This window comes from Ixodes scapularis, unplaced genomic scaffold (assembly GCF_016920785.2).
Source record: "Ixodes scapularis isolate PalLabHiFi unplaced genomic scaffold, ASM1692078v2 ptg001612l_1___fragment_1__unscaffolded, whole genome shotgun sequence".
In the NCBI taxonomy this organism is placed as follows: domain Eukaryota; kingdom Metazoa; phylum Arthropoda; class Arachnida; order Ixodida; family Ixodidae; genus Ixodes; species Ixodes scapularis.
This window is the reverse complement of record NW_024610176.1, coordinates 1,005,513-1,077,601: the sequence shown is the minus strand read 5'-3', so window position 1 is coordinate 1,077,601 and position 72,089 is coordinate 1,005,513. Positions and strand designations below refer to the sequence as shown.

At 45.8% G+C, this 72,089-nt stretch overlaps 1 protein-coding gene across 1 annotated transcript; it reads left to right on the top strand.

Annotated features, from left to right (window-relative positions):
* Positions 1–23,276: 23,276 nt before the first annotated feature.
* Positions 23,277–50,168, top strand: LOC8053206. The gene is made up of 5 exons (XM_042288298.1): positions 23,277–23,553; positions 23,663–23,718; positions 24,733–24,942; positions 44,380–44,773; positions 49,337–50,168. The coding sequence occupies exons 1-5, from the start codon at positions 23,277–23,279 to the stop codon at positions 49,951–49,953; spliced, it is 1,554 nt and encodes a 517-aa protein (XP_042144232.1). The 3' UTR covers positions 49,954–50,168.
* The last annotated feature ends 21,921 nt before the right edge of the window (positions 50,169–72,089 follow it).

Sequence of the window (72,089 nt, the reverse complement as noted above, 5' to 3'; positions counted from 1 at the left end):
GTCCTCTGCGAACTTCACGTAGGGGCGAAGCCTTCCCCCAGACTGTGTAGAAAGGAGACTGTTAAAAAGCGGGAACGCAAGCTCCTTGCCGAAATTTAATTGGGCAGGAGTGCGACCCGTTGACCGATTAGTGGTTGTACGGGTTGCGAATGCCAGCTCGGGCAGTTTCGCGTCCCAGTCCTTGTGGCGCTCCGTGCAGGCCACTAACATCATCTTAAGGTTCCGATTTACCCTTTCCGTGATGTTTGCTTGCGGGTGGTATGGGGAAGTTCTTTTGTGCTTGATTCCCAGCACCGCGCATGCGTCCACGAACACCTTACTCGTTAGATAGGAGGCATTATCGCTTACAAGCTGTGCAGGAAAGCCAAACCTGGCAAATGTTTCAAGTAGACACTCCCAGATTTTTTGCGAATCTAGCTTCCGCAATGGAAATAACTCAACCCACTTCGTGAAGTGGTCGGTTACCACGAACAAGTACTGATTGCCGCGGGTACTACGTGGGAAGGGGCCCATGACGTCACAGCAACAAATCTGCCAAGGGCTCTGACTCGCGATTGGTTGCATGAGACCAGGGGGCTGGCCACCACGTGGTTTTGCCTTCTGGCACACTGAGCAGCTACGAGCATATCGGAGCACATCCTGCCTCATGCCTGGCCAGGTAGCAATTTGGGATAACTTTTCGTAAGTCTTGCTCCCACTGCTGTGTCCTGCCAAGGCAGAGTCATGCATGTATCGGATGAAAAGCTTACGTAGCTTGCGAGGTATCACGGTCCGGAACGCCGAGCCATCCGGATCGTCGTCGGCCTGGGGGATGTAGCGCAGCAGGAGGCCGTCGTCGCTCATCATGTAGGAGTCGAACTCCTCGTCACTTGGGCGGTCGACTGGACCTCTTGCTGCCAGCCAAGCGGACACGCGTTGGCAGAGTCCGTCATCCAGCTGCGCCTTGCGAAGCTCCTCGCGGCTCACCAATGTATCCCACCGTGAATCTGGGGATCCTCGTGTCGTGGGCGCGACGGTCACCAAGCCATGGGTATCCTGCGAGTGTTCCTCGGGAAGTGGAGCACGAGAGAGCGCATCAGCAACTTTGTTGGTTGACCCCGGGCGGTGGTACACTATGGAGTAGTCGTACTGTTGTAGCGTAAGCGCCCAACGAGCAAGACGTCCAGCTGGATTCTTAAGTCCCCTTAGCCATGATAGCGCTAAGTGATCAGATTGAATCTGGAACGTTGCGCCATCTAGGTACATATCGAAGCGTTTCAAAGCATGAATAATGGCGAGACATTCACGTTCTGCGACACTGTAGTTGCGCTCGGCTGGAGTTAGCGTGTGGCTCGTGAAAGCAACTGGCCGAAGCACACCGCCATACTCGTGCAGCAAGACAGCACCCAGGCCACAGTCACTTGCATCTGTCTGCAGAACGAACGGCTTGTTCAAGTCTGGGAGCTGTAAACAAGCGTTGTCAGTCACGGCTTTTGAAAGGGCTGCGAATGCGCATTGTTGTTGTTCGGACCAACACCACTTGACGCCTTTTTTTAGAAGGTGATTGAGCGGTTGCGATATCTCGGAACAGTGTGGAATGAAATCCCGGTAGAACGCAATCATTCCGAGGTATCTTTGTAGGCTCTTTACGTCATGTGGGCTTGGGTATTCCGTTAGCGCGCGCAACTTATCTTCGTTGGGGCGGAGCGTGCCGTTATCCACAACGAATCCAAGGAGGTTAATCTTGGGCGCGGCTAACTGAACCTTTCCGGGATGAATCGTGAGCCCAGCATTACGCATTCGCTCAAGTGCAATGCGAAGGTGCTCGACATGCTCTTCGATAGTTCTCGAGAAAACAACCACGTCATCCATGTATGCCATGGCAAATTCGTACTTCGAGTTCCCAAGTACAACATCCATCAGGTGTTGAAAACTGGCTGGAGAGTTAGACAAGCCAAACGGCAGTCGGGTGAACTCGAACAACCCTCTGTGGCAGATGAAAGCCGTTTTTGGAACGTCTGATGGGTGAATCTCGATCTGAAGGAACCCGCGACTGCAATCCAGCGTTGTAAACACGGTCGCGTTACCGAGCGCGTACATCACAGAGGAAATGCTGGGGAAAGGGTAGCTGTCTCGTACGGACACATCGTTAAGCCGCCTGTAATCCACACAGAGTCTGGCTGTTCCGTCTTTTTTCGGGGCGAGAACAACGGGGAATGCCCAGGGGCTCTTCGACTCACGTACTGAACCGGTGTCGATCATTTCCTCGAGCGCCGCATCAAGGAGTGCCCTTTTGTGGACGCTGATCGGTCGAGGGTTGCACCTCCGAGGCGGCGCGTCACCGGTTTCAATGCGGTGCAGCAGAATGTCAGTCTTTCCAGGTGTTTCCGTGAACATCGGTGAGAAAGACTCCAGGACGGCTTGCAGCTCCTGCTTCTGCTGGCTGCTTGCGGGGCACTTTCGCAACGATTCTCGAACGCCGGCAGGCAAGACGTCTGGCACCGTGGTGAAGTGGGCTGCAGTGGTCGAGTTAGGGATGCAGTCCTCCCTTTTGGTAAATGGAGTCAGCTCCGGTTGTTGTCCCAGCCGGTATCCACCACCAGAAAAGTCGAGTGTCATGCTTTCGCCTGTAATGAAATCTCGGCCCAAGATCACGGGTACCACAAGTCCTGGCATATAAAGAAATCGCTGACGCCGCTTCTTTCCATTAAACCGAATCTGCAGCCTCACGGCTCCTCCAGCTGTTATCGCTGTACCAGAAGCTAGCTGCAAACGGGTTTCGCACTCCCAGAGGCTTATCTTTTTTGCTTTGCAGAGTTCGAAAACGAAATCCCCTTTGAGCGAGATAGCGGCCCCGGAATCCAAAAGTGCGGCAATGGAAAAATCGAGCAGTGAAATCGTCATGCGCGGTTCAACGATATTAGGCTCGGGCTGGATTCGACATACCGATGGAATCTGTGCCACGGCCTCACTGCTCCCAGGGACTGCAACGGCCGTCGGCGAGTGGCTGTCTGGTGTCAGCGTCGCCGGCCGTAGTAGTTTCCCTGGTTCTGGTTCCGGCCCTTTGCCGCCGTCTCGTGCCACCTCTTGTTTGTAGTGTCCGGAAGTCTTGGACACTGGTTTCGGTGATGGCCGGGCTGCTCGCACTCGTAGCAGCAGTCCGACGACAGTTGCTTGCTTAGGCCACCGGCACCGAGGTGCCCGTCGGACCGCCTCCAGTGATTGGACAAGGAACCACTATGGGAGGGCCTCCACCAGGCTTCCGACTGGCTGTTGTGGGGAGGGCTTGTTCCGTTGCGGCGGGGGTCAATGCTGCTGGGCTGTGGGTTTGCGACCGCACCGTGCCAGTTTTCGCCAGCACTTGCAGGAGCAGACTGATGAAGATGGTTCGCTTGGGTGGTGATCTCCGTTGGGCCCCAGCTTGCGATAGGGCACGGCCAACGACCTCCCACCTGTCGTGGCGAACCCCGCCCGAAACCCTCACGAGCCTCGCTGTGACCTCCGGGGACCTCTCGGGGAGAGTTAGGCGAACATACGCTTATCCCGCACGGGAGTTCACCATGCATGCCACGCCAACTCTCCTGGTTGACGTGGTGGGGAAGGGAGGTCTCGTTCGGACAGTCCACTTGCGTGGAGGCCTCGGGGCCCCGCCATGCGCATGCCGGCTCGAGCGCGTACTTGGCTGGTGGCGGCGGCACGTAGTTCCGCTCGGCATGAAGAGCTTCCTCGATGAGGCGGGCGCCCCGGGCTAGCTCTTCAAGGGTCTCAAAGGTGCGGTTGATCAGTTAGACGTGGTACCTGGGGTGACACTGTCTTCTGACCCGAGCTACTCTGTCCGACTCCGGTGACTTCGGGTCCGCCCTCTTGAAGAGCTCTTGCCTGACCCGAACGTACCAGACCAGACTTTCATCCGGGTGCTGCGTCCTTGCCTCGAGCTCTCGGAGAATCTGCGTCGCGTAGCCTGCAGGCAGGAACTCTTCGCGAAGCCTTGTCTGGAAGTCCGCCAGGCTGGCGAAGGGGGCCTGTGACCCCAACCAGCACCTGGCGCTGGCTTGTAACGCCAGCGGGACAATCCGGTCCACGATGAAGGCTTCCGAGGCACCGGAGGCAAGGTGGTACGTCTGCAGCTCGCCCAGGAAATCTGCCACGGACTTGACGTCGTCGTACCCCATGTAGACCGGAACAGTCAAGTGTGGTCTGGGCTCTCGCGGTGGGGTCTCCTGCTGGCCAGGCGTGTGGGCCAGGCGCTGCATCACGGAGTTGCACATCTCCGTGACCTTTGTGAGCAGGTTCATTTGTGCTGCTGCTGCCATCGCGGCTTCCTGCTCCCGCGTGAGCATTCCTGCAAGCACAAAAAAAAGAAACGCCCCCAAAAACCCAAAACAAGCGCGCAAAACGATTGCCGCGTTCACAAAGACACGGTCACAAACACGCCAATACAACAAACGTGGACGTGACGGAAGCACGAAACAACGATAGGAAACACGGGGAATATGAAAAAGGCTTATCGAAAGAAGAAACCAAGCCCCGTGAAATTCCTGCGAGTGGGTAGCATACCACGGTTGGGCGCCATTGTGGTCGGTTTGCCTCGCTGCATACCCGACCCGGAGGAATAACACGGAGCCAACGGTTTCAACAACAAGAAACTACATTTAATTGGACATGGACAAGACGATTAACATTGCTACCGGCGCTGCTGGAGTCCAGGCAGCGACTCCCTGTGCGCCGCCTCTGATCTGCCTTATCAAGGTGGCGCATCCGACGTGCGCGTGGCTGGCGTGACGTCGCCGCCACGCGGGAAAACATCGGCACCTTTGCCTCGCAGTCGGGCAACTTGGCTGGGGAGCCGAAAGGGTGCCCACAAGGGAAGGATTTCAATATACAGTAAAACCTCGTTATAACAAAATGGGATATAACAAACAAATGGATATAACAAAGCAATCATAATTCCCCTTGCTTGAATAGTTGGAAGAAATGGACATTGGCTATAACAAACTAATGGTTATAACAAAGTAATTATGACCGCTCCTTCAACTTCTTTATAACGAGGTTTTACTGTACACATAACCTCTCTCTCTCTCTTTCTATCTCCTCTCTGCAAAAAATGTGGTTTATTCTGAATTTCAATCATACATTTTCAATTATTTGCTTCGGTGATGTGTCCTGTCCTCCTCCTATTTATGTTACTTTCCTTTTATACCTCTAACATAACCAGCACCAATTGGTCTATTCAGGAATGTTCTAGTGTCTAATTTTCTAAAGTGTTTTGGAAAACAATTATGCTTGATGCATAGGCTAACTACATCCTTTTAATAATATATGTAGAAAACTAGAGTAGAGCCACCAGTGCCAATTTCTTTTCAGCTATGGGGTCAGTTTGCAATGCAGGCTACAATTACCTGCCTCATTTTGTTTCTTGTGTCTTTGGCTGCTTACTCGCTTTTTTCTGTAAGCATCGGGGAACAGTATTGGCACGTAAGCTAAGTGAGCTTAGTCCTAAAGTTGTTTAAGAAATGGTAACTGCATATTGGGGTTTCTTTTGTCAACAGCCACGGGGACCATCATAGCTATTATATTAGAAACTTCTCATAGATGTCAGCTGCAGGTTGCAGGCCCTGCGGGCGCAAGCTTATTCTGCCATCAAAGTGACGGCACGAGCTCCCCAAGCAACACAAAACTCTTGCATGCGATCTACGAAAAGTCTCTATTCCCGTGACAAGTACTCAGCATAGTTGCACTACTGATTCATGCAACAAGACAGGAAAACAATAATTAAACCTGTCCTCCTCACAGCCCTAATTTGTCTTCCGCACAGGCCTAAATCATACTTCTGGCGATTTTCTGGAACCATCACCCAGGATCTGAATAAAACTTTCCTGCAGACACATATTTCCTTCACTGTTTAATACAATATGCTGTGGCCTTTCAGTACTCAACAGTACCTAGTGCCTTGCCCTTTTGCCTTTGGCGTACCTTTCTTTATCAGGCGTGAGGCCAGAACTAGGCTGGTGTGCTTGTCAGGAGGCTGGAGCGTTTGTTGGGCTGGCCTCGTGGTTGCAACCTCCCTTGCAATCTCCCCGCAGGGGGCACCTGTGAAAGCAGGTGTTTGGAGAGTGGCGTCTCCACGGACCCCAAGCCCCGCAGGGGGCGCCTGCACCTTATGTGCTAGGTGCTTGGTGAGTAGCGTCACCACGGACCCCAGCCACGTGGGCCACCATACCCGCACGCAGGGGGCACCTGCCTTGGTAGGTGCTTGGTGAGTGGCGCCACCGCGAACCCCGAGCTATGTGGGTTTACCCACCCACGCCTGGCTGTGCGTGGCTTAACCCGTGTCCGGGGAAAAGGGGACCCTGGTGGTTGAGCTGAGCCCGGGGTTTGTTTGGACCCTTCGGGGCCCCCCGGGCAAGGCAATACACCGCTTCGGCCCCTGCTTCTCGTAGACGGGTGTCCTGGCTTGGCCCGACCAGGATGATTCAGCCAGTTGCCTCTTCTACCCTCTTCTTCCCTCTTTCACTTTTCCTCCCACCTCTTTCTCTTTTCTCATACACTCTCTTCCTTCCTTTTTCACCTTCTTAGGCGGCAAGGGCCAACCTTGAGTGGAAACAGGACCTGTCCCTGCAACCACACTAGGGTATAGTGCCCGGGCAGCACTGGTAGAGTAATTGTGTCAGCCAAGCCCATCTTGCTATGGCACATTACCTACCCCCTTGTTGGGCTCCGTGGTGGGCGGTGCACCCGGGCACTGAATTTTCCTCCCATCTCTTATGGGTCTGCACAAAAAATCTTTTCTTGATCGGCCCCCGAAAAGGGGTCGCACCGAAGTTTCTACCTCGCACGAGACACACACTACTCTACCTAGATTCCCAAAATTCTTGGTACTCCACTCTGAAAGCGACAAACAACTCTCGAAAATGTCACCATTTCTTGTTGCAAAGGTCCTAGAGGGTGTGATTGGAAAGAACTTTAAGGCTAAGAAGCTGGCATCTGGCGATTTGCTTGTAGAAATTGAGACCAGCCACCAGAGTTCTGCGCTCCTTGCACTCAACTGTGTGTCGGACTACAAAGTTACAGTGACACCCCACAAGACATTGAACACCATCCAAGGAGTCATCTCGGAGGACGACCTTCTGGACGCGTCTGAGAGCGAAGTAGTGGAGGGCCTTTCTGACCAGGGGGTTGTAGCTGCAAGGCGCATCTCCTTGCGTCGTGACGGCCAAGAGCTGAAGACGAGGCACATTGTGCTTACCTTTGAGGCCACCACACTTCCCGAGTCTGTGAAAGCTGGATACCTTTTCTGCAGAGTTCGTCCGTACGTTCCAAACCCCAGAAGGTGTTTCAACTGCCAAAGATTTGGACATGGCTCACAGAACTGCCGCGGCAAAGCCACATGTGCTAAGTGTGGCAAAACTGACCATGCAGCAGACTCTTGCTCCAACGACGCAGTCTGTGTAAATTGCAAAGAACCCCACCCTGCTTACTCCAGATCGTGTAAGACGTGGAAAGATGAGAAGGAAATTTTTACCCTTAAAGTGAAAGAAAACCTCTCATACCCAGAGGCGCGTCGCCGCTTCGCGTTTTTGCGCAACGGTGGCTTTGCACAGGTGGTGCAGCGGGGACCTGCACCACTGAAGGTTGCGGTGGCAACTCAGACATCCTTCCCGGATGCTAGGAAGCCACTGCAGTCCCCAACACTCCAGCTGAAGCTTCAGCTTCCTGGGCGTTCACTCTCGGCTGGTAGGCCTACATCCTCCTCCAGCGAGAGTTGTTCCTCTTCCACGGGGCAGCAGCCTGTCCCCTCTCATGTAGAGGGCTCACAGGCTGTTTCTCTTACCCAAGATGGGTCGGCTGTGTCCGCACCTGTCAGTGCTTCGCGGTCTCCTTCCAAGGAGAGGGGACCACGCTCCTGACCGAATTCTTCGGAGGGAGCGTCCTCATCCAAGGAGCGGCACGATTCTTGTGCCACTGCTCCAACACCCAAGGAGCAGGAGCAGGTGGGCTTGGGCGACTGCCTGCCCAGTACCTCTGCTCCTCCGGTTGGTGGAGGTCGGGGCCGGGGTTTTCCACCTCGTGCCCAGAGCCTCCCTAAACCGGCTAGAACAGCCTCCGCCCAGGAGGCAGAACCAATGGAGGAGGGTGCTGACCCATCCACTCCTGCGTCTGACCCAGACGACATGGAGTGGCAGGTCCCCAAGGGCAAGCACAAGAGCAAAAAACCGATTGTACCACCGAAGTGACAATTATACTTTGCAAGGCTGATATGCTTTTTCAACAGGAATATCATCCTGCATCTTCAGTCACTACACTAACCTCACATCACCAAGTTATCTTGCTCATTCCCATTGCTCCACCTACTCCTAGGGACCAGCCGAGACAGAGGAGTAACGGCGACTCCCTCGCCAGTGGCCTCGGCCCAAAGTCTCGACGTCCTTGGAGGTCGGAGGGGGCAGTTCCATATAGACCAACCAGAGGACCACTGGCGACTCCCTCGCCTGGGGCTTTATTTTTAATTGTTTTTCCCCAAAGGTTCGGTCGGAGCTGCCTTCTTGCAGACTCGTTAAATCATCATTTTCATTTCATTTCATTTATTGTTCTCTCAGGGCCCGAAGGCATTACAGAGAGGAGTGGGTTTTTTTTTAACGGAAACATATGAGTATAACGATACATAAGGCAAGACATAAAACAAAAGTTATGACACATCAAAAAACTTAGTAATGGCAATTTTAAAATCAGTAGCATCAGTTATCGAGACTATGAGTGCAGGAAGGCGATTCCAATCTATTGAGGTCTGAGGGAGAAAGGAGGCATTGAAAGATGAGGTGTTACACTGGGGGACGCCCACTTTTAGATGGTGATTAGTTCGTAGCGAAATGTAAGATGGTTCTAAGAATAATGTTTGACGAAGTGTTGGATTAGAGTGAAAAATCTTCTGAAAAAGACAAAGCCGGGATATTTTCCTGCGAAGAGAGAGGTTAGGCAAGGAAAGGGATGCTTTCATAGATGTGACGCTGGATGTGCGATGATAGTTCGAGAGAATGAAACGAGCGGAACGATTTTGTATGGACTCAACAGCGGATGAAAGGGTGATACCGGGGTCCCAGATAGAGGCTGCATATTCCAGTTTAGTACGGACTAAAGTCTTATAGATTAGAAGCTTTAATGAAACAGGAGTAAGCGAAAGGTTTCTTTTGAGGTAACCTAGTAAGCGATTAGCGCTATTAGTGACATATTCGACATGTAAATTCCAGGAAAGGTCATTGGTTAGATGCACACCAAGATATTTATAGGAAGTAACAGAAAGTAGGGGGGAGTTAATGATGATGTAGGATGGACAAGTGTTATTATGCCTGGACACTCTCATAGATCTACATTTAGATGTGTTGAGTTCCATATGCCATTCTGAGCACCATTGTGTGACGTTGTTTATATCAGTTTGAAGAACAGAAATGTCAGAATCGTTAATAATTTCTTTATAAATGACACAGTCGTCAGCGTACAAGCTAATGGAAGAGGAAACATGCATAGGAAGATCGTTAATATAAATAAGAAATAGTAGTGGACCGAGCACAGAACCTTGAGGAACACCAGAGTTAACACTTGATAATGATGAGTTAGTTCCGTTGGCGCAAACAAATTGAAAACGATTTGTTAAGAACGATTCTATCCAATTGAGTATGTTGTTATCTATGTTTAAGTTACGAAGTTTATGGAGAAGGAGTACATGGGGTACTTTATCGAAGGCTTTGGAGAAGTCTAGGAATATGCAATCTGTCCTGGAACCCCGGTCGAGAACGACGTGAAGGTCATGGGTAAAAGTTAGGAGTTGTGTTTCACATGAATAGAATTTTCGAAAACCATGCTGTGCTGGGTGAAAAAAAGAGTTCGAGTCTAGAAAGTTAATAAGATTGGAATATATTACGTGCTCAAGTATTTTGCATGGGATGCTTGTTAAGGAGATAGGACGGAAATTCAAAGGATTATGTTTATCACCGCCTTTGTGGAGAGGAATCACCCTCCCCACTTTCCAGTCTCTAGGTAGTATCTGTTGTTCAAGTGATTGGGTAAACAGTTTTGATAAGATGATGCTTGAATACATTTTAGTATTTTTCAAAAACTTAGTATTAATATTATCGATGCCTGCTGAAGTTGATATTTTTAGGGTTTCAATAATATTCGCAATACCCTCGCAATCAACAATGACTGGATTCATTTGCAGATACTCACAAACTGGGAGAACCGGATGGTCAGAGGTAATAGGCAGTGAAAAGGATTTAGCAAACTCATCATTCAATACAAAAGGGCACAAATCACCTTGAACTTCAACTCCGTCATTATCCCTGAGCGTTACGTCCTGACTGTGACTGGGGCTAATAACTTTCCAAAATTGCCTGGGATTATTAATTAGCATGAATGGTAATGTACTGTTGAAAAAAGTGGCTTTCGCCTCCTCCACTGCTTTTTTGTACTCCGCGGCAGCAAGATGATATACTGCCCAGCGTTGATCATCGTTCGACATTTTAGCAGAACGAAATAGCCTTTTCTTTTTATTTGACCTCTTTAAAGTCGTACTATACCATGGTGACTGGGGTGATAGAGATATGCTTCGAAGGGGCACATGAGCACTCATAAGTGACGCAACCTTTCTTTTGAATAGATTCCAGTTATTTTCAACAGAGCGCTCTTCAAAGCCATGTGTATATTTATCTAGAAAGAGGCATAATTCGTTATTTATAGATTCAAAATCCGCCCTCGCATAATTATATATTTTCTTAATTTGTTTTGGGTTGGAACATTTAGGGATATCTAACATGAAATGCAATAAAGAATGGTCGCTAAGACCGGGCATATGACTTAGTGAGGAGATAAGATCGGGTGATGTTGTTAAAATGAGGTCTAACAAAGATGCGGTTGTTGCTGTAACACGTGTAGGTTGCGCAACAATCTGTGAAAAATTAAAATCTAGACACATGTTTACAAACGCATTGCACTCCGAGGAAAAGTGATTAACGGAAGTACGCACATCTGACCACTCTATGGAAGGATAGTTAAAATCACCAAACAGTATCAAGGGTGCACTTGGAAAACGAGCTATGACTGCACTGATCGCATCATGAATCTTTGGGACAAAAGTGGCACTTGCATTTGGGGGACGATAACACACCCCGAAAATATATTTCTTGTTTCTTATATTTAGACCCACCCATACAATCTCAAGTTCAGAAGCGATGTTGATATGAAATGTTTGTATGTTATCAGCTACCGCGATTAACACACCGCCACCGTTTCTTTCGTCCCTGTCATGACGGTACATATTAAAACGTTTCTGACAGCTTAATATTTCACTATTGCGTATTTTACTTGACAACCAGGTCTCGGTGAGAACAATAATGTCCGCGTTAGACGAGTCGACAATTGACGATAAATCCTGCCGTTTATGCATAACGCTTCTAATGTTAGTAAAAATAACAGAAATATTATTCACACAGATATCATTATTGGCTCTGTAACTCCTCTCTGATTGTTATGGCAAAACTGATGCAGGAGTGGAAATTCCGGGGTTACTACTAGATGAACTAACAATTGGAAGAGGTAATGCTTGGTTTGAAATTCCAGCTCCCTGTTCAGCTGAGGTTTGATAAGGTTCACGGAAGTTTAACTCGTTCACAGAGTCTGTGCTAAATGTATATATGTAGCATTTATTTCCCATAACTAGCTTATCGAAACGCAGTTTGAAAGATAGGCCTTGAGGCTTTGCAAATTGGAGTAGTTTTCTACGAGCAAGACGCACGGATGGTATAAAGTCTTCACTCACAGATAGGTGTGTTCCCTTGAATTTGTGCGCGTTAGAAAGTACCATCTCCTTATCTTTGTAGGAGAACAATTTTACTATGATTGGCCGATGTTTTTGCTGACTAAACCTTCCTAAACGGTGCGCTCTTTCGATGGATGCAAGTTCCAACCCTAATCTTTCGAGACACACATCAATAACAGCCTTTTCAGATTGTACCCATGTTTCTTTGTCCGTATCAGGAATACCAAAAAAGATAAGATTTGACCTACGGGCTCTGCTCTCTGCGCCATCGCAGCGCGCCCTGAGCTGAGATATCTCGTTAACGGCGGATGTTAGTTGCGGATCGGAAGTCATACTTATTGTAACGCCGGACTCTTTTAACTTCGAAAGTTCGTTTTCCACCCGATTAACGCGTGTTATGAGGGCATTCACTGATTCCTCGGTCGTACTCTGCTTTAGTTTTAAATCTCGAACTTCCTGGAGGATATTGTTTTGACCTGTCTGTAGCGTCTGAACGATTTCAAGCACTTTATTAAGTTGTTCTTCTTGGGGTTTGGTCATGGGCCCGGGGTTAGATTCAATGTCCCCGCCAAGGAGCAAAAGCAGACTGTAACTAACACTTTCAACATACGTGGAAACAGAAATACTGAAAATGCTGAGACATTCTATGTACAATGCAAAACAAGCCTTGGGGCCAGGCAGCAAGAATAAGCACAAATTGTTGCTTTTGATAGCAAGGTATTTGAAATCACTAACCTGTAACGATATCACAAAAAACTTAGGCATCTTGGTTGGGCAGTTGCTGCCTGGCCCACTGGTGAAGTCGAAAGATGCAGCCGCTTTTCTTTCAAGTGGCGCTGAATCCATGGTGGTGGTTGAAGGCGAAAGACTGATTTCAATCAGCGCCGTCGGGATCATGTGATTTAGTCCGTTCCACGTGGAGCACTGAAGCGATGACGAGCTTGTAATCTCGAAAACAAATGTAGACGTCGCCGAAGTAACGTTGCCATCATTCATGTCCATTTCCACTTTTACTAAATTTACCTCCTATCACTGGCTTAGTTTTACTCTAGCTACCATTACACAAAGCTTGTGACTTTCTGGTAAAAAGCTAACTGCCTAATATTAATAATGTCTGTTTTTTTACAATGGAACTGTCGTGGGCTTTTTTCCAATTATGACGACATCACCTTTTTAATAAATGAACACCACCCTGCTGCCTTTTGTTTGCAGGAGACACACCTTAAAGAAAGTCACTCAAATGTTCTTAGACACTTCAGAGTGTTCAGAAAAGATAGGTTAAACGCATCTGTAGCTTCCGGTGGTGTTGCAGTGGTTGTCCAACGCATGGTCCCGTCCACTGAAGTGGCTTTGCAAACCTCTCTTGAGGCTGTGGCTGTCCGTTTGCTGCTTGACCGCGTGATTACTGTCTGCTCAGTGTATATCTCCCCGGGTTATCAGCTGCAGTACGAGGAGCTAGATAATCTAATTAGGCAGCTTCCGGTGAAGAAGAAGCCAACTGGGTGTAAGACGTGTTTTTTCGATCGTCCGAAAGCCAGCCGGACAAGTGGCACAGACCATGTCTTCGACCGACATGGTGCTCAGGCTGCTCAGTTACAAGCTGGACCGCGAGCTGAAAGACTCCAAGGCCCGCTTTCGTTAAGACCGCCGCTCGGCCAACACTGGCGCCAACCCCTGGAGCCCGCCCGCGCGGGTCACGCGGGTGATGAATTCCCTGCGTCGCCGGTAATTCGGCTGACTACTATGCAAGTCGGACACGCGAGGAGCCCACTCCAGGTGCTTGCGACCGGCCTGCTAGAAGTAAGCAGCCAACGGCAGCACCGCGAAGACCACAACCGCGAAGAATGCTGTTAGGCCTAACACACTAATCATCAGAACTTTCATCTTGTATATTACATCATCACATAATCCTCTTCACTAGACGCGGCACCGCGGGCCTCCTTGGTACGGGCTGTTGCCTTTCTGCGGTGCCGCGGCTCTCCTGAGCAAATAAAGATGATTATGATTATGGTGCCTTACATCATTTTAGGTGATTTCAATGCACACAATCCTTTGTGGGGAAGCTCTAGAAGAGATTCTCGAGGGGCACTCATTGAACGGTTTCTTCTTTCGACAGGATTGTGTCTGCTCAACACAAAAGAAGCCACTTATTTTAGTTCAGCAACTTGTAGTTTTACTTCCATTGATCTTTCGTTTTTTCATCCTTCATTGTACCCCCTGCTTTTATGGAAGGTCATCCAAAATCCATATGGGAGTGACCACTTTCCACTCATTTTAGAGTTTAACCATCCTCCTGCTGGTCTTTTAACACGTACCCCTCGTTGGAAGCTTGAAAAGGCTGACTGGTCAATCTTTACAGAAGCCTCACTTATAGCATGTTCATCCCTTGATCTTTCCATCGACGACGTCACCGAGCACATTACTCAGCACATCTTGCAGGCCGCTATGCTTGCCATTCCCATGACGTCCTCACATCTTCCAAAAAGGCCAAAGCCGTGGTGGAATGAAGACTGCCGCCAGGCAAAGAAAGAACAGAATCGTGCATGGGGTATTCTCAGGCGTTATCCCACAGCAACTAACCTGATCGGTTTTAAGAAAAAAAGAGCGCAAGCAAGGTATATTCGACGGTAAGCCAAGCGGCAAAGCTTTAGAGGGTATGCTTCCTCAATTAATAGCAGTGCGTCCTTGAAGGAAGTTTGGGACCGTGTGCATAAAATTGAAGGCTCTTACCGGGTATTTTCTGCCCCACTCCTGAACCACAACGGAGTATGCCCTGCCAGCCTAGAAGAACAGGCGAATGTCCTTGGTGAGCATTTCGAATTTGTTTCAAGTTCTCAGCATTATACTCGGTCATTTCAGCGACACAAGCTACAGGCGGAGAAAAAGGCAGTTCCTTTGTCAGGTGGCTTGCAGGAGCCCTATAATTTACTATTTACACTTTTTGAACTACAGTTGGTACTTCGTTCGTCCAAACAAACGGCTCCTGGGCCAGACGGCATTCATTACAAAATGCTTCAGCACCTCCATCCATCAACTCTTGAGCTTGTTTTATATTTGTTCAACCGCATTTGGCTTGAAGGTCGCTTCCCCTCATCTTGGAAGGTGGCTATCATAATTCCCCTGCTGAAGCCAGGAAAGAATCCTACCTGTGCATCTAGCTTTAGGCCGATAGCTCTCACGAGCTGTCTTTCAAAGACACTAGAAAGGATGATAAATAAAAGGCTTATATTTTATTTAGAAAGAAACAAGTTGCTTGACCGTTACCAGTGTGGATTTTGCTCAGCTCGATCGACGGTTGACCATCTGGTCCGCTTTGAGACTGCTGTGCGAGAGGCCTTTGTAAATAGACAGCATTGCTTCTCTGTCTTTTTTGACTTGGAAAAAGCATTTGATACAACTTGGCGCTACGGCATATTGCAGGATTTGTTCAACATTGGTCTTTGGGGCAGAATGCTAGGTGCCATCCATAGTTACCTCCGGGATCGCACTTTTCGTGTGAAGATTGGGGCAAGTCTTTCTAAAGAATTCTCTCAAGAAAATGGAGTCCCACAAGGCGGTGTGCTTAGCGTCACACTTTTTATCGTAAAAATGAATTCAATTTCTCGTATTATACCGCCATTTGTTCAGTACTCGCTCTATGTTGATGATGTACAAATTTCAGTCTCGTCTTGTAATCCGTCCATCTGTGAACGTCGACTTCAACTTGCAATCAACAATTTGGTCAAATGGGCGGATGTAAATGGTTTTAGGTTTTCTCCTGAGAAAACGGTTTGTGTGTGCTTCTCTCGTCGCCGCGGAATTTTACTTGAGCCTTCCTTAACTATGTATGAAGTCCCTACTGCAGTAAAGAAGGAACACAAGTTTTTAGGTCTTATATTTGACTCAAAAATGACATTCATTCCACATGTTACGAGCCTCAAAATGAAATATGTAAAATCACTTAATATACTAAAGGTCTTGTCGCACGTATCCTGGGGGGCTGATCGGTGTTGTTTATTGCGCATCTACCGCTCAGTCGTGCGGTCTCGACTTGATTATGGCTGTATTGTGTACGGCTCCGCACGGGCATCGGTTCTCAAGATGCTGGACCCAATTCATCATCAGGGGCTCCGACTTTCCACTGGTGCTTTTCGCACATCTCCAATACTCAGCCTATATGTAGAGGCAAATGAGCCCTCACTGGAGAAAAGGAGGTTTGAATTAGGCTTCATGTATTCTCTGCGAATTAAGTCTGTTCCTGGTCACCCGACCCTGGACTGCATAGAACAAGTACACTATGAGCAGACTTTCATAAACAAGCCCTCATTTGTTCCACCTCTCGCCATGAGAATTCGTTCTTCTGCTGAATCCGTAGGGCTGGATGTGCTACCCTCAGTTGTGCAGCGCTTGAACTCAGTAGCTCCTTGGGACCTCATGCCCGTCCACTGTGAGTTGAAATTAACAAAATACAACAAGAAAGAAACCCCTAATGAAGTTCTGAGACAAGAATGTTTCGAACTCCAGGACCAGTACCGAGACTTCACAAGTTTCTACACTGATGGGAGCAAAACTGATTCCTATGTAGGCTGCTCAGTGGTAGGGTCTTCCGTGAAGTGTGTCAAAAGAATTAATAATAATGCCTGTATTCTTTCCGCAGAGCTTTACGGCTTAATCCTTGCCATAGACCACATTCTTAAAAAGAAGATCCGTAAGTCAATTGTTTACACTGACTCACTTAGTGCTTTACGAGCTCTGGACACAACGGGGGATGTTCAAAATCCACTTGTTCTAGAAATAAGGAACCGGTTACATTCAGCACCAAAAAGGAAGAAAGAAATAACATTGTGCTGGGTACCTTCCCATGTAGGAATTCCTGGGAATGAGGATGCTGACCGTGCAGCGAGCACTGCTAAGGATCGGCAAGTGGATCTGCACAAGATACCCTACAGAGATTATAGACATGCCCTGAAAAAATCTACAAAGTGCAAGTGGCAAGAGGAGTGGAACCAAGAAATGAACAATAAGGTGCATGCCGTAAAACCTTTAATTCAAGAATGGGAGAGTGCACGTCATCGTGAGCGATTTTATGAGGTGGTATTATGTCGACTCCGAATCGGTCATACACGTCTTACCCATGGGCACCTTTTGCGAGGGGAGGATGCTCCAGAGTGTGAACACTGTCACATACCATTAAGCATCCTGCACATTTTACTTGTATGCCCTTTGTATGACCAAGAACGCCACAGACACTTTGCTAAAGTTTACCAAGAGCATACACCATTACATCTCACCATTTTACTCAGCGATGAGCCAATGATTCCACACAAGTGTGTTTTCAACTTTCTTAAGGATGTAAGACTCCTGGACCAGCTATAATTTTAATAGTGTGTCGTATTCATTGCCATATCTTATGCGCTTGTACTTTCATGATCATTGTTTTATTAAATTACAAGCTACTATAGCTCTTTCTTCTCTTTAACCTTGATTTCAGCAATAGTCCTAGTTGTTGGCGCATTATAGCCTTGGTTGCTGCTGCGCCATTAAACCCCAATCAATCAATCAATCAATCCCTTGCAATCTGGTTTCAAGGGAGGGGTTGAGGTCCCAGCTTTAGACAAAGAAGATGACAGATGTGTGAGCATCCCTTCAATCACCTTGCAAGCCAAAGAAAATTTTTTTTCTACATGGCACTCTTCGTGGGTAGTTGATTAAAACCGGAGGCAAAATATAAGAGCAATGGGAAAGAAAAAGCAGAGTGAGACGTTTGCAACACCCTGTAATGCCGAATTAGAGTGCAGCTCTTGAGGAGGAGGAGGAGGAGGGAAGGGTATTGGGGGAGGGTATACCCCTCCTCTCACCTCCTCATTTTCCCTGCCACTCCTCCCCCTCCTCTTCCTCCTCCTTGCCCTCCTGCTCCCCTCCTCCTCCTCCTCCCTTCCTCCTCCCCTTCACCTCCTCCCCTCCCTTCCCTCTTCATCCTCCTCCTCCCCTCTCCCCCTCCTCCCTCCTCGCACGATGCATTATGGGACATTTCCCATGATGCACTGCGTGGGGAGGAGGAGGGGGAGGAGACTTCCTGTACGGTGCATCATGGGAAATGTCCCATAATGAGGTGTAAAGTTGGGCGAGTTGATTGATGGTCATATTGAATGGGTTAAAGCAGCGCAAAAAGACGAAGGACCAGTAAAAGGAAACACACAGAGACACAGTGCTGTCTGTGTGTTTCCTTTTACTGGTCCTTTGTCTTTTTTGTGCTGTTTTAACCCATTCAATATGTCCCATAATGCACTGTGCCACAAGAGTCCTGCGCGGTGCATTATGCAACATTTCCCATAATGCACCACGCGGTTAAACCGAAGTCGCTCAAGCCGGAAATGGGCACCTAAGAGCTGCGCTCTAAAAATGAGACATTTACAACTCCCTGTAACGCCAAATTAGAGCGCAGCTCTTGAGGAGGAGGAGGGAAGGGGACGGAGGGAACGGTATGCCCCTCCTCCTCATCTGTACCCTCTCCTCCTGCCTCCTTATCTACTCGTCCCAGGCTTTTCGCATCCTCCCCCTCTTCTCTTCCCTCCTGCTCCCTCTTCCTCCTTCCTCTTTCTCCTTCTTCTTCCTCCTTCTCCTCCTCCCACTCCTCCCACCTACGCGACGGATTATGGGAAACGTCCCATAATGCAACGCGCGCGTCACTGCGGTGCATTATGGGATATTTCTCATAATGCACCATGCGGTTATGCCGACGGCGACGCCGTTCAAGCCGGAAATGGGTGCCTAGGAGCTGCGCTTTAGAAAAGGTGGAATGGATATAAATTAATAGAAGAGGAAGATGTAATAAAACAGGATGTAGTCCAGCGGTCAGTTCGCCCTTCTTTTTTCCTGTCTCCCTCCTTCCTTTGTTCAGCTGTTTCACCTAAGAAGATCCTGCGCATTGTTCTTTCTTTGCCTGTTGTGAAAAGTCAGATCTTCAGAACTGTTCACGATTACAATAAAGCCAACTATGAAGCAATCAAAAATGAATTAGCAACTTTCTACAACACCTTTGATTCCAAATTTTTACGAAGATCTGTAGAATAAAATTAGGTTCTTTTAAAAAATAAGATTATTGACCTGGTGCAAACATATGTGCCCACTATATGAATTTGCACTGACTCACCCAACCCATGGTATTATGAAACTTGAAGCTCATTAAGTGACAATAAAAAACATCTTTTCTCAAATGTAAAGCGAACTAACTTATCACATGCTTGGGACTCTTGCTACGCTGCATTTGGAAACAATACAAAAAACCTTAGATCATCAAAATAAAATTTTTTTTTCTGAAGACTTGTTGACATTTGTGCGCAATAATCAACAAAATTTTGGAAACTTGTGTCACCCGAAACCACTCCCAGGACCATAAATCTGAACGACCTCAACGGTGGACCAGTCGGGGAGAGTGACTGCCCTGAAGTCTTGAATGACTACTTTTCTTCCGTATTTACAAACAAACCCCCACGTACTGTAAAACCCTTTATTTTTGTGGTCCCTATTTTTTGTGAATTGGTCACAGAGGACATAATCGTGGCCACCAGATTTCGCAAATTCCAGACACGTGCACTTAAACTCCTGAGGACCGAAATTTTTGCGTGCCCTTAATTTTTGCAAATTTTTCAATTCGTGGAAATTAATTAAGGTTTTTACAATAACATTCCAACCCTACATGATGAGCGTTATGATCTTATGCCACCAATTACTGTTAACTCAACCGGAATAATTAAACTTATTGAGAAACTTAAACTTTCATGCGCACCAGACCCTGACAATATCCATGCAGTGGCGTACCAACTTGTTTTTGAGTGGGGGGGCAAACCAGCACCTCCTCCTCTCCCCCCCCCCCAAACCGGAAAGGGGGTGCCCTTGGTATCCCTTGGGCACCGCCGGCCAGTGTTTGCCCTGCCCACTGTCAACGGTTTTAGGGAGGGGGGGGGGGGGCAAAACACATGCCTTGCCCCCCCCCACTCTGAGAACTGGGGGGCAAGCGCCCCCCTTGCTCCCCCGGTTGGTACGCCCATGTATACATGCAAAAATTCTTAAAAATACTACTGCTATTTTCAGCGAACTTCTTAATCTCCTCTTCAACCAGTCACTTTCTGAAAGCTGTCTACCTCGTCCTAGCGCTATTTGTAATTTAGTACCTTCTGATTGAAAGATCTGCAGGGCTGTCTCAATCTACACGCAGGGAATTCGGCCTTCAGCCTCTATCGTCCCATCTTCTGAACCTCCATATCGTCTAAACTTCTAGAGCATATTTTGTATTCGCACATTGCGGCACACTTGTCTATGAACAATTTTCTCTTCAGACTTCCACAGGGGTTTATCTTGCGAGACTTAGCTGTGCGAATTTGTTTCACGAATTAGATACTAACCTTGAATGTGATGCACAATCTGATGCCTTATTTCTGGACTTCTCAAAAGACTTCCACCGTGTTCGTCATCAACATCTTCTCTCCAAGCTATCGCCTCTACAATTAGACGCCTTGGTACTTTCCTGGATGTCTCATTTTCTCGCATCTCGTGTTCAACACACAATCATCTGCAGGGTTCTATTCTTGGCCCCCTGCTTTTCTTAATATTAATTGGCGATCTTCCGTGTAGAATTTCCTCTAAAATACGGCTTTTGCAGATGATTGTGTCATATATAACTAGATTTCCTCAGTAATTGACTACTATTAACTTCAGTGTGATATAGAGAAAATTGGCCACTGGTCCGGAAAATGGTTAATGTCGCTAAATAAATTCAAGTGCAAATTATTTCAATTCACCAGAAAACAATCCTTGAGAGCATATCAGTATACCATAAACAACAAAGTGATTGAACCCGTTTCCATGTACAAATATCTTGGTGTCAGATTAACTTGTAATCTTTCTTGGAAAACCCATATTGAAAGCATTTCTGCAGAAGCATTCAAGACTTGGATTCATCAGACAAACCCTACGAGATGCCCCTCCACATGTTCGAAAAATGGCTTAGGAAACTTACGTTATGCTGCCGCTATTTGGAACCCCCATCAATCGTACCTTGTCGACATATGAGTGCACACCGAACCACTCATTTCACCTTATCATCATACAATCATTTCGCCACTGAAATAAACTCGGACTAACCCCTTTGCACCGCCAAAGGAAACTCTCCTGACCTTGCCTTCTTCACAAATTTTATTATCACTGCTCAGACCTAAAGGACTTTTATTTACTATCACCTCCAGAAAGAATATCTTCCCACCTAGACAACTCCTGTGCTATCAAACAAATTTTTGGAAAGACCAATGCTTTTAATGAATCTTTTCTTCCCCTTGCCATTTCCGAATGGAACCAGCTACCATCATCTATAGTTACCATCAGTGACTCAACAGTGTTCCTAAATGCTCTTCAAATCCATGTTGTGCGAGTGCTTTGTGCTATTCTACATTATTGCATTTATTTGTTTTATTGTATTGAACTTATTACACAAAGGGGGGGGGGGCCCTTGTTTAATGTCCTAACTGGGCGTTTAAGGTGCAAATAAATGAAATGAAATGAAAGTATCATTTCTTTTTGTCTAAGTTAGAGTATAAATAGCAAGTTCTCGGTGTTGGCGCTGGCTAGAATTAGAAATCCACAATGATATGTCAACAACCTTGGGGTAATCTGCTGCTTCATATAATATTGTACAAATATGATGTTGGGAATTTAAATGTGGGAAAACATTGCACATGGTTGAAAAAAAAACCGAGACTGCGGGTAAAGGACACAACACTAAAAAGTCTCTACATAGTGTGAAGATGAACATGGCAGTGCCAACACAGAAAAAAAACTTCCATAAAAATTGATAATAAAGAGATTGACGACTGACCATGAGGGATACAGTACAAGTGTCTGATACTAGAGGCCAACACAGGTACAAACCAGCCCGCCAGGGTAGTTCTGTTTTGTTGGAGCACAAGGGGTGGTATTTGTCGTTGTAGCGTAAAGATGCCTTACAAATCTAGAATTCGTACACAGCCTTCTTCTAATTTATGGGATATGATAGACAAGGTACCTCTTGAGTTACAGTCCAACGCCTGTATAACGAAGCGTGTGGGAACGCGATAAATCTTCGTTATACATGTCACTTCATTATATCCGTCGCACACTTTAATGACCCCAATAAAGCAGATACACAGGCTATATCGTAGTAGAAGCGTTCGTTGTAGCGGCGTTTGACTGTATTATTTTTCGGGACCATTATTGAAACTACATATTCTGATCAGCTGTACTTTCGCAGTGTGTCGTTAAGTGCACTTCCCTTCTACACACAATGTTTGACGGCAATGCACAATTTAATGTTTTACTGCTGCCAGTGTGCTGCAGCACACTGACAGTATGAAAAGCAATTTTGAACATGATGCCTCATTGTGTTGATCACATGCATTTTGCTCGGGCAATATTTTATATATCATAATTAAGAAATAAAACCTTGAGACAAGGAAACAAAAAAGGACATACACACAACATTGTATATATGTCCGTTATACTTTGCATTGGATTGGGTTGTGGTGGCTTAACCCTCCATGTCGGGTGATTGCAACAAAAAAACTGCATCTATCCAAAAAAAAAGTGAAAGCCGTTTACAACTCCCTGTAACGTCGAATTGGAGCGCAGCTCTTGAGGAGGAGGATGGAAGGGTACTGAGGGGAGGGTAGACCCCTCCTCCTCCTCCTTCTCCTCCGCCTCCCCTCATTCTTTAATATGCTCCGGGGGGTCACCTGACCTCGGGGGGAGGGGGTCACGTGACCTCGGGGGGGGGGGGGGGTCACGTGACTTCAGGGAGGGGGGCCACGTGACCTGGGGGGGCCACGTGATCTCGGGGGGGGGGGGGGGGGGGGTCACGTGACCTCGGGAGGTCACGTGACCTTGGGAGGATCACGTGACCTTGGGGGGTCACGTGACCTTGGGGGGTCACGTGTCCTGGGGGTCACGTGACCTTGGGGTGACCTTGGTTACGCCGACGCCGCTCAAGCCCAAAACGGGCCCCTAAGAGCTGCGCTCCAAAAAAGTGAGAAGAATACAAATAGTTAAAGTATGATTGATGTGAACCGCCTCCCAGCGTTCCCCCTTCACTGTCTTTTCCCTCAAGTTCTCCGACCCGAGTTTCAATCTGTTCTAACCCAATCTGTACAGCTGAACCCAATCGTATTGAACGTGGGTATATCGAATTATTGCCTATATCAAACCCTTGCAGAATTTTGATAAAAATTCTATGCAGTTTGAACTTTTTATATCGAATGTGACCGGGCTCATAATGCATATATAACACTCTCTCATGCCGGATTATGCACGCTCCAGAGACATGCGGCAGGCCTCCTCACAATATGCCAATGTACGGCGTTGGTGCGACAAGCACTCATAACTGTAGGGCACTGCGGTGTTGCCGATCCCCATGTCCCCATCACCGGCTGCCCGCCACCCGGCGGCTCGGTCGGTTATTTTCGCTTCTCTCTTCCCAATCGTGATGGCTGCCTGTGTGCAGAAACAGACGGTGACGATGTCCGTTTCGTTCTATGTCGGTCAGCTCTGCCGTAGTTCCCATGATGTTGTCGATAGCGACGTGACGGAAGCCGCGGCGGAGCTGACCAGCGTCGAGATCACCAACGATGTTGTTCGAGAGCGGCCCGCTGAAAGCCATGAGCCTAGTACCGCAGATGCCAAGCACTCTGTACTGCTTCTGAGCTTGAGCGAAGTCGTCGTAGCCGTAGCTCTTCTACACTGCTACTGCAGTGCCCTCGAGGGTGGCGGACTTGCATTGTCGGCTGTTCAGATATCGTAGAGCAGGCCATTACCAGGTACACAACGCGTTTAAAAGAACAGGCTCCACTTACGCGGTTCTTTTCACCCCAGATAATTATTGTTATTTTTTCGAGAAAATGTTCTGCTCTATGGTGAAATGGAGGCCGGTAAGAGCTGTGAGTTAGCTTGTGACTGTGTCGGTTGCATTGCTCTTACGTGCGTTTTTTGATTTTTTTTTTATACTGAATTTTCGCTTTGTCAAACTAGTTTACTATATTGGTGCTGTTCGATATAAGTAGGCTTGACTGTATTATCATTTGAATGTGTATTGGGAGCTGTTAAGGGTAGCTTGATGAGATAAGCAAATCCGCTTAAAGGGGTACTCCGGCAATTTTTTGAGCAACCCCACCAAACTATATTTTCGAAATTGCCATCTTTTATTCTTTCTGGTATGTTATTTAGTACCGCGAAATTCAAAATAGTTATTGTGTAATTGGCAAATGAAAATGACGCCAAAACCAAGATTCGAATATACCCGCGCTTTTCATTGTGGTGACGTCCCATCACGGGACGTCAAGGCTTGCGGTTCGAGCGGGCTGTCTTAGTGTTTCGTGCTGCTGCACGGGAGCTGGGGCGACCCTCCAAAGCATTCATTTGACGCCATGAAACTGTCTGTAATCAGTTGGGAACAAAGTGTACAGCCCAAAGAGTGAACCCCGGCCTTCCCATGACGTCTCTATTTCAATGTTACCAGTAGAGCTTTTCACTTTGAAAAACACGATGATGACCAAAATTGTAAATTCTAAAACTTTGCAAAAAAAAAAGTTTTTTTGGCCAAATATCTGGGTTACTATTTTAGCGATGGTTGTTGGTGTGTTTAGCAAGTTTTTAGGCAAATCGGGGACTATGAAGAAAATGCTGGAGTACACCTTTATTGGTTGCGATGGCTAGAAACGGAACAAGTCCCTCACTACATGCGTTCCCTCAGGTGTTGGGAGAGGAGGAGATTGACGGGGTGCTGTCTCCAGTGCTTGGTTAGGCCTCGAGCGTGCATGCGCAGCCCAAGCAAGGCGAAATGCAAAGAGAGCATGCTGAAGGCATTTGAAAGAGATGCCATTGTCGTCGGTAACTAGAGGCACCGACATGTGTATCCCGTGCGGTTTGGCTTGTTTCTGTTCCAGACTCTTTCGTGTAGAACCGGTGCAGCCGACGATCCTGTGCGCCCTCTCAACACCAAAGAAGGGGTGCGTCCGTCGTCGAGTTTCACCATCCACGTGGATGTTGCTTCGCAAGGAGCTGATGCGTCGGCGGGGCCGCGCCTTCGGAAGAGGCGGCTCGCCGATCCGTCGACCGGCACGCTTCCGAAGGGCCCACGTCGGAGCCAGTTGCAGGTTAGTTTTTGCAACTAACGGAAGTAGTGAAAGGGCTACCTGTCCTACGAAATTGGAATGGGGCCAGTCAACACGCCTGCAAGAGGGAGAAGTCCAGCAGTTTTTTGGGCTGCCCAACTAAACACAGGCTCGGAGTATCCGGGCTTTACCCTTCCCAGCGTGCTATTTATTATCTTTAAATTCGTAGCAGCTATTGAAAAAACGGCTAATGCCAAAGCCAACTTTAAAATATTCTTGAGCTCTCCAGTGGGGTGACGTCGCACATTGTATAACTTGCAAGTCCAATAGGCAGTCTGGAAAACAGTATTTTGCACTTTTTTGTTTTGATTTCTGGCATTAGTTTTTACAGCATTTTTTCGCACCTCCACCTTCTTGTAATCTGTCGGGAACAAGCTGTGCTGCCCTCGTATATCAGAAGTCACATTTTCAGTATTGCCAGCAGAGCCTGTCGGTCTCTCGCACCAAACTTGAAAATGCAGTAGCTTCGTGGAAAAAAATGATTGTGACTCGTAATTTGGGTTACTTGTCCGGATGTCTCTATTAACGTGTTCAACCAATTTTGAGGCAATTTGGTGACTATCGAAATTGCAGCGTGATGGTGGAACCAAAATTCTACCATTCCTGCGGCGTGTTAGATTATTAACAGGGTTCCGTGTTGCCAAGGTATATATTTCTTCGAGTTCGGGGGTGTTATTTTCTCCCACAGATTCAATGTCACTTTTCTGTGTCTGACAAAAAAGAAAAGAAAAAAAAAAAAAACCTAGTTTATTTCGGCTTATTTTGAATAAAATAGGACACACAAATGGGATTCCCTCGGGGCAGATGCACATGACCCAAATACTTCGAAAATGTCCCGATGTGGTTTCCAAGAAAGAAGCAGCCTCCCCAGACAGTTCAAGATTAAAACTAGATTAAGATTTCCTTCTTATGAAGCTTGGCTTTTTCTCGTTCAAGGCAGCTTCAATTTGGGGGTTTTCTGTATTCCCCAATTTGGAGAAAACAATCTTGGGGTTTAATCATTGGGGTTTATTGGTATTTACCAAAAAGGCAAAACCCTAGTTATGAAAAAAAGGGCAGTTTGGTTTTGGCAATTAATTCTCACCCAAGAGGCACTAGAATGCAACAGCACTACTAGGTAGATTTCATCCAAGCCATTCAAGCTAAGCTGCTATGCCATTCAAGCTAAGTTTAGCTAAGACATGCCATTCAAGCTAAGTTTAGCTAAGACATGCCATTCAAGCTAAGTTTAGTGAGATTTCTTTTAGACGATTTGCACGCATATTCGATGAAGGGTTCCAGTTTGTTGTGGAATCACATTGCTGGCAATTGAAGTGTGGTTCTGTGACACTATTACCTTTCATAAATAACATTCCTCTTCGCTTTGTAAACTGTCAAAGTGTTTTAAATAAATCGATGATCTTGCTGGTCTGGATCACTTAGCAATCCAGACCTTGTTCAAACTGAGTTGTGGCTTGGTGCATCCTTTCTTAAAGGGGCACTAAGGAGGTTTCTGAGATCATCTTTCTATGGTCATAACTCAATCTACAGCCTCCAAACATTCTAAGATACCTAAGATTAGATTCATACATGTCCAATTTTTCTGTTAAAAACAAGATCAAAGATTGAGGCATGCCCTGCTCCTGCGATTCAGTGCAGAAACTAGAGGGCACTGTCGGACATGTGACAGCCTATAGCAATTGATCTATTGCTGCTTGCGGTTCACTTACATTCATCAGTGCTTCTCTTGGTAGAATATCCAATTGTGGGCTTGTTTCATGGGTCTCCACTGACATGCTCTACTGGGTGTTTGCAAGTGCTATTCAGTCGTAAGAAAATATTTTATAAATAAGTCCATGAATGGCATGCAATGAAACGTCTAGGTGGTGCCTTAATCATACCCAAATTTTGTGAGTGCAGATTTCTTTGTGTAACCCTTCCAGTTGCGAACGGCGACTACAACTTACTATCAACTAGATGAGCAAATGGGCAGATGAAAATGGTTTTAAGTCTTCTCTCCATTGCGCCGGGGATTGTATTTGGACTCTGCCTTGCATCTAAATAACATTGACATATCCGTTAAACAAGAGCACAAATTTCTTGGTGTAATCTTTGACAAGAAGACTTTTGTGCCCCATTTGAAGGAGTTAAAACGCAAGGGTCATTACTACCCCAACAATGTTTCTTTTTTTTTTTTTTGCCAGGTGGTTTATTATGGTGTCAGGAGAATGCCCAATCAACGGTAAAGTGGTATGCTGGGCGAGTTAGTACTGGTTGAACATGATGAAAAAATAGCGCATAAAAAGGCAAGGACAGGAACGGAACTCAGAAGACAGACGAGCGCTAAATCACAACTCAACTGTATTGTAAGTTGGAACAAAGAAAGAAGCAGGCACATGCGGCAGGCTCGAGGAAAATAACACTGGCACCAGAGGCGCAGCGAGGACATCAGACGCATTCACCAGATAAAGTAAACACGGAATCCCAACAAGCCAAGTTGGGGTTCCAGGGAATAAGAAAGCAGATAGATTGGCTGCATCTGCCAAGAATTCCTTAATAACATTATGTGTTGCTTACCCCACCAAGACCTGAAACTGCTTTTGAGGAAATCTCTTTTGAGGTCATGGCAGTTAGAGAGTCGTGTGACATTGAACTTCGTTGTGAAAGAGTTGAAAGAGTCGTGTGACGTTGAACTTTGTTACGTTGACAGTGAATGCATGTACTCCCGCACAACGGTGTTCACGCATGCCAGACGAGCCGAAAGCCAACAAGTCGCTGGGTGTCCCGTATACCAGGATGGGCCATAGAATGTATGGCATTGAACACCTTACGGCAGATCAAGAAAGGAACAAACGGGCGGGGGTGGCGGGTCGACACATCGTAGACAACTGTGTCAAAAGAACCGTGTCTATGGACATGTTCAAGAATAAGGGTCTTCGTAGGCGTTGGAGCTTGCTTACCTTCTTGCTGAGCTGCTGCCAGTTCCTGGTACGGAAACCGGGTTTAGTCGGATATGCAGAGGTTGATGCCTAGTGGAGAGAGTGCATCTGCAACGGCACTGTCACAGCCCTTGACAAAGTGAATGTCGGTAGTGTATTGGGATATATACGGCACTTGTTGGACTTCTCATGGTATATGTGCTGTTTGATGTTAAGGCATAAAATTGGTGGACTTGAATTAAATGTTGGAAGTGTCATATGGCGAGGTAAATAGCCAGTAGTTCCCGGCCAGAAGAGCGAGTTTCAGTAGTTGAAAGAGTCTTGGAAAAGAATGTGAGGGGATGCCAGGTGTTCCGGACGAGTTGCTGGAGAACGGCACTGACTGCAGCATCCAAGGCGTCTAGCAGCATCTAGGATGCAACAGCATGCATCTGCTTGCCGAATCCCTAGCAGCGGTGTCGCTTTTGGCTTCGGGTTTTGTAGCAGTTGGTACAAAGGCTGGGAGATAGTGAGGGACAAACCGACGGTAAAAGTTGACGAGACCCAGAAACTCGCTCAAGTTTTGTAGCAGTGTGTGGACGTGGGAAATTGCGAATAACGGCCACCTTGTCAAATCCATGAGCATCTACATGGTGTCCGAGGAAATCTTTGTCGCCAACTCATACCTTGTTGCATTCCCAACGAGGCCGTATGCTGTTAGTCGTCCGAGTTCAAGGTGATTGGCATGCTCTTCAGGTGTGAAGCTGACGACCAGGATATCGCCCAGGTATGCCAAGCAGGAGGGTAACCCCCGTAGGACTTGGTCTACAAAGCGTTGGAAAGTTTGGGAGAAGACTGTTGCGCCGTGGAGAAAACCACCGAAATCCTGCAGCTGTGGTATAGGGAAGCAATTAAGAACCATGCCTGATTTAGTGCCTTATAATCGCTACGTGGTCGCCAGTCCCCTGTTTTCTTTGGTACCATGTGGAGCACCGAGGACCAGGGTCTCGAAGATGGCCGTATGTACTCGAGTTCTAATATGCTCCCAAACTCGTGCTTAGCCATCTGAAGCCACTCTGGCGGAAGGCGTCGTGGGCACAAGAGGGGAGGGTCTGTGGTTTTAACCCTTTAACCACTCAACCCGAGCTGTACTTGTCATGGAAGGTTGTACCAATATCGCCGATGACGAGTCACACTCGTCCAGTCAAAATCATGGTTTGCTTTCACTGCCAAACACGAGACAGGTTCGTCCATCGGCTTTAGTTTCAATTTTCAACACTGGAGGGCAGGAGAGGTTGCGCAAATATAGCGTGTTTTGGCCTTTGGTACATATCTAGCCTTGCAACAGTGATCAGAGATGGCAGCGCGCTTGAGTGATGCCGGTGACGGCCCTCGGAAACGGGCTCTCTCTTGCGGCAGTTTGAACAGTTCGAACAACTTCGATGAAGGCATCAAATTTGTCTTTGAAAGTGAGTCGGACATGACGATGACCTCAGTGATGAATTGGACGACGCGCTGGGTAGTGTTCGAGTGAGGCAATGCGTAAACGCTGAAAACCCGCCAGCCGCGCCTCCGAGGTTTCCGTTTTGTGCAGTGCCTGGGATTCTGCGGCAACCCACTGACGAAAAAGACATTCTCGGCTGGTTGAAGGTTTTTTTTTTTTTTCTTTTTTTGATTGGGACTTTTCCAACTTCATTGTGACAGAGACAAATCGCTATGCGGTTCCGCATTTCCCAGCGCGGGGTTCTTGATGGAAACCGGTGGACCGCGAAAAGATGATGGTGTTCCTTGCGCTAATAATTCTGCAAGGAATCATTACTTACGGAACTTTGTTAGTGCTACTACGAAGAAACATCTAGGCATTTGATCTTTTGTTATGGTGCGTATTTTCAAATAAATACTGCACATTTAAGCATGTATTATTCTCACTCTTACATGCACTGAGGGAAAGCTTCCATATAAATCAACATTTTCTTTTAAAATTTTCTGTTAATACCTATCAGAAACCAATCAAGTAATGTAATTGCAAAATCAGAACCAAATAAGAAAAAATATGTGCAAATAAAAAAATTTGGGAAAGTTTGTACATTTTTTACAAAGATTACTTGGTGGTTAAAGGGTTAATGTGGTGGTTGATAATATATTTGACCAGTTGTTGAATGGCGTTTGGTCCAAACACGGACTGAAATTCATCTTTGATGAGCCTTCATGGTGCATTTGTGTCTGCTCCTGGGAGAAAGGGACTGAGAGGCGGTGTTTTTGCTTTTAAAACTTGGATGCAAAGTTGTGTCTTAATATCAATGAGCTGGTAATGACCTAGATCAACAGGGAGTCCAAATCGCCGTAAGAAGTTTGTGCCTATGATGGTCTGGTAAACGTCAGTAATTATTAATATCCAGCACAATGTCCGCCAAAGTTCTAAGTCTAAAAGGTAACGACTTTTCTCCATATGCCCTAATAGTAGATGCTTTGACCGCTTGAAGAGGAGGAGGTTCTTGTCAATATCGACGGTGTAGGGTGGGGGATTGTGATCCCTCAACATTCTGTCGCGTCAGCGTTTTGGTGCGCCATAGCGGCCGCGCTGACATAGCGAGAGGTGGCGCTGCTTACCACTGTGAGCGGCTTCCTCCTCTCCCCCTTAGGGGTGATTTTCGTAATGAACCCTCGCAGAAAGGAGATTGACGTGTCGCTCCTTGATTGGCCACTTTGCCCCGCCGGTATCCTAAAACCAGCGAACAGAAGTATCTTGCTCTCTCTCTTCCTGGGATTCAGCGGCGGCGACAACGGGGAACCGTCCGGCGCACCGGTGAGCGTTTACCCCGTTCTTTGTATCTTTGTGAACAACCGTTCGCCTTGGGCAATCTCCACACCGGCGGCGTTCACCAGCTGGTAGCTGCTGTCTTCTTGTTACTTGTTTTGTTGTTAATAAACAGAGGTTATCACTGTGACCAACGTGACTGGTGTCTGATTGTGCTCCACGAGCAGCATGCCACACGAGTACGAACCTGCTTTGCGGTAGAGCGTCTCGCTGCGAACGTGGTACTCCCAAAGGCAGTGGCCCTAAGGAGAACCACAAGGGGGGAACAACACTAACCTGAGCTCCAGTGTCGACCAGGTAACGAAGTTTGATTAAGTGGTATGTGACGTAAAAGAGGCGGCTGGATGACGTAGGGCTGTCGACGTTTGCCACCTTCAGGGAGTGCCCTTTTTTTGCTCGTTCCAGAAGGAACGTCGTACCGAGGTTCTGCTCTGCCGCCTGAGGATTGGCCATACACGCTTGACACAGCTTCCTTGTGGCAAAGAGCTCTGTGCCCATTGTGGAAAAGAGCTGACAGTGTTGCACATTCTATGGCATTGTCCTTCTCAGCACTAACTGCGTAGCTCTGGCTTTCCCGAACTTTTTAGGGGTCCTTTTCTTACCCTTTTAAGCGTAAGTCATATGTCTGTGATTTACGTCAGTTGTTTATTTTTATCCCACTATCTCAAAGCTCTTTTTTAGCATATTCTAAATAACTTTGAATACACCCCTTTTGAAAGTCGCATGCTGATTCATAGAAGATCTGACTCGCTGCACAACGGCATAACAACTGACATTGCGGTAGCTCCGACTCGTGCTTCCGCTGCACGAGGACTCGTGCAGCCGAGGTACAATTGAGCGCGACCAGCTCGCGCTTGTGCCTGCCATTGTAGAGGGATTCCAACAGAGGGCAGACTTTCAAAAGGGGTCTATTGGTGCACTATGTTTCCATTGTGCCATTAAAACTAGTGATGGACCGAATCTGCCTAACTTCAGATTCGGCAAAGTTTGGCACATGCCAAACTTTTGAAGGAAAGTTTGGCAAAGATTCGGCAGAAATTCGGCAAACGTCTGCACACGCGCAAGAATGCGACGGGGCCATGGATTGCAAATGGACACTGTGCGGTCGTGCGGTTACCATCGTACAGTGTAGTACTACCAGCAGTTACGGTGAGGTGAGGTGTAGGCAACATGGTAACTGTGTTTTTCAACCTTTGTAAGTTGTTCTCTTCAATATCTTCTGCCTCAAGAAAAGAAGATCGACCAGAAATGGATGCGAAAATAATGCAGTCCACTGTGCAAAGACAAATGATGCGGTACATTCGAGATAACGTGATTTTCATTTTATCTTTCCAGTGATACAACGAGGTAGTTGCAACATTGATTGACAACTTTAAAGCACTCCTCGCCATTCTAGCAATCCTGTTTTCAGGCCAGAAGTAGTTTGTGGCAAAACAAAATGATATTGCTTTTCAATTAGCGTCATTTCGCGGTTTTCATATATCCGCATAAAACTAAAGACAGAACTATCATTCTCAACGTTGCACATCCGACATTCCAAACTCTTCCCATCTTCCTAAACGTCCGGTGTGTACTAGCATCATAAACCATTATTTTAAAAGTAAAAAAAATGAAAGCCGTTTACAACTCCCTGTAACGCCGAATTAGAGCGCAGCTCTTGACGAGGAGGAGGGAAGGGTACTGAGGTTCACGTGTTATCGGGGGGGGGGGGGGGAGGGGTGGTCACGTGACCCCCTCGCCAAGGTCACGTGGGGGCAGTGTTGTACACGTTCCTCAGAAAAAGGAACGAAAGCTCGTTCCTCGTTCCTTCTGATTTTTGGAACGCGTTCCCGTTACAAGTTACATCTGTGAAAAAGGAACTCGTTCCCGTTACAGTTTAAAAAATGGAATGTATCGTTACATATACGTTACATTTGTATTTTGCTAATTACTATATTTAGTTTCATCAAGCAGAGTTTTTTTTTTTTTTTTTTTTTTTATCGATCCCATTAGTAGTCAACATACGAGTTTGTATGTCGTTATGGAAGGGCAACAGGAGAAGAAAACAAGCGGAAGCAGGGTTTCATTTGCTGATATATTAAAGGGATACTGAACCGAAATTTGAATTTCGCAAAATAAGGCTCTAGAAGCGTTGAACGGGACTCTACGAACTCCGAAACATTGCTCGTACATCGATATCTCAAACGGATGGCTGCACTTTTCGAAAAGAAGGGCGCGATCAAGCGAGGCCTCTGACATCACTGTCCTCCGGGAGAATTTGAGAATGAGGGGGAGCGGCCTCGCTTCTTTCCTCCTCGCTTCGGTTCACCAGCTGGACACGGGATGTAGTGAGGAGGAGAGGGAAAAAGAATCGTGACGTCCCTTGCCTTGTCGGCCTCGTCGGCCGGGTTCAGTCGGGCGCTTCTTTTCTAAAAATATGGCGATCCGTTAGAGATATCGCTGTATGAGTGATGTTTTTGGGTTTTGCATCGTACCGCCTACCTGTCAAGCCTTGTTTTGTGAGTTCGAAATTTCGGTTCAGTATCCCTTTAAAGTTAAAAATCTCAGCTTTTAACCATATTCCTGTTTGTAGTGGACGATTCAGACGAGCCGAATGTACTTTTACCCAACATTGTACGAGCGTTTTACAGCAACCTCACACGTTTCAATTGAGCGAAGTCCCTTATTCAAACCTAAAAACAGTTGCTTCTCGATATTGCTGTCCGCAAGACGAGCAAGTCGAGGAGAGGGTAGGGCTTCTGGAAGGATTCCGAGTCAAGAGGTCCAACGAGTCAAAAGATCCAGTATTGGACCTCTTGACTCGTTGGATCTCTCGACTATACTCCGAGCCAGAAGTTCTGTGCAGGAGAGTGGAGCCTATGAGATGTAAACAGGCAACTTCTTGCGTGAAAAAACAGAGTTCCAACAAAATACATGCCTTTTGCGTTTATATTTGAGTATACACCGTAAAGGTAAATATTTATGTACTTAATCGCACAACTCTGTTTGAAAGTAATTGATTTTAACAATTCATTCTGTATCTTTTGCTTGCTTAATTGAGTAATACTTAAAGGGGCAGTGCAACAATTTTCAGACTTTGTCCAATTAACTGCGGAAATTAATCTGCGTCACCTATGGAACGAAAAACCGAAAGCCGCATTTTCTTGCGACCGCTAGTTCTTATTTAAAAAATTAACCAAATCGAAGGTCGAAGTGCCTCCCAACTCTCCACGCCGACTTTCGAGTGACGTCTCTGGGGGTTCACGTGGTCACCCCTTGGGCCTTCTCTTCAGAGACCCCAGCCGCTTCCTCCGCGATTGTCGACTTTCAAAGGATTAGCCTCGTCGAAGGTCGCGGCTAGCGATAAACACAAAGGACGGTTCGCCACGGGGCTGACGGCGAGTGTAGCAGCGGAGGGGGACAGGGTTTGTTGACTTCCGCGTATCCCCCAGAGACGCCGTCATTTTAGTTCCCGTAGCCGCCACCGGCGGCTGCAGATCGGCAAATAATTCCTCTTTGCCTTGCGATTACGCAGCAGAATAGCCGTTTTTTCGGTAAAGGTGACGCGTTTTTGGTCACTTGGGCTTGTATAAACAATATAAAAAATGCAAACTGGCAATTCTTTCAACATTAAAATCGTTGCACTGCCCCTTTAAGAATGAGTTCCAAGATATCAAAAATAGAAAAATTATTTGCGGCACTTATATAATTTTTTTGTTGATGTGGAAACACTACATACTTTGTATTAAACCTACAAATAGACATGAGTTATATTATAAAGCTGCTTTACTGTTTTCTGAATTCGTGACGGCGGAGGGCGTTTTGCACGTAGTACTTCGGTTATTGCAAGATGGCTACCGCCGTGTCGCCTGTGAGGTATCGTTCCAAGCTTTCGTTTTATCCAAAACAAGCAAAACAAATAGCAATGAATGTGCTAGGAGTTCTAACGAAAGAGGCAGGAAAATCTGCAAGCACCACGAGCATCTTTCAAAGAACGGCGCAGCTCACTGCTGTGAGTGAACGGGCGCTGTATAAGTGGTCTGCCGAGTTTCAGAAGAGCGGCAGAGTGTCAACTCCGCAAACGAAGTCCAGAGGCGGGAAGAACTGTGAACGAGCGAAGAAACTCGACGACTTCGACCTTGGTGTTCTGAGAAGAAAGGTGCACGATTTCTTCCGCAGGAATGAGATGCCAACGGTTGCGAAGGTGAGAAAGCTGTTCAGTGAGAGCGACGACCTACCGCAAGTCTCGGTATCTACGCTAAACCGAATGCTTAAGAAGCTCGGCTTCAAGTACCGCAAACGAAGTAGAAACGCGCATCTGATTGAGAGCCCTAACATCATACAGTGGCGATGCAGCTACCTCCGGCAGATCAAAGAGTTCCGCAAAGAGGGAAGGCAGATATATTTTACGGACGAAACCTGGGCAAACGCTGGGCACACGAAAGATCGTGTCTGGGTAGACACAACTATCGCAAGTTCAAGTCAGGCCAGGCGTTCTGGACTTACTACCGGATTGAAAAATCCAAGCGGTAAAGGTGAGCGACTCATTATCACCCACTGCGGCAACGAACAGGGCTTCGTTGATGGTGCGGGAGAAGTATTCCGAGCGCGGAAAGGTACGGGTGACTATCACCAAGAGATGGACGGTCCGCATTATGAAAAATGGTTCAGCGAGAAGCTGCTCCCAAAGCTTGCCCCCAACAGCGTAATCGTCATGGATAATGCACCCTATCATTCGGTGAAGATTGAAAAAGTTCCGCGGATGTCGACACGAAAAAGGGATATTGAGGACTGGCTTTCCAGAAAGGGTGTTGCGTGGAGCAATGAAATGGTGAAGGCCGAGCTACTGCAGCTTGTTGCAACAGTAAAGATTCAGGGCAACCAGTACCGTGTTGATCAGATGGCTTCCCTGGCTGGCCACACAGTTTTACGCTTGCCCCCTTATCACTGCCAGCTCAACCCAATCGAACTGGTTTGGAGTATGGTGAAGGGGTATGTGGCCGACAAAAACAAGACGTTCAAATTTGTCGACCTTGAACCGTTGGTCTTGGGGGGCTTCGCTGAAGTAACACCTGAGAAGTGGGCACAATGTGTTCGCCATGTCATGAAGGAAGAGGACACCATGAGGAAAGTTGACCACATCATCGATGACGTCGTCGACAGTGCCGACAGGATACTGATCAACCTTGGTGACGAGGACTCTGAACGCTCTGAGGATGATAGCCCGGAATACGCTAGCATGTCGGATGATGACCTGGGGTGCCAGCCTTTGTAAGATTTGTAGCAACATTTGTAGCCTTCATAGCTCACTTGGAATGCCCATATTTTGGTTATTTATTATTTAGCTCAAATACCCTCAAGGCAAGTGCCTTGAACAGGCATGAGAGCTGTAAATTATTAACTATAAAGTGTACATATTAGTATTAGCATGTTTAAACAAAACATTATCAGCGATGTTTGTAATACTATAGTGACTAGTCGTTTCTTATCACATGATTACTCTAAAAAAACCAGCATATCTGCACTAAAATCTGCTCTCGACCTGTGCCCATTGTCTGAAAGAACTAATATCTCCCGTCTTGTCACCTTCCACAAACTATTCGTTTCCCCCTCCTGTTTTCGTGACCTTTATGTACAACCAGCATCATACATTTGCATACGCGTTGACATTAACCTAAAAATTGGCCCATTATTTCCGAGGACTAATAAATTTAACAACTCCCCACTGGCTCTAGCCATTACGCACTGGAATTTTTTCTTCGATTAATTGTAAATTAAACTAATAACTATAAATTCAGAGATCTGTGCAAGAAATACCTCCAAGCTGTTCAAAATTTTCATGTTTAGTTATCACCACCTGTATATCCTACATGTATAGTTTTAATCTGTCGTTGTCAACATTTATATGAACCATGTTTCTAATCAGCTGTTTTGATCGATTTACCTGCTCAAATTTGTCCTCCCTCGTATAACATACTTTCGATCTACATTTGATGGATAATAAAATGAAAATTACTTCTGTTGTGCCTTTCATATTGTCAATTGTTAGGTTAGGTTCTTTTGCATTGCCCCTTGTGCCAAGCAGTTACGTATCGAATCAAGAGATGGTGCACCGTGTCCAGCATGTTTTTCTCTATTCCCTATTGCACCGCAGTTCGGGAAACTACAGACGCAGGAGTTGCGCAAATGCGACATGGGATAAAAGGTCTAGACATCAACCCGTGTTTTTCTTTTACGGCCAGCCAGCATGATCAACACATGCAGCTGTAGAAGCAGGAGACTTAAGAATGTCCACAGATTATGGCAGCTGCAACAAAGATGTCTAACCCAATTAGGTGCTTTTTAATAGGGTGGCAAGCTAAATCAACCAATGCAGCTCAGATAACGACAGAGGGAAAGACTCAAACATGTGGCATGGGCGTCTAGACATGAACCCATGCTTTTTTTTTTGCGACAAGCCAGCATGATCAACATATACAGCTGTAGAAGCAGGAGACTTAAGAATGTCCACAGATTATGGCAGCTGCAACAAAGATGTCTAACCCAATTAGGTGCTTTTTAATAGGGTGGCAAGCTAAATCAACCAATGCAGCTCAGATAACGACAGAGGGAAAGACTCAAACATGTGGCATGGGCGTCTAGACATGAACCCATGCTTTTTTTTTTGCGACAAGCCAGCATGATCAACATATACAGCTGTAGAAGCAGGAGACTTAAGAATGTCCACAGATTATGGCAGCTGCAACAAAGATGTCTAACCCAATTAGGTGCTTTTTAATAGGGTGGCAAGCTAAATCAACCAATGCAGCTCAGATAACGACAGAGGGAAAGACTCAAACATGTGGCATGGGCGTCTAGACATGAACCCATGCTTTTTTTTTTGCGACAAGCCAGCATGATCAACATATACAGCTGTAGAAGCAGGAGACTTAAGAATGTCCACAGATTATGGCAGCTGCAACAAAGATGTCTAACCCAATTAGGTGCTTTTTAATAGGGTGGCAAGCTAAATCAACCAATGCAGCTCAGATAACGACAGAGGGAAAGACTCAAACATGTGGCATGGGCGTCTAGACATGAACCCATGCTTTTTTTTTTGCGACAAGCCAGCATGATCAACATATACAGCTGTAGAAGCAGGAGACTTAAGAATGTCCACAGATTATGGCAGCTGCAACAAAGATGTCTAACCCAATTAGGTGCTTTTTAATAGGGTGGCAAGCTAAATCAACCAATGCAGCTCAGATAACGACAGAGGGAAAGACTCAAACATGTGGCATGGGCGTCTAGACATGAACCCATGCTTTTTTTTTTGCGACAAGCCAGCATGATCAACATATACAGCTGTAGAAGCAGGAGACTTAAGAATGTCCACAGATTATGGCAGCTGCAACAAAGATGTCTAACCCAATTAGGTGCTTTTTAATAGGGTGGCAAGCTAAATCAACCAATGCAGCTCAGATAACGACAGAGGGAAAGACGCAAACATGTGGCATGGGCGTCTAGACATGAACCTATGCTTTTTTTTTTGCGACAAGCCAGCATGATCAACACATACAGCTGTAGAAGCAGGAGACGTAAGAATGTCCACAGATTATGGCAGCTGCAATAAATGTCTAACCCAATTAGGTGCTTTTTAATAGGGTGGCTAACAAAACCAACATATACAGCTCAGAAAACGACAGTCGCAAAAAGTTAAAGCAAGTGTGGCATAAGATAAAGCTATGTCTAGACATCAACGTGTGTTGGCAGGCACGTTTTTAGCAGGCATATTTTACCACCGAGAGTAATGCCGCAAATGGGCCTATTTCAATTACACAAGTAGTTTTGACAACAACCAAACCCTGCAATTCCTTGTTAATATTAACAGCATCGCCCTTTGAACTAGGCAAATTTACCGGGATCTTCAGTACAGCTGTGGGCGTCAGTGCCTCAGTTGCAGCGTCACCACGGACGTGCATATACAGTCGCTCAAATGTAGCAATACCCTGTTCCAGTTAGGACCAGCATGTAAGCGATTTAGCGAGCGACAGCGGGAACGACGAAAGTTAGCGACGAGCGACGGAGATTTCTCTCTGTCACTCGTCGCATGCCTCGGTTTTTGGATTTAGAAAACGTTGCTGATCGCCTTGGTCGCTAGCTCCCGTCGCTCTCACGCGGCTTGCCTCGTCGCGCGACTGACCGAGCGACAGCGAAACGGGTCGCCGTCGCTTCTTTCGTCACTCGCCACATCACTTACATGCGATTTATACTAGAAATCAAACGACATTTCATCGACACGTTACGTTTTATCGCTTTTTCGCGCGCGACATAACCTTGGGAGGGGCATTCATGTCGCCGACATGTGCAGACTTCGGAGGCCCGATTCACTGAAGCGGCGGGGCATTCCTCCGATTATTAAGCCTAGTTTGCTTAATGCCGGAGCCACACTAGAGTGACAAACAGGAACAAAAGACACTGACAAACCTCAAACGCGTTTTTAATGTTTTTGCAGCTCGCAGATAGTGCATCGTGTCATACCCATTTCCAACAGTGGGTGCCGCTGCCGCGAGCACACGACAAGCAGACGAGAATGCGTCGCGGAGTAACACTGGTACAGGGTGCACTGGTAACACTTTGTATAAATGTGTTATTCCGCGCTCGCCCTCCTTATTGGTTGCGGCCACCTGTAGCTTCCACAGCCCTGCACAGGACTTCTGACTAGGAGTATAGAAGCATTTTGGAAGGTCAGTCTCAAAAACTACAAATACTTCTTTGTATGGTTGGCTTTGTTGTTCATTTTGAAGGTGAGGGGGACAAGACAAGAAATATTTTTTTTTTGTATCCTTTAAGCGACCAATGTTCGGGACACAAGGATGCGTTCGATGTCTGGCAGTCTGTGATCTTGCTGTAACTGTAGGTCTCGTTATGGAAGTTCACAAGTGGCTGTAGTCGGCCTTAGATTTCTGGGTGTATCAGGATTCGTGGAACCAAAGGAAGTAGCTGAGCTTGAAACAACCCTCTTTCCTTGTCTTTTCCTACTATTAAAAGCCTTGCTTTTTGTACCGCAGTTTCGGGCACTCAAAAAAGAATCAATGTCCACCAGCTCTCCTGCACCCGAAACTGTTAGCAAGCGAGGACCACACAAAAGAATCCACAAGATTAGTAGCCAAAAATGTAACGAGATCCTGCACTTTGTAGAGATATTGTTTTTGTATTTTCAAAACTTCCCTATTCGAAACAAAATAAAATTTACCCCACTGGACGAAAAAAAGGAACGCCGTTACTCTTTCCGTTCCAGTAAAAATGTAACGCGTTCCCGTTCCAGTTCCAGCGATGCAAAATGGAACGGCAACGTTCCTTCGTTCCTCCTAAAAGGAACGCGTTCCAGGAACGCCGTTCCAGGAACGCCGTTCCTTGGAACGCCGTTCCGTACAACACTGCGTGGGGGTCACGTGATTTGGGGGTGTCACATGACCACGAGGGTCACGTGACCTCGGGGGGTCACCTGACCTGAAGAGAAATTTTTTCGCTAGATTTAGTGGGAAAATTTTTCCGCTAGATTTAGCGGGGAAATTTTTTCGCTAGATTTAGCGGGGAAATGTTTCCGCTAGATTTAGTGGGGAAATTTTCCCGCTGGATTAGCGGGTTTCCCGCTAGATTTAGCAGGGAAATTATTCCGCTAGATTTAGCGGGGAAATTTTTCCGCGAAATTTAGCGGGGAAATTATTCCGCTAGATTTAGCGAGGAAATTTTTCTGCTCGCTTTAGCGGGGAAATTATTCCGCTAGATTTAGCGGGAAAATTTTTCGCTAGATTTAGCGGGGAAATGTTTCCGCTAGATTTAGCAGGGAAATTTTCCCGCTGGATTTAGCGGGTTTCCCGCTAGATTTAGCAGGGAAATTATTCCGCTAGATTTAGCGGGGAAATTTTTCCGCTAGATATAGCGGGGAAATTATTCCGCTAGATTTAGCGGGGAAATTTTTCTGCTAGATTTAGCGGGGAAATGTTTCCGCTAGATTTAGCGGGGAAATTTTTCCGCTCGATTTAGCGGGGAAATCATTCCGCTAGATTTAGCGGGAAAATTTTTCCGCTAGATTTAGCGGGAAAATTTTTCCGCTAGATTTAGCGGGGAAATTTTTCCGCTAGGTTTAGCGCGGAAAATATTCTGCTAGATTTAGCGGGGAAATTTTTTCGCTAGATTTAGCGGGGAAAATATTCCGCTAGATTTAGCGGGGAAATTTTCCCGCTGGATTTTGCGGGTTTCCCGCTAGATTTAGCAGGGAAATTATTCCGCTAGATTTAGCGGGGAAATTTTTCCGCTCGATTTAGCGGGGAAATTATTCCGCTAGATTTAGCGGGGAAATTTTTTCGCTAGATTTAGCGGGGAAATGTTTCCGCTAGATTTAGCGGGGAAATTTTCCCGCTGGATTTAGCAGGTTTCCCGCTAGATTTAGCAGGGAAATTATTCCGCTAGATTTAGCGGGAAAATTTTTCCGCTAGATATAGCGGGGAAATTATTCCGCTAGATTTAGCGGGGAAATTTTTCCTCTAAATTTAGCGGGAAAATTATTCCGCTAGATTTAGCGAGGAAATTTTTCCGCTCGATTTAGCGGGGAAATTATTCCGCTAGATTTAGCGGGAAAATTTTTCCGCTAGATTTAGCGGGAAAAATTTTCCGCTAGATTTAGCGGGGAAATTTTTCCGCTAGGTTTAGCGCGGAAAATATTCTGCTAGATTTAGCGGGGAAATTTTTCCGCTACATTTAGCGGGGAAAATTTTCCGCTAGATTTAGCGGGGAAATTTTTCCGCTAGATTTAGCGGGGAAAATATTCCGCTCGATTTAGCGGGGAAATTTTTCCGCTAGCTTTAGCGGGGAAAATATTCCGCTGGATTTAGCGGGGAAATTTTTCCCCGCTAAATCTAGCGGATTTTGTGGGGTATTACGGATTAATCAATGTAATGCACCGCGCGGTTACGGCGACGGCGACGCCGCTCAAGCCGGAAACGGGCGCCTAAGAGCTGCGCTCTAAAATGAGACGTTGCGAATATGGGATGCACACTTTCATGCAAAGCTGAAGTGACTCAAATTGAAAAATATGTATATTTACAATATTATTGTTATCTCTTCTGGTGAAGGCTCAACAGCTGTTGCTTTCATTTTTGTGCACAAAACGATGACTCGCAGAGGAAGTATACAGGGTGTGTCCCAAAAGTTCCCGGATTTGTTTTTTTTATAAATCATCTATTCAATATCAGTTTACAATCTTTTCAGAACTTTTCAAAGTAATCTCCCCCTGCTTCGATGCACTGTTGCCAACGCTGAACCCAATCACTGAAGGCGCCCTGGAAGCCGTCAACAGGAACCTCCTTCAGTGAGGTCGTCGCAGCTGCTTTTACCGTCTCCAGCGTCCCATGCCGAGTTCCTTTCAGGGTTCTTTTGATTCTTGGGAATAAAAAGAAGTCCGGTGGTGCCAGATCGGGGCTGTACGGTGGCTGGGGCAGCGTTGGCACACACATTTTGGCCAGCAACTCGGAGACAATGAGCGCGGTGTGGCTTGACGCATTGTCATGGTGCAAGATCCAGTTGTCGCAAATTTCTTTTCGGACTCGTCGAACCCTGTTTCGCAACCGTTTGAGCACTTCACAGTAAAACTCCTTGTTGACTGTTTGTCCCTGTGGCACGAATTCACTGTGAACCACACCTCTTCTGCCAAAAAACACAATGAGCGAGGAGACTCCGTGGTGTGCCACTCGCTGCTCTGACGCTTTGATTCGGGATCGTACTCGAAAATTCACGTCTCATCCCCTGTGATCACTCTGTCCGAAAATTCTGGGTCTGTTTCGAAGCGTTCGTGCAATTCCTGACACTTCAACAAACGCTCTTCCTTCATCTCACTCGTCAGGACGTTTGGCACCATTTTCGCGCAGACTTTCCTCATTTGGAGATCCTCTGTTAAAATGCGATGAACGATTGTTTTGGGTATTCCACACTCATCTGCGACCATTCGAACGCTTAATCGCCGGTCCTTGTCCAAAACGTGACGCACTTTTTGCACCGAGTCATCCGTTTGTGATGTCGACGGGCGTCCCGAGCGGTCGTCGTCGTTGACGGACTCCCGACCTTCCCAAAACCTCTTGTGCCACATGAAAGTTCGGCTTTTTTTCATCGCGTCGTCACCGTAGGCTTTCCGAAGCATTTCGAGCGTCTCCGCCCCGTTTTTACCTAGTTGCACACAAAACTTGATTGCATAACGTTGCTCCAAAAACTGGTCCATTTTTTTTCTCGACGAGGGTGCTGTAGATGCCTCTGCGCGGAGCGTGACCTGCCTCAGCAACTGATAGCAGACAACTGAGACCGGTCTCGTTTCGAAGCTTTTATCCCCCACTAACTTCTCCACCTGAAGCCCCACCCCACCAGGCGGCGTTGCCGACCACAAAAAATCATTCCGGGAAGTTTTGGGACAGACCCTGTAGAACATAGTGTCACTGCCTTTTTTTTCAACAATACACACTTGCAAGCGTGCACCGATGAGGCCTCAAAACCGAAACTCGCGTATCGTGACTGTGCTGGCTGCGCTCACTACTACGGAACCCCATTGTCACGCCAGTTCTGCAAAAAAGTCAATTTAAAATTACCAGTAAACATGCAAAAATGACTGATACAATTATCTTGTAGAATATCACCTTATTTAGTAATAACTGCATCAATATACATTACAAAAAAAGCTATAAATTTTTTTGCACACAAAAAAACAATATATTAACTTTTAGGTTTGGCAATGATGTATTTTTGCTGAATATTTGCCAAATCTTTAAAAAAGTTTGGCGAAAATTTGGTTTTGCTGAATCCAAAGATTCGGCGCTGAATTTTCGATTCGGAAATAGTTTGGCCCATCACTTATTAAAACCCTAATGTTTATCATCATTAGCATGTTTAGATTTGCTAGATTTGCTTATCTCAAAGAAGCTTTCAAGTATTTGTTTTGTCTGGTGCCAGCTTTGAGTAGCAGCATCAACCAGTTGAACCGTTTTTTCTTTTACACATAATAGCGGCGTGCTTTTCTTTTCTTGCTGTTTGTTACAGAAACCTACACCCCTAGAATTTGAGTGTGATAAATGAGCCACCTAATGACATCCTTGTGAAAAGTTTCCCTGTTTGTCGGTTTATTTAAACATTTTTGTTTCTATGACTGAATAGCGCCATTAACTGCCGTGTAGATACACCGCTGCCGATTAAACTGCATAGTTTGATTAAAAAAGGATGCAGGGACAAGAAGAAGACAACGATGGCGCTGACCATTGATTCCTTTTTTTACAGCAAAATATATTGATGATGAAAAACGGTGTGAAAACACAAGGACACAGGAGAGAGTAACACACGGGACAAGGTGCCTTGCCCCGTGTTATTCCCTCCTCTGGGTCCTTGTTTTTTCATACTGTTTTTCGTCATGAACTAGCCCAACAGTCCAACTAGCCCATCAGTCCAGTTTAGTAAAATATATTGATATAAAAGAGGAGAGAAATCCAGGCGGCTTACTTCCGACAGTAGCAAGAACAATATGAAGTCATTCCGTACAACACTCAAACAAATGGGCCACTACGAGTAATAAGTTCAAATTCCCCGTCAGAAAGAGTAACTGCTTTCACACTTCCAGGAATTCTTTTTTGCTTTGTTTTATTTATTCTGAAACACCGGTCCCTGCCCACACCATCCTTTGGCATCACCTTTCACCCTCGTTCGCAGAAATGCAAGACGGCGACAACAATAACGGCGGCAACACCGGACCTCCTCGTCGTCAAGGTGGGCAAGCAGACGTACTCCAATCGGCAGCGGTCGGTCAAAACGGAGAAACGCGAGTTGCCGGAGCACGCCGCCGCCCTGGCGTCCCGCTTTGGTCGTCGCACCTATGCCGACAGGAAGAGGCCCAAGCCGGAGCTCGCCGCCAGGGTTGCGGAGGCGCAGTCCGTCATCGACCTGGGACCCCCCACCGTAGAACCCAGCCAGCTGCTCCTCGGCGACAGCGAGGAGCCGCGAGAGCCCGAGGGCTGGGACACGGCCACGCGGAGGCAGCTTGGCGCCGCCCCCGTTCCCGTTAGGTTTGTCGGGCTCGTCGCGGGAGGCGGGTGCAGGGCGGACGGCAAGTCTGCTTTCCTGTCTTCGCTATGAGTTTGGTGCGGACATCTGGCGGGTTTGGGGCTGAAATCGAGGGACCGCTTTTTTGGGGCAAGGTAAACACCAGTCAGAGACACACTCCAGGCAGCGGAAGCGGTTGAGGGTTGGGGGGCTGCAAACTTTGGTCGAATCCAAGGTTTGACACCAAACCTCGAGATTCAACTGGTTCGGCACACCTTTCAACTTGGAGCAAAGTTCTGAATTCAACTTCTTGGACAATGTTGCCCGACTTCTGCCTTAAAACATAGTCTTGGGAAAAAGGTGTATATAATAGCTCGTTTTAAATTTTACAGAATATTTCATTCATTTCATTTCATTATCCCTCAGAGGTACAGTACCCTGCAATATGAAAGACCCATTCGCCTATTCAGTTTATGCATTGGTGTTAAGCCCATACATGCTAGGCACATATAAATTTGAGGGAGGAGAAAGAACAAAGGTTAATTTATTTTTTCGTACTAAGAAATGTTGTCCCCGTCAAAGCGAATTCGGCAGATCCACCGTAAAATAATTCTCTAATGGGTCGTTCATATGGCAGGAGGGTGTTCATGGAAAGTACATTACATGAGTGGAGACAAGAAGTCAAATTTCACCTAAGGTATACCTGGAAAAAAAACAAAAAACAGCCAAATAATTAGGAACATGGTGCATACAAAGATCGACAGCAAAAAATGCAGAAAAAACACCTACACACATATTAAACAATAAGGAACAATAGGTGGTGGTAACTAAACATGGTAATTATGAACAGTTTGGAGGTCTGCCTTGCAAAGATCTGTGAATCTATTAATAGATCATTAACTTTTATTGATTTTGGTGGGTTGAAATCCTGCACCCCTTCTTCACCAGGGGGCATAAGCTTGTTTTCAATGTATGCGCATGCACAAATATATTAAAACTATCAAAATTTTGCCAATTTTACGTTAAAAGTTGGAAAAAGTGGAACTTGGAACCTTGGCAGTTTTGGAATGACCCTACCGTAATATCCCAAGTCATCGCCCACCAATTTGTAAAAAAAGGGTGACCCATTACTCTGGAGGTAAGCACAAAAAGATTAGAAAAAGCTAAAAAACAAACAAAAAAACGGCCATTTCTTGTATATATCTAGTAGAGCTGCACAAGAGATACATTAAACTCAAAACTCAAATTATGCAAGAAATACTCGGGAAAGAATGTTTTACTCTTGCAAAGGCCATTGCTTGCATGTGCGCAATGAACACCGTGGATCGGCATACAGCATGAACGTTTGTTCGTGAAAGCATGTTTTCGCTGTTGTCTTCAATAGTTAAAAAAAAAAAAGAAAAAAAAAATCAAGAAAATAGAATTATTTAGGCGCAATGAGCAGGCGAAAGAGGCGACGAAGAGCAATGCTGGGGAAGTGGGAAAGCCGGCGATCTAGTTAACAAATACCTTGCCCTCAAGGCAAGTTGGGCGCCTTGTCAATCAATCACCGAGGCTCTTGTGCAACTTTCTTGTTTGATGCATACGTGTTTTGTGTCCATGCACGGCATGCTATCAACATGGTTTGAGGCGGCGTTGCTGCGTGGCGTGGACGGCAGCGCGAACACAGCTCAAAATGAGACGCTTTACAAACGTCTGTGCGGCGTTCCAGCAAATCTTCATTTACCTGTTGACTTCGTCTTAAACATTGCACAACCTTACCAACCACGGTCGCGACGTTCCGGGAGAAGGAGCACGTTTGGCGGAAGCGGACTTTGTCCTTACACTCTGCGGTTACATTCCGGGATATGGGACGTTCGCTAATCTCGCAGTCACTGAACGGGTTACTGCTTGTGTTATCTTTCCTTATGAGGTATACTGCACTGCAAAGTTACATTGAAGACATAAACACGTAAACTATGTGATGCTATGGTAGACAGATAAAAACATGACATACTTGTGAAAGTGCAGACTAACAACTGTTTATTTTTTGTTTCTTCTTCCTCTTTTATAGCCTTGTTTCAAAGGATGAAGGTTGCCTAATAATTCTCGGAGTTGGAAATTAGTGTCATCGCGGGCAATAGACCGATCTCACCAAGCGTTCGACGCATGTGCGAGGCAGCCATAACTTTAGTTCACAGGGGGCAATCGGCAGTGCACGAGACCGCTCGAGCCCTGCACACGCAGAGCTCCATCGAGGTTGTCGCACGCGCAGAAAGGCTAAAGCTCCCTTGATGCATTGCGGCAGCGGTGGCGTAGTCAAACTGGCTTGTGAGATCGGTCTATTGTAGACACGGTGTATTTGGGAAATAGAGAAATGCCGGAGTTTTAGATGACGCTTATGTACTTGACAAATCGTGGAAAGGACTCGGACGATTGATGTCATTTCTAGACATTTGGTGTTGATGGTGTGTGTGACTATGCTGCTGGTACCCTGAAGCTGATGTTCGCCCTGTTGCGCTGCGGAATCTTTTTAAAGGGACATAACCCCTGGGAGGGTCAACTTTTGAACCCTTGGGTTAAAATGAATCAAATTTACAGGGTAGGCTGGTGGTCATGCTAGAGAGGGCATTACAAAATTTCACGTCTGTCGCTTAAATGGGAAGGAAATTAGAGCAGCTTCTATCAGCAATACGCTTACATTGTTTATTTAATCTGTCGTCGGAAAACTATAACAATGTTCAAGATTTTTGTTCGCTAGATAAGTAGCAGAATGCTTAGGGGATGAGGCTATGGAAAGATTTTTGTAAAAAGTCATTTATTTATATAAATTTTCTCTTTTGCAAAATTGGTCAACTTTTTGGTCTTCTAGCTGTGTCTTCGACAAAATGTCCTCTTTTTTTTAAGACATTCGTAAAGTGACAAAAAAGTTCCATAGCCGCATTCCTTATTAAATTTCAGTCAGGAAAAGTGAAGAACGAGCCTTCCCTGTATTGCCATTATCAAACGATAGATTGACTAAAATGGGATTTATACCAAAAAGTGGAAGGGAGAAAAATGCGTTCAAAGTGCTCCAAATCCTACCTTTTCTTTAGCTTTGGTGGAGAGAAAATAATTTATAAAGAAAATTAACAGGGGTGTGACATGTGCGCCAATTGCGCCATTTTGATACAAACTCAATTTTCTGTGCCTAGTTGCGCCAAAAACGCGAAATTGGTGGAAATTGCGCCACACTGCGCCAAAGTAACTCAAAAGCTAAAAACAAAGTTCGCGGCGACGCTAAATTTAGCGGGAAATGAGAACTTGGTTGGCAACATTCAATCTCGTCGTAGTAAAGTACACGGCAAGGGTACAGGGTGGCGCAAGCAACCGCCAGATTCGAAGATTTCAGCTGTAGTTCCCTTCTGTACCTATGGTACGTGCTCTTTTCCCGATTTTTCTACCACTTTCCGCTGTCATTTGTGACTGCATGCTAACGGTGCGCTGTCACGCGGTCTCGCTGTCTGGCCGCGGGAGGTACGACGCACACAGGCTATCAAGATGAGCAAAACTATGTATTTCGTTTTGAGTGAACCTTTTCTTAAAAGTGCTATTCAGCGCCTCCATTGTGTAATCATTCATTCGTGTCCGTAATCTCGTCAAAATGGACGGCGCTGTCGCCGTGAGTACTTTCGGTTACCACACACATGCTTCCAGTGCGTGAGCAATCGAATGAATCAGTCACACCCATATTTAGCGTGCATGTGGTGCTCATAGGTTTTCTATCAATTCACTGTTTACCTTGGGACTCACTTATGTGGGGAGTTTTTCTTATCTGCACGGGTGCTTTCTACTAGCGTCCGATCGATGTCTGGTTGTAGCAAACCGTGCTTCCCTGTTCATGCTCTCGAATCACAGCTTTAAAATGTTTTGGACTACAATTGCGCTTTGGCACCAGTTCGTAGAAGCTTGAGGTACCTGGTGCCCCCCTAACTTTGCAGCAAGCCAGTGTTTCTTGTCCTCATCTATGCACATTAAATTTGCGTTTGCCTTTTCCGTTTCTTTTTTTTTTTCTTTTATATTTTATCTTGGTGCATATCGGCACTGATGACTTATTGGAACCAGGGTGGACAAAAATAACGATTAAAAACTAAAAGTCAGATTTATGTGATTTACGTCAGATTTTTTATGATTTGAATTGCTGATGAGCTGCTCTAACATTTTCTGCCCCTAATCTGCTCCGAACTGTAGACTTTTGTGCTTCGAAGTTGCTCCAAAATGCATAAACTGCTGCTCCGAAACGAGAATTTTGTGCTCCTAAGCTGCTTCAAAATCCAGATTTTTCTGCTCCAAAAATTGCTCCAAAACCTTTTTCACTTGTCTGACCCCTGAATTAATGATACAATGGAAATTAATTAAACTTTATGGGGATACTCTCTAGATGTTGGTGGATGTAAATATGTCATTTTTCAAAATCAACTTTTTCTGCAGAAAATTTTTTTTCTGGGGAGTGTTAAGCAGTTCTATTTCTTTTTGTTTCAAAGCTATTGATGTTCATGGCCTTTGTGTAGGCGGTCGGCGAGTCGAGTAATAAATATATGAATAAAGTTACGCTAGCGAACCCTGCCCAGACATGCGTTTTGAGCACCACCTTTGGTCCTCTTTTCAGAGGTGCATGAAGGTGACATCGACGATGACGACGCCAATGGGCCTCCTTGTGTCTGTGTCATCAAAGTTGCCAAGCGGACGCTCTCGTCGGCCGGTCAAAGCCGTCGCAGACGGGCGCGAGTCAACAAGCAGACATCAAGGCTCCGCTCTGGTGTCTCGCAGAGGCCGTCGCACCAGCGCGGACAAAAAAAGGCCCAAGTCAAGACCCGTCGTCCGCACCGCCGTGGCACGTTTGCAATCACCCTCGGATTTCCAACCGTGGAACCCAGCACACTTCTCCTTAGCGAAAGCAGAGAGCCGCAAGAAGTCGTCGCTGTAGACACAATCACGCGCAGAGAGCTGGGTGCTACTCCCATACCCGTTCAATTCGTGGGACTTGCCACAGAAAGCGGATCCAAGGCGGACAACGAGTCTTCTCTCGTGTATTGTGTTGGGACTGGAACGGCTCCAGCTCTGCTCACAAAGAGTTTGGTGCGGACACCTGGCAACTTCGGGCATTTGGACAAGATCGAGCTCAAGCTTGAGGACAACGTGTCTCAAGAAAACGAGTTTGTTGTTCCAAATTGTCTCGTTGAGGACGAAAGTGCTCCGGTGAGGGTGAAAATGGAGCCTGTGTAAGTGCCCTGAAAGATAGGGCTCATTGGTGGGTTCCTGTTTTCTACCGGTCTTTATCCGAGTGTTTTATGGGGCAGTTGTGGGCTGTTCCTTTATGTTATCAAATGTGCCGGAGGAAGTGGTGCCTGCGGTTTCATAATTTTACCCCGGCTGTTGCCTGTATTGCAGTGGCCCTTGACGGAAACAAGCTTGTTGGAATAAAGTGTTGATTTATCGAGCATCTGCCCTTTCAGTTGGGGATGTATGGGCCTGATAAGTTTGAGGGTTCGAAAAACATTGCATTTCTGAACGTGCAAAGTTCGAAATTTCGAAAAGTGTCTAACTTCTTAGTTTAACAAATTCAAAAATTCGATTTCCGTCGAATTTTTCTATATGTACCAACTCATGTTTCCAAACAAACCGGAGTGCCCTTAGCGGACGCCACCGGCACCGCGCATGCACGGTGGAGTGTGGGCAAGAAGCTCGCCGTCGCCCATAAACAAACCATTGAAATGCGATGTTGTTGGCGTCGGTGTGAGTCCCCGTGCTCTTTTTTGTGTTCGAATTATTGATTCTACGTCTGCCTGGCAATGTCTGACTACTTGAGCGGCCTTTTATTGACAATTTTTCACACACCTAGAAAACGCTTTACATTCTCTTTTTCAACCCTCAGATGTGCCCCATTTTGTGTACATTGACACTTGTGAATAAAAAAAAAAAAAAAAGCTTGGAAGGATGAAAATCTATACAAGACTGACCCTTCCTTCGCAGCTTTCAGAAGTACAAAACACACAGACAGCTTTATTGTGAAACCTGAGAGATATGATTATACAGTAAAAGAACAGAATACAGAAGCAGAAGAGTAAGAACACTGGGAGTTCCAAACCAGAACCCCAATATATGAGGTCCTTACCAATATCCCACCCGTCTGTCTCTTTTTCTTTGTGTAAAATATGAGTGTCCCCCATTCTGGTTCACGCTATTTCTGATTGTGTTTTCCTTTCTTAGGAACTGGAAGGTAGTGAATTGTTAAGTGGTGAAGCTGCGGACTTCTCATTTTTACGAGCTGGGGTGAGTGAGGATTCTCACATTGCGCACGAAAGCAGCATTTGGAGAGTTCAGTCTACGTCCGGGCAGAGCCATATGCGTCCGGGTTGAAGAGGCGCTACCGTGCCTGTGGTAATAGAGCAATCTGTTTGGTTTGCTCCACTGCACCATGGGAAGACTGCTTGAACTCGGCAAACATTGCTTCACTGCACATTATGAGAACCCCGAAGTTTGTAGAAGTTTAAAGCCTTTCTCCTTTCTCTCTCTCCTCTCGACTAGCCAAAAGAGAAACACTTGTTTTTGAAACTGATTAGAAGTTCGAAAATTAACTAGACGAACATCAAAGTTCGACGTCGAACTGAGGACCGACAAAAGTTCGCCGCATTCTTAGAAATAGCCCAAAAATAGCCACATAGCCAGTCACGGAATTTTAACGCCAACTAGAAAAAAAGTAGCAATTTGGCTATATATAGCCCAATCTGGCAACACTGCCCTTAGCTTGCGTTTCCACAGTAAATTGACTCCGTAAGTGACTACGTCACAACATGGCGTCTGGGTCCAAACAAACCATTGATAGGAACGTTGCTATGGACTAATGCATTTAGACTCCACATGAGGCTAGATTTTTGCTTACAAGTAGGTAAACACTTTTGTAAGCTACCTAACTTCTTCATATCTAATTATGAGGATGTTCTTGTCGTCTCAGTGTCGTATTGCAACGATGAAAGCCATTTCTGAAGTATTGCACTCCGCTTTGCTTCGGTAGCAGACTACACGATAGATTTACTGGCCTCTGTTGCAGCGGGCGTCTTCATTGAATTGCGTCGGTAAACGAGCGACAAAAACAAGTGCATCGCCATAGCCGTAGAAGCCTCCGCAATGTGCTTTTTTTTTTCTGTAAAGAACCCAGCTTAGTTCAAAGGGGTGAAAATGCCGTAAAATCAAACCACGTCATGCAGATCAGTTACGACGACGACCTGAAGTGCATTACCGGCGTAGTGCAGGCCAGGATGAGAAACAAATCGTATGCCGTCAAGGTAAGTCGTTTGTTATCATTATTGAGGTTTTGAGGTTATTAAGGGGATACTACAACGAAATTGAGGCGCTCATTTTTTGGCCTATATGTGTTCAAAGGAGCAGCATCACATCGAACATACCAATATCTTGTTAAAAAAGTCTCGAAAAGGAATTTTAAAACAAATTAAATGATTAGCAAAGAGCACCTGGTGGATGTCGCTAACGCCTCGCTTGTAATGCCCGTCTAGGAACCTTGGCAGCTAGTGACGGTGAGTGTCTCGCCTCCGGCTACGACGAGAGAAGAGGGGAAGGGGTAACTCCCCTCTTTCCGAGAATGCCTTTTGTGTGTCGCAGAAGTCGCTATTGTCCCCCTGCAAGATTATAGAAGATTAACCCGTCACTCAAAATTCGTACAAAAGCAGCCGCTTCGGTGGTTGGAACGACTAGGCCATCCTCTCGACGTCAACCTCGCCGTAGCTTTGCTCGTCCCGAGACGACCTACGTCACGATTGCATTGGATGTCACGTGGTCTCCGCTGGGCCTTCTCCGAGCGCTTGCCAGAGTGGGCCGTTTATAACGAAAATTACAGCTACCCAGGCTCAAAATCCAAACGTGCGATTGTCATTTACGGATATTGTGGATCATATTCAACCTATTTTTGAACACGAGGGGAATATTTCAAATTTCGTTGAAGTATCCCTTTAAAGAATGGCACGTCTATCGCGATTTCGCAGTATTTTGCTCTTTTTTTTTTTCCCTTGGTATACATCAAATTCCGTGGATGTGCTCTTTTGGTGAAGATCTCCGTGGAACCCGCGATGCGAGTACAATCTGTAGTAAACTCACCTTATGTTTTTATCCAGTTCTTTCGCGCTTTGGGGTCTTGCGGAAATGTATGGAAACTGCAAGAATCTTTTTCCACGCAATGGTTACAACCAGGTACGAAGCACCCTCCCATACAGTGTTGCGGAGTTGCCACTCCGGAGTTGGAATGATTCCCGGAATCATTCCACATTTTCACGACCCCGGAATGGAATGGGAATGGAATGGCGTCAACGTTAAGAGGAATGGAAAGGGAATGGAATTAGGGTCCTTTTGCCGGGAATGGAATGGGGCACGGTTCTTCTTCTTTTTTTTTCTTTTTTTTAGTGTCAGCTAAACCGAGCCAGTCAGCGAGTCAGTTGCTCAGAAATAAAATGAGCGGGAAACTGCTAGCCCGCGTGGAGCCCTACAGACTTACACGCAAAAGAAAAAACGCAAAACAAAAAACAAGCGTCAAAGCAAAAGAGCAAACGGGGAAAGGGGGGGTTACGTGGCGCCTTTCACGGACGCGCAGGCGTCGGGCTTCGATGGCGTTACACGAGAGCGAAACAAGAAACCAAGCACCAAGCAAAAGAAAAAAAGTGCGGCAAAGAAACAGCCATGAACAACTCCTCATCGTCCTTCTTGTCATGCTTTTTTTGTTGTTGTTGCGACGGTTTGTCGCAATAACAACAAAAATTGTTATATGTTTTAGTGGGTTGGGGAATTAGAAGCAAGCTAGCGGATTCCCGCTCATTTCCTTTGACTTTAGTCTCTGCATACTTCGTTTCACCTTGCGATGGACCGCTGCGGACGCTACGAGTCACCCCAGGCAATCCAGCACCGTGAGCGGGACTGCAGGGTCACGCGACAGTGGAAGGCACTGGATTGGTTTCGATGGCTCTCGTGCTTTCTGTTGAGGTTATCGTCACCGCTCTTGGTGTGACCGAACTGACTAGACCAACTAGACCTGCAGAAAGACCGTCCCGCGCCAGACGACCCACCCACGTGAACATTCCCGGAATGTTGTCAGAACGTTCTCGTACGAGAACGTTCTGAGAACATTCCGGGAATGTTCAAAATAACATAGACAACATTCTTGGAATGTTGAAGATTTACGTAAGAACATTCTATCAACGTTGTCAGAATGTGGCGCAGGCACTTATCGCTACATTCGGGGAATGTACGTCTTCAAAGGGATATTCTTAGAACGTTCTGAGAATGACATAGAACATCACCAGGTCATTCAATCAACATTGAAACATCTTAACAAGGTTCTAAGAACGTTCTCAGTACATCCAAACAACTTCTGCAACATTCTCTGAATGTTGCAAATTTACGTAAGAACATTCTATCGTCGTCAGAATATGGCGCAGGCACTTATCGCTACATTCGAGGAATGTTTTCTAGGGGATATTTTTAGAACGTCCTGAGCACGACAGAACATTTAATCATCATTCTAACAAGGTTTTAAGAACGTTCCCAAAACATCCAATGAACATCTGCAACATTCTCTGAGGAATGTTTACAAAGATTACAGCCTCACTGAGCCGTACTACATATATTCAAAAATACTCCAAAAGCCGGGAGACGTCATAATTAAAATAAGTACACCGACTTGACATAACAGAAAAAACAACTTCATTAGACGTTTCGCCTCCCATGCGGGAGGCATCATCAGTAGTTACACAGCTGTGTAACTACTGATGATGCCTCCCGCATGGGAGGCGAAACGTCTAATGAAGTTGTTTTTTCTGTTATGTCAAGTCGGTGTACTTATTTTAACTACATATATTCATATAATAAATCTCCTCACAGAGCGATCAATATCTTTAAATATATTTTTTCCAAGCCTAGCGCAATCTAGCCGCTTTTCCAGCGCATTAGCCAGAGCCTGTACTATAACGGCAGTTTACTCCTACTTATCAAAACGTGCTGCATATATAAACCGATTACTCACTCCGAGCACAACAACAGATACCTACGGCATCCCACACTCAAGCGGGACGTACCTTCTTCAAGGTATTGAATCCGAGATGCTAAAAATCGAGTCTATTCAAAACTGCCCCTCTACATATGCAGTGAGTGCCAAGCTCATTATCAAATTTTGAAGACCATTGCTTTTCTCCTACACCTTATCTCACATTCCTCAGTAGACTCGTATAAAATAAAACTGATCCCTTATGCTAAGTTTCCAAAACCTCCACTTAATTTGCATATTTTTGGCACAAGGTGGCATATAGTGGATGGTGTTTCGAAACACAGGTTGCTTGAAAGCTTCGTAAAGTTGGCTTCACCTGCGAAAATTCTAGGAATGTTCGCAAGCAAACGTTCCAAGAATGTTGCACATATGAATGTTCAAAGGGGAACGTTCCGAGAACAATGTGCATACAAATGTTCGCCAACAAACGTTTCTAGAATGTTGAGCAGCTTACCTTGTAAGGAATGTTCGCATACGAACGTTCCTAGAACGTTCCGAATGGTGTTTTAACGTTCCTTCAACATTCAGAACACCCAGGGAATGTTCGCACGACATTGGATGCTACGTGGGGAGGAGCGACTGTTGCTGTGAGGGCAACTGAGAAGGAGAGCTGGGTGCTAGCTGCCACTGAGGTTTTGGCTTCCGCGCGTCTCGGCTGTCCGGTCTGCATTCGTGCTCCTTGTCCTGGACCCTGTTTGAGGCGGTGAGAAGTCAGTTGGACGGTGTTGTTGAGGAAACACGGGAAATGTCAATAGGAACGGTGCGGTATTACCCCGTTCATTGTATCTTGATGTGAAGAGCTTTGTCAACGCTGACTGCCCGACTCGTCGCCACAACGCGAACCGACACCGAGGTAGAAGAATGAATCGGTTGGTACCGTCCGCTGTCTGAACCCGCCACTCGATCAGCGCGAAGAGGAACATCACAATTCGGACGAGAAGACAAGATAAATAGAGATCGAGTCATAGCATCGTGCAAGACATTTTTCTCACGAAGAAAATAAACAAGCTGCACGCTGAAGCGGATGCGCGGGGGCTGTTGGGATCGCGGCGCAGGCGATAGCGGTCATTAAATGTTTACGTGTTGTTGAACCGGTGTGCTGTGTCATTCTCCGAGACGGGTAGCAGCAAGGGAAATCCCACAAATGTCAATTATGCTTAAAATAAATCTATTGGTTTAATATCTGATCAAAATATTTGAGTCATTGCAATGTTCGTTTGGCCGAATTAAAGTACATTGTATCAAAAGTAACTGGAAGTAATCAAAAGTCTTTCATGTGAAGTGACCTCAGTATTGATCAATTGGTGGTATTAATACCTCAAAATATTTAAGAGTCACAAAGGTGTCAGATAGGCCAAATTAAGGTCCACTGAGTCATTAGTAGCCCAAATAATTAAAAGAGTAATCATAACGTAAATAAAGCTCATAATAAATCAATCGGTTGAAAAAGTAATAAAAAAACATCACGATGTCATTTAGGCCGAATTGAATTCCACTGTCAAAACTAACTTGAGGTAATCAAAAAAGTAATGGTAATGTGAGTTGAGCCCATAACAGATCAAATGGTTGAAACATAATTTGAAGTCATAAAGAGAGCCACCAAAATGTCGATTAGGTCAAACTAAAGTCCATTGGGTCAATAGAAACTTGGAGTTATCAAAGGTGTAATCATAATGTCAATGGAGTTCATAATAAATCGTTTCGGACAATGAGCTGCTGTAAATAAAGTATGTTCCTTCCTTCCTTCCACAAGTAATGAAAAAATATTAAAATGTTATTTTGGCCGAATTAAAGTCCATGAGACTAAAAGTAACTCGAAGTCAGACAAAAGCGTGATAATGATTCGAATTGAGCTGAGTTTGCTTTATAAGATCTCGGAGTAATCAAGACAATCGGCGATATCTCACTTAAACTGATATAAGGCTCATTGAAATAATAGTAACTCAAAGTAATCAAAATAGGGATTGTCCGGTGATATCCGGAAGTTACTCAGTTTTTGCGCTGCTCACGTAGAGAGGGCCTAAATATATTTGTCTTTTATTTAAAATTTGTGTTACTTAAAAATAATTAGAAAAAACCGTCGAAGTTAAAGTTTAGTTCTTTTTTTTGTTTTTTTTTTACATTAATATTGGACGTACACGAAAGGCCTGCGATCAATTTATGGTAATTCCTAGATATTTGAACGGAGTTATGAATGCTTTTATTCCAACGGAAATAAATGCTACTGAGGACATGAGAACTCTATTTTCTCTTCCCGGTTACAATCGTTTCGCCTTTACAAGACCATATGGAAGGGAAGGAAAAATATGCGTGTACTTGAAAAGTAGTTTGTGTACAACTCGGTGGCTGAGATAGCGATGACGCATGCGGAATATGCTTATCTGCATATTAGCTAGCAAGATTTTGCAGTGGACAGGATAGCAATATATCGCCCTCCGTCCAGCAAGGCCAATTTATTTCTGGAAGAACTTTCAAACGTACTATCGGAATTCAGCTCGACCGGTCACTTGTGTTTTGTGGGCGACTTCAACCGAAATATCATGGATTCATCGCGACATATCGTGTGTGAATATTTAATCCTTTTGGGGCAATTCATGGCATCAAAAGTAAAAGCGGCTGTGATATTAGAAAAACTAGTATATCATTATTTTATAGCCTGCCAGGTTACAACGAGCCACAAGGGCAAGGACTCTAATACGACGAAAACTGAAAAAACTCTTACTGATCAAAGGCAGTTTGATAAAAAGGTTAAGACTACGACTGGAATAATCTTCTCATCTCTGCAGAAGCATCAATGCTCTATGATACAGTAGTAGAATTTTTATTGCACTTTTCTTCCGCGTGTAAACAAAGAGTTATTATTACAAGGCGTAAGAAAGACCACAAATAGTTTTGTTGTTTCCAACAGGATTTTATATTTTGCAGGCAGTGACTTTACAGACGCGGAAACTGCTTATTTTGAAAAAAATTTGAAGACAATTTGCACTTTTTCTCAGAGCGAGATTTAACTTTTGCAAGCGTAGCCAGGACCATTCACGGCAGGCAATTAGGTGCTGCTTGGTTGCTACGTAGGTAAAACATTCGTTTAACCGGAAGAGGGAACCGCGCCACCAGTTGGCTGTACCCAATTTTTGTTATTTCCCCAATTTCGCATAGTTTCCCTTTAAGATGCTTGATTCACTGCTTGACCCTTGGGGCAGCAACTCGACTGTTTGGTATTCTATTTTTTGAGATACTGCAGGCCTTTTCCAAGGCTCAGGCAGGGTACAAGCAATGAAGAAAAACAATACGGCGCTGCGCACACAGCATAGGTTCAATGTTTGAAATCAAGATCCGGAAAATATTCAATACAAGGATATAAAAATATCGTAGCAATGCAGTCACAACACTCACTCGAATAATCTAGGCTTAATTTGCACTGTACATGAAAAAGAGTTTAGATCATGAAAATGCTGAGGCAGGCTGTCAGCGAACAACTGCGATTCGGTGTAGCTGTAGAGTGCAACGTGAAGGGGCGTTGTCTTGACGTTAACCCCGGACCTTTCTGGTAATAACAAACAATTCTGTCAAAACAAATCATTTCATTGTCGCTGCCTGTAGATGATGCACACATCATACAACAAGTTTTAAACGTGCATAGTACTCCTGTGCGAAACATATTGTATTAGAAGAAGCAAACGCTGCAAATAAGTTTACGAAAGTACAAGCTGCTGTAAAGGGGATTTTGGCAATCACAAATTCTTTGCGTTTTTTTTTTTCGTTTTCTCCTTTTTTAAGTTCGGGACCGTGTTCTCAGAATCGAATGTAAAAGCCGGGTTTACAGGCGCCTGCTTACTAAGCTACTATTGGCGAGACATTTCTCATGCAATCGTCCGTTGCTTGGAGCCCGCCAACAATCTGGGATATAAATAAATCACCGAACTTCGCGCACCTCACACTACAATCGCCATTTCCAGCGTCTTGACGCCAAGAACGCATTACTTAAATTCTCTTTAAAATGTCCACGTCTTTACTTTTTGTTGGAATGCTTCTACCTTGCTTTTAGTTCTACAAGTCCTTGAATACTTTGACGAACCTGCGATATTCCGTTTATATGCCTTTTTTATACATGGAATGGGCTTCAAAGTATCTGCAAGTACGTGAAATCGTTTTTTTACGTGCTTCAAATATGACTGTCGTGTTTGCGTCTCAATGTTTGTCCTGAAGCTTGAACACCCTCTGAATCAGTTATTTTTGTTAGTATTCGACATGTGGGCGGCCTTTCTGCTTTAAACTTGAGTTCTTGGTGTGTGTTTTATTTTCTCTGCGTATTTATTTTCCTACAAGTGCCAACACAGACCCGTAGGTTGTACCTGAACACTGTAATAAACACTGATTTATTGATTATTATTGTTATTATTACTTGTTTTATAATAATAGTAATAACTTCATATCCTGTCGAAACATTTCTTATCACAGAAAATTCTTCCAATCTCATTCGGATGCACGTAAAACTTCGTATCTGATAAATGAGCTTCGTGAACACCAAAGTTGTTCCATTGGCGATACATTAAAACGACATTTAGCTGATAATTTGCAATTGCTTGTACAGGATTCTAACGTTTTCTGGTTAGGCGAGATATAGCCTTGATGCAGTTGATAACCTTGTCCCTCCCTCGGCGTTCCTTCCTTCTATTAAACAAACGAATTTATATTTAGTTTTATCTTGCTTTAGGAACAAGCAGTCGGAACTACGTCCTTCTATTTATGTTGACTGTTTAGTACGTTCTTTATACAAAGGTGGTGTGAGAAACAACATTGCGAACTATCGCCCAATTTCTCTCTTGCCAATCACTGCTCATATACTTAAAATACATGTGTTTAGTATAATGATATCTTCCTTAGAAAAATCTAATATATTATTTCCGATTCAATATGACTTTCTGCAAGGAAAATGGACCCAGCCTTTTCTAGAATACATTCCAGATTACCTATATTCAGCGTTCGATCACAATCTTATTACCTCCGCACTATTAGACGTGTCGAAAGCCTTCGACACAGTGAGCCACAAGATACTGTTGAAGAAACAATACAGCCTAGGATTTAGGTTCCATTTTATGTTCTTTCCGAAAACTATCTTTCTCGTTGCTCTCAACTGGCGTCCGCGTCTGGTTTTCAGAGTTTTTGGACTGAACTAAAAGTCGGAATACCACAAGGGTCCATTACGTCCCCTCTTGTGCTTGATATGTTTGTCAATGACATCGCCACCATGGTACCGTGATGTAACCTTTACCAACATGCTGACGACACTGTAATTATTGCCCAACACATCAATTATGCAAATTTCATCTGCCAGTTGCAATCTCACGGGATATCAATTATGAACTAGTTAAAAAACAACCTCGTTAAAATAATTGTTATAAGGGCAAAACTAGTATGATTCGTAATTCACTCAAAACAGTCACTCTCAACATCCCATTAACTTTGCACTCTTTTTATGTCATCAATGCACCAGCATTCCGGTAGAATATACGGATAGCGTAAAAAAACTGGGCATATGTTTTTATAGCGCTCTTAAATTTGATTTTCATTTTACATATATCTGAAGAACAGAAACTGAGGACTAGCAGGCAGGGTCACGAGGGAGGAGGAGGGGAGGGTACTGAGGGGAGGGTATACCCCTCCTCCTTCCTTGTGATCCTGCCTGCTAGTCCTCCTCCCCTCCTCCTCCTCCTCCACCCTCTCCTTCACCTCCTCCTCATCCTTCAACCTCCTCCCCTCGCCTCCTCCTCCTCCTCTTTCTTCCTCCTCCTCCTCCACCTTCCTCCTACTGCTGTCCTCCTTGCCGCTCAAGCCGGAAACGGTCGTCTAAGAGCTGTGTTCTGAAATATAAAATCAGAACAAATATTTGGCAGGTTGACATTTTATTGACTGGGGAAAAATTGGGGTGTATATTGGAAACTGCGTTGCATATCCAGCCAAGCTTTATGCCAATAACGTACAAAACCAACGTACGCACTTGTTATACCAATGTACCTTAAAGTTTGCTCCGCGAGGTTCCAATTTACGTCCTGGATGAAAACCCCATTATTAATTTAACTAAAACACCATGATAAGCCGCCGTGGTACGATGTTCAGCAGCCTCTCCAGTGTAGCAGCCAACCAGGACATGAAAGAAAAAGCATGTAGTTAAGCAGTGGGCAAATTTTCCCAGGGTTCATGCTTGACACCCATGCTTAGAGAGTGAGAAGGTAAAATGCTGCCTACCTTTTTGTCTGCTGTGCATGAGCAGCAAAAAGTTTTCACTTCTAAGCTTACAAGAGTTTCAAGGTGACGTGATCGCCAGACTAAAACTGGGATGGTTTTCGTCGCCCTAGTAGATGGGCACTCGGCGGAGAATATTACCAAAAAGCACTGACAGTAAGTGAAACAAGCGTCAAAAAAGACACTTTCGAGATGCTTAATAAACTTGATGCTTAATAAACTTGATAAGGGACTTACCCCAAACATGGTATTGTGATTTGTTTAGATCTGACGCAAGATGAACTTCAATACTTGATGATAAAACAGGGTCATGAAAGTCGTCACATGCTTGGAGCAGCATGTGACGACTCGATAAGCCAAGATTTCCCTGGGTCACGTGACCCAGGGGGGCACGCGACGTAGGGGGTCACGTAACCTCGGGGGGTCACGTGAGTTGGGGTCACGTGACCTCGGGAGGTCACGTGACCATGGGGGCGTCACCGGGTTGCATGAAACCACCGGGTTGCATGCAATTAGGTAACTCCGGTGGGTTGCTTGCAACGCGGGTTGCATGCAACTTGGGTTAAATCCAACCAGGGGCCCTAATCTGTACACTTGGCGAGAAAGACGGCGAGAAATCTGACGGCTCTGATTGGCCGACGCGAAGGTCAAGTGCGGCGTCGGCCAATCACAGCCGCCAGATTTCTCGCCGACTTTTTCGCCAAGTGTCCAGATTAGGGCCCCTGGTTTGCATGCAACGCGTTGTTACGTAGACGACGGCGCGTTGCACGCAACTCAGGTTGCATGCAACATTGGAACTTATTTATTTTTTTATTTATTTTGTGCTAGGGGATTGCAGTATTTATCAATACTGCAATCCTCTAGCAGGGATTTTAGCAGGGTGGGTTCAAAATGTGAAAGTACAGATACATAGCTGGCACAAAAGGACAAAAATACAAAATGTAACATAAAGAAATTAAAAAAAACACCAGACAAAACAATATTAACTAAGGTGGGAGGCAAATAATGTCAATGATGGCTGCAAAACTACATCATTAGTGAGGTTATTCCAATCGATTATTGTTCTTGGAAGAAAAGCACATTTGGAGCAATTATTGCGTGCGCGGAAAGGAGTTATAGTTAAGGGGACACACCCCCTAGGGGGGTCAACTTTTGAACTCTTGAATTAAAATTAATGAAATTTACAGGGTAGGCTGGTGGTCATTCTAGAGGGTGTATAACAAAATTTCAGGTCTGTCGGTTAAATGAGAAGGAAATTAGAGTAGCTTCTATCAGAAACACGCCTACATTGTTTAGTTAATCTATCGTCAGAAAACTATCACAATATTCAAGATTTCTATTTGCTAGATATGTAGCAGAATGTCTAGAGGGTGCTGCTATGGAACGTTTTTTCTGAAAAGTAATTTATTTCTATAAATTTTCTCTTCTCTCTTCTGCAAAATTGGTCAACTTTTTGGTCTGCTGTGCCTTCGACAAAATGTCAACATTTTTTATAAAAGACACCCGTAAAGTGACAAAAAAGTTCCATAGCTGCATTCCTTATTAAATTTCAGTCAGGAAAAGGGAAGAATGAGCCTTCCTTGTATTGCCATTATCAAACGATAGATTGACTAAAATGGAATTTATACCAAAAAGTGGAACGGAGAAAAATGCGTTCAAAGTACTCCAAACCCTACCTTTTCTTTAGCTTTGGGGGACAGAAAATAATTTATAAAATATTAACTATGATGTGAAAATTAATTATACTTTTTGGGAATACTCTCTAGATGTTAGTGGATGTAAATATGTTATTTTTAAAAATCAACTTTTTTTGCAGAAATTTTTTTACCTGGGCAGTGTCTCCCCTTAAGTCATGCCTCTGTCTAGTCGCATATCCAGAAGAAAAGGAAACTAGTTGAGATACATCAATTTTATAATGACCTTTAATTAATTGAAGCAATTGGAACTTATAAAGTTCCAATTGTTTTTATTTGCTTTTAGGGGATTTTGTTTACGTCGGTTTACTGTGGACCAATGAACGTTCAAATGATGTGTACTTATATTCTATTTATATAAAAGTGTAGTAAAATATTTTTATTTTTTACCACAAATGTTATCAGTCTTCCTAGTGTTCGAATAGCAGAAATTGTTTTCTCTCAGTTTGTCTGGTTTCCGTGTTGCGGATTGTTTTTGTGCTGTTTCGCATATTAATTTGACTCGCAAATAAACAAATAGAACACGATTCGCCGGTTTCTTTCGTGGTGCGCCCGACGGACCATCCAACGCATTTTAGAGACGGTAAGAAACTATACAGGTATTATATTAGTTCCGTTCGATTCGGCAGAAAGTTCAGAACTAGAGTTCAAGGGGTGTCCAAACAGGATACTACAAAACTCACGACTCCGACAAATCGTGCAACGCTCCGCTTCCGGCCGCCGGGGGGAAATTCCCCCCCCCGTCAAATCCCCCCTCGCTACCTCCACGGCGGCCTTGCTCTGCTCATCACGTGGGTCCTGAGGGCTACTCACACGCTCTGTTGCCTGTCGGTCAATCACTCAAGGCCTCTGCCGCTTTGCAAGTCCCGAAAACGGGAAAGGAAAGACACTAGGGTAAAGGAGGCAAGCCAGGCAAGCGCGCATCGCGTCCAAGGTCGTGTTGTCTTCCAGCAGTTCTGTGGATTGGATCCGATTCCCGCGGCCCTTATGTTCTCAACGTACACTCTCCGGCAATATGAAAGACCCACTGGGAGCGCGTGACCGAGGCGGTGGCTGGCGGGGGCGCTGCGAGCCCTCCGGGCAATTCCATTCTGCTTCGAGGGGAGGACGCTCACTCGGGCTCAGATAAAGCGAAACGCGCTTATCAGTTTGTGCCGAGTGCCGAATGAGCGTCCTCCCCTCGCAGCAGAATGGAAGTGCCCGGAGCGCTCGCAGCGCCCCCACCAGCCACCGCCTCGGCCACGCGCTCCCAGTGGGTCTTTCATATCGCCGGAGACTGTACCTCGTATATACAAGCAAACCTGGTTGGTGTGGAGTTGAATAAAATAAAATATTTATTCTTAAGTTCTCAGTGTTTATACATACAACTAAAAGTCTCACTGTTGCGCACTGCACTTTATTTTATTTTTTTCGAGCTACGAACGTGGATCTTGACAAATAGCGAGACGATATTCTGATATTGCATTTGTTTGAAATATAATGAGTTTCAGACACTTATAAGAATTCATAGTGGGGCGCCATGCAAAATATGGTTTATCGAAGGTCCGGGCGTCGATCGAGATGATCGTCTGCCAAAAGATCGCATTGCACCCGTGAGAAAAGCTCTTCAGACGATCGGTTGAGACCCCAAATTTTGTTTGCGGACTCGTGCTATGGGAGCAGTGTTGCGGAATGGGCACCCCCATTCCATTCCAATTCCATTCCGGGGAATTAGAGCTTTCGATAATTCATTTCCTTTGAATTCCTAGGAATGGAGACACGGCCCATTCCCACTCCTAGAATGGCTGAATCGTTCCATTCCATTCCTTTAATTCCTAAACGTAAAAAATGGCACTTGACAGCTACATTGTGTTGCTGGCAGAAGCATCATAAAGCTGACATTATCAAATGCAGAGACAATTGCAAAAAAAAGAAGCTAAATTCCTAAAAAAGAAAAGCACTGATTTTACTAAGCGGACCGCTGGTGGCACAAAGTGTGCATTTACAATGTACTGCAAACATCGAGAAAGCCCCTTGATATGTCGATGCTTGTTTAAGACATCGGTCTCGCGACCACGTGGCTGGCAACAATCAGCAAAACTTAAATCGACTCATTTTCTTTTCTTTTTCTAACTTTTTTGCGTTTGACTTTTAGGACATAAGTGGCCAGCGTGTTTGTCGATAAGACCACAAAAATATCCAGTTCGTGCGTGGCGCAGAAATAAGCTATATTACTGTATTCTTCAAATGCAGCAACACAGCTAGTACGCTGCTGGAAGCGTCTCCATGCACAGCGGCAAGAACGCATCCTCTTACAAAATGCAACCTCTGCGGCGCAGCACGAGGGACCGTAAAACCATGTCAGGAAACCTCTTTTAAACACACATAATGTCACGCTTGCTTTATGAATCTCGATATTTCTAATCATATTCAATTCATTTTTTTGGCTCGTTCGCCTGCCCTTTTTCACCCTTCGCATACTCCTTCTCGTGTTTCCTCTTCAGATGGCGAATAAAGTTCGATGATATACGCCGACTGCACCGTGTATAGTTTCGTAGCACAACTTTACCTTTTATCAGCGGCGGAGCGCCGCTCGCGTGGCCAGTTGCCCTTGGCCCCCTCGTGGTCAATATGACCACTTATGATTGTCGGAGGGGCAGCCTGGGCCAGCCGCTTGGAATCGCCAGGTTGCCCACACATCTCCCCCCTTCCAAAAACGAAAACAGAGGACGTCTTTGATGATCTTCGGGGGGGCCTTCCTTCTGGGTCAGCAAGGGTCTTCTCAGATGAGCGAGCACGGGTCCGACGTCAGTACTTCCGGACAGTACCGATGCAGCCATGGGGGGTGGTCTGATGATGGGAGCTGCGTCGCCGCTGTCTGGCACGAGGAACTAGAAATTAAAAACAACATGAGGCCATGGCGCGGTAGGAAAAAGTAGCCGCGCACACGAAAGATGCCTGTCCCACCGTGCATGCGGGAGCGCGGACCATTTCTCTTCTCCCCCCCCCCCCCCAAAAAAAAACAAAAAAAACACCGAAGAGGGCAAGAAGATAATACACTTAGAACTCGTGCTACTCCCGGTCGTCTTCACCGCCGTCTCAAGTTGTACCGCGGTAGAGACGGTGTGGAATCTTCCGAGAGGTGGTCCGGATAGTCGTCATCTGGAACCTGCGACACATCTACCTCCTCGGGTTCATAGAAAGCTTTTAGGTCGGCGACATGAATAGACCCGCACACTTCACCAGATTCACAATGCACCAGCTCATAAGACAGGTTGGAGAGCTTTCTACTAACACGGTAGGGGCCATCCCACCTCTTTGCTAAAGAGGCCGTGAAGCCTCTAGCAGCATCACTCAGCGGATGAGTTCGCCTCAGTACCAGATCTCCTACCTTGAACTGCAGATTTCGCCTCCCCTTGTTGTACTGGTTTGCCTGCTGCAGTCTCGAGACGTCGAGGCTTTCTCGAGCTTCACGCAGGTTCTCCGTGAAACGCTTCCGGAGATCTTCTGCGAACTGCGTGGTTGTGCGCTGCATGCTTGCAGGATCTGTGCAAAGGAGGCCGTTTCCCAGGGGAAACACGAGCTCTTTTCCAAAGTTAAGTTGGGCCGGAGTAAAACCCGTGGACCGGTTGATTGTTGTGCGGGTAGCGAATGCCATTTCTGCTAATTTCGCGTCCCAGTCTTTGTGTCGCTCTGTATGCGATACAAGCATCTGCTTCAGGTTACGGTTCACTCTTTCCGTGATATTCGCCTGTGGATGGTATGGCGAAGTCCGTTTGTCCCGTATGCCTAGCGCCTTACACGCATCCACGAATACCTTGCTAACAAAATAAGAAGCGTTGTCTGTAATACGCGTTGCGGCAAAGCCAAAGCGCGCGAACGTCTCGAGAAGACAGTCCCAGATTTTCTTAGAGTCTAGTTTGCGCAAAGGAAACATTTCGACCCACTTTGTGAAATGGTCGGTCACTACTAGCAAATACTGATTGCCGCGTGGACTACGGGGAAAGGGACCGACAACGTCGCAGGCAACACACTCCCAGGGGTACTTGCTTTCGACCGACTGCATTAAACCTGGAGGTTGGCCACCTCGGGGTTTTGCCTTCTGACAAACCGGGCAGCTACGAGCGTACCTCATCACATCCTGCCTCATACCTGGCCACGTTGCAATTTGGGACAACTTTTCGTAAGTTTTGCTCCCACTGCTGTGGCCTGCCAAGGCGGGATCATGCATATATCTTATAAATGACTTACGCAGTTTACGTGGTATTACAGACCGGAATGGCGGGCCGCTGGACCCATCGTCCGCCTGGGGGATGTATCGCAGCAGGATGCCGTCGCTGCTGAGCAGGTATGAGTCCAAGTCTCTGGGATTCCCAGCGTCGGCTGAATTTTCTTCTGCCAGCTGGTGCATCACCTTCTGACAAAGTCCATCGGACAGCTGGGCCGCTCGGAGCTCCTTTCTGCTCACCAGGGTTCCCCACCGCGACTCTGGTGTGATGGGCGCCGCATTGGCCAGTGCCACCAAGTCGGGATCCACCTGCATTTCCTGCCCGAGAAGTGGAGCACGGGACAACACATCTGCAACGTGGTTAGCCACTCCACGCTTGTACTCGATTGTGTATTTGTAGCGCTGGAGCGAAAGGGCCCATCGAGCGAGTCCTGCAGGGTTTTGAAGCCCTTTGAGCCACGGGAGAGCCACGAGAGAGCCATGTGGTCAGTTTGAATGCTAAACGAAGCGCCGTTGTCGACGCGAACGCGGACACGCCGGGAGTCTCATGACGGAAAGTGTTGTGAGCTGGCCGCCCGGTTGTCGATGCACGAGCAGACACGCCGGGAGTCTCAACACCGCGAACGGCGTGAGCTGGGCGCCCGGGTGTCCATGGAAAATCGGACACGCCGGGAGTCTCACAACGAGGAGTGTTATGAGGAAGAAAAAGTGATGGAGGGCCACCGAGGGTCGATAGAAAAGCGTCAGTCCCCGAAGCCCGTGTGAGCCTCCGGGAGGCCCGGAGGCGGCTGCGGCGACTCGATCTCGTGGATTGCGTTTTTGACGCGGCCGGCGGAGAGTAGAAATTTCTTACCACCGCCGGCCGTAGCCGTTTCCCTGTGTCTGAGGCGGCCGCTGCCGTTCGCTGCAGTCCCGGTGTATGTGTCCTGGCTGGTCGCATCGAAAACAACGGGGCGAGACCCGCCCGTCGGCTTCGTGCGGTCTCCCGCTCTCTTTTGCCTCTCCCAAGCTCCGCGTTACCGGTCCAGAGGACAAGAACTCATCTTGACCAATGGAGGCGCTGTAGCGTTGTGATTGCGTGCCTTCGTAACCGCTGCACCTCCGTGATTCGTATGCACGAGGATCTAGGGTTCGTGATTCGTATGCACAAGGATCTGGGGTTCGGGGGACAGGCGTCTGATTGGAATCGTCTTGTTCTCTCTCGACTCTATGTGCACGTGCGTTTCCAGACCACGCAAATGATGGTTCCAGAGTCATGTTCTGCGGTGGAGGGGGTCGGTATCTTAGTTCCGCGAGGATGTCGGCCTGGATGGTGATTGCCTCCCGTGCCATCTCGTCTAAATTCGTAAAGGTACGTCCCCTGAGATGGGGATGGAAACGCGGGTGGCTTTGGCGGATGGCGCGTTGTACTTTCTCCGCGTCCGGTGCCGCGGCGTCGGCGATATCGTACAGGCCCTGGAGAGCCCTTACAAACTCAATAAGTGACTCTTCCGGGTGCTGTGTGCGCGCGCGCAGCTCGTCCTTAATCCGCACGCTGTAATCCGGAGGCAGAAACTCCGTCCTAAATCGTGCCTCAAAATCTGACATACTTGTGAATTTAGTTTGTCTTTGCCTCCACAGTGCTGCACTGTCTGTCAGTGCAACCGGCAAAAGGCGGGTGAGGATGGTTTCGTCGTCAATTCCCGACGCAGCTTGGTAGTCCCGCAGTTCCGAGACGAACATCGCGACTGACTTTCTATCTGCGTACCCCGAAAAAACCGGAACGCTAAGCGAGAGCTTTAGGAAGTCCCTGGGGGCGTACTTCCAGCAGGAGTGGGTCTTGAGCGCATCATCTGCTCTCGTTGTATATTAAGAAGCATGGTCATGGCCACTCTTAGTTCTGCTAGACCACCCTCTAATGATGCGTCTACCGGGACTGAGACTGCAGGCTTAGCGTCTGGTTTTATGTCACTGGCGGCGTTATCCGCGAGTGCACCGAGCGTCAAAAGGTCGTCCTCACTCACGTTTCTGTCGGCGTCCTCTGTAGACGACATCGTCTTGTAGTGGAGACTTGCGCAGGTCGATGAACGTGGGCTTGCGAAGAAACGCCCCCTCAACTTTGGGCAAACTCAGGAACGCAAAATTGAATATGTAAAACGTAAGAACGAACCCAGTTTGCTGCCATCCTCCCAGACGAGCAGCATATCACGCCTGGGCGCCAGTGTGGGATTTCCCTTGCTGCTACCCGTCTCGGAGAATGACACAGCACACCGGTTCAACAACACGTAAACATTTAATGACCGCTATCGCCTGCGCCGCGATCCCAACAGCCCCCGCGCATCCGCTGCGACGGCCTTTTATCAGCGGCGGAGCGCCGCTCGCGTGGCCAGTTGCCCTTGGCCCCCTCGTGGTCAAGGTGACCACTTATGATTGTCGGAGGGGCAGCCTGGGCCAACCGCTTGGAATCGCCAGGTTGCCCACACATTATGATTACTATTTTGATTACTTTGGGTTACCGTTGACGCAATGAGCTTTAATTTGGCCTATTTGATACTTTGGTGATTCTTGATTACTCGAAGCTATTATAGCACCAAATGATCTACTATGAGCGCTATTGACCTTATTATTAGTCTTTTGATTATTTTGAGTAACTCTAAGTAATCATACAAGTAATCATATGGTCACTCGAGCTTATAATAAGTCAAATGGTTTAATATTTGCTCATTAATCGAAAAAGTCACCAAAATGCCAATTAGGCTGAATTAAAGTTAGTTTGGTCAATATTAACTCAAGGTAAACAGAAGTGGAATAGCCATGTCTAGTAGGCTCATTATAAATCAATTTGTTGAATAGAAAAAAAGTAATTCAAACATTCATCACAATGTCAATTAGGCCAAATCATAGTCAGTTGGGTCAAAAGTAACTCGAAGTAGTTAAAACAGCAATAGTATTGTGAAATGAGTTTATAATAGAGTTTATAATGGCAACTCGAAATAATCAAGAGGTCACCAAAATGGCTATTAGGCCGGATTAAAGTTCATTGCGTATAATATTGCCGCGCGTGCAGCTGGCCAAGTAGGCAGCGCGCGCGTGGCCTAACGGTTATCGCGCTTGCTTTCCACGCTGAAAGCCAGGGTTCGGTTCCTGGCTGCGGAGGCACATTTTTTGTTGACTCTGTAAAGTAATGTTCTGGTAAATTCGAGAACCGTGTTGCTTGTTCGAGGTCGGAATGTTCTACACGCCGAACCTTCTACGCCGATTATTCCAGAAGCCCACACGTGTACATAAGGGGCTCCGCGTGGCGATATGCAGTCAGTCTCGCCCCAGCGTTCGACTCTGCTGTCACGCCGACTTCGACGCCCGCGACGCTCTGTTGTTATCTTTTGTACCCTTTTATTTTTGGCACAAGTTCGCCACATTAAACGTTTATTTATTCCTGTTTATTTCTTGTTTATTGGTCACCACCCGTGACAATATCAATAATTGACTATTCCAACTGGTGGACATATGCCAACTGGAATAGTCAATTGGCATATTGGAGCAATACGCATGAGGAGAGGAGGAAAACGAGAAGCGGGCTCTCGAGCTAGCGAGCCAAAAAGAATAACGTCGATCGGTCGAATAATAAACAGTCACAATGTATATGTCGTGCTTTAAGGAGAGTCGCCCGTTTATTGTAGAATTTGGAAGTTTTCGTACCATTTCAAGTTAGAAAAATTACTGTTCATGCTCTAGCTTATAGCATTCCAAGGTGTGGGATTACGGTGTTTGCACACTGTGCGGGGCTGGGGCATCTGCAAGAGTGAATAGTCTGTTGAAAATATTCTAAAAAGCGCAGCGTACAACTCCACGTTCTCAGACAGCGAAAGTTTTTCATGACCTTGAAATGCCGAACTTTTTTTCTTTACTTCGGCAAACGATAATATTACCTTACTACTGGACACACGATTTCAAGCTATTAAACGAACCGTCTCGGAATCTGAGAAAGACTAACTGTATTAAGTGGCCTCGCTGTTTCACGAGGTACGGGACGAGAACCCGTGAGAACTGTGTTCCGGATATTTTTAACGAGCTTTCTGAAGATGATTTCCCCTTGTATACGAGAAGTAAGGAAAAAAATGACTCGGTTCCCTTATTGCAGACAAAGCGTAGTCCTTTTTTTCTTCGTTGCATAACCCCCTAAATGTTAAAGCGTACGGGTGTCTTGTGTTTGAGTGTGTGTGTGTGTGTGGTTTTTTTTTTAACCCGCTATTGTTTTTTTGTACTGCCTTTTGTATATTTGCTATTGTAGGACCTTTTTACTATCATTAGTTGTGGGGGTGGTTGTATTACTTGACTGCGGTTGTTTTGCTTCATGGTAACCAGCCACCGACGTCTTGTGGGTCCTTTTCACACAAGGCACAGAGTCTCTGACGGACCCTTTCAAACTTCTGCATTTCGTGAAGGCAATAAATATATTATTATTATTATTATTATTATTATTATTATTATTATTATTATTATTATATATTATATAATACATATTATTATTACTCGGCGTAGTTTTCTTTGTGCTCGAGTGTGTTCTATGATATGTATTTATAAAATATAATTATGAATATCTTATGATTTACAATTTGGAATCTCTGTGTGTGTTTGGGTGTGCGGGTGTGGGGGTGGGTGGCTGAGAAGGAGGGAGGGTGGGTACAAATTTCAGAATGTAAGCATGTTCCCGGAAGCTTCTTGTTGGTCACTCTGTACGACAGTTTCCTGGGTCCCCGTCCCACAAGCCATTGTAGGCTTTGACGGACCCGGTAACACCAGTTTTTTGATTGGTCAATAAAATATATAATTATTATTATTAAAATTATTAATATTATATTATTATTATATTATTAATATTCAATAATTATTATTTAATTGTAGTTACCGTAAACTTCTAAAAATTCTAGTGTCTTAATTTTTTTATCTATACCGACTATGTTACCAACTCTACCTAAAAGGGTTCAGTCACACAAGCCCTTGTCGGCTTTGACGAACCAGACTGCTTCGTCATGAGTATAGTCCTCGAAAATGAACGTTCTATTGTATAATTATAATGTTATAATGTTATAATTGTCACTCTGAAGCACTTCGTATATTTGACCCGTTTTATAGGGCTTTCAATCAATTTATTGTAAAGCTGTTCATGCTTGAAAAAGTGCTGAAATTT

Excerpts from the sequence above, each read along its gene's own strand:
- LOC8053206 (XM_042288298.1), top strand. The coding sequence starts at position 23,277 with ATGGCTGCCTGTGTGCAGAAACAGACGGTGACGATGTCCGTTTCGTTC. Across the intron at positions 23,719-24,732 it reads CTATGGTGAAATGGAGGCCG|ACTCTTTCGTGTAGAACCGG; the intron begins GTAAGAGCTGTG and ends TTTCTGTTCCAG. Across the intron at positions 44,774-49,336 it reads AGGCGGGTGCAGGGCGGACG|AGGTGCATGAAGGTGACATC; the intron begins GCAAGTCTGCTT and ends TCCTCTTTTCAG.